The 72,089-nt window shown below is 44.3% G+C and overlaps 3 protein-coding genes across 4 annotated transcripts; 1 reads left to right on the top strand and 2 right to left on the bottom strand.

The window, feature by feature from the left end:
- Positions 1-26,322: 26,322 nt before the first annotated feature.
- Positions 26,323-38,709, bottom strand: LOC311242844 (uncharacterized protein). Of its 2 annotated transcripts, none has more exons than XM_084331895.1 (3): positions 38,493-38,709; positions 27,647-27,871; positions 26,323-27,230 (listed from the first exon to the last, which is right to left on the bottom strand). In XM_084331895.1, the coding sequence occupies exons 1-3, from the start codon at positions 38,692-38,694 to the stop codon at positions 27,160-27,162; spliced, it is 498 nt and encodes a 165-aa protein (XP_084188021.1). In that variant the 5' UTR covers positions 38,695-38,709; the 3' UTR covers positions 26,323-27,159. The 2 variants fall into 2 exon arrangements, with proteins under 2 accessions (XP_084188021.1, XP_084188022.1); XM_084331896.1 differs by having other exon boundaries at positions 27,651-27,871.
- On the bottom strand, positions 38,698-39,651 carry nek12 (NIMA-related kinase 12; the record flags this gene model as incomplete). The annotated part of the gene is made up of 1 exon (XM_084332090.1): positions 38,698-39,651. A coding segment is annotated over one exon (954 nt), but the record flags the coding sequence as incomplete, so codon positions are not given.
- Positions 39,652-40,044: 393 nt separating this feature from the next.
- Positions 40,045-54,102, top strand: pin4 (protein (peptidylprolyl cis/trans isomerase) NIMA-interacting, 4 (parvulin)). Its single transcript, XM_084331701.1, has 4 exons — positions 40,045-40,170; positions 42,847-42,917; positions 43,494-43,613; positions 53,621-54,102. Exons 1-4 carry the CDS (start codon positions 40,134-40,136, stop codon positions 53,777-53,779), a joined length of 387 nt encoding a protein of 128 aa, XP_084187827.1. The 5' UTR covers positions 40,045-40,133; the 3' UTR covers positions 53,780-54,102.
- Positions 54,103-72,089: the final 17,987 nt, after the last annotated feature.

The raw sequence follows: 72,089 nt of genomic DNA, 5'->3' as shown, positions 1-72,089 counted from the left end.
GTTATGATTGCCTTAATTTAACACAAGTCAAAGTCAAATGACTGATGACCATGTCAGTGTGATTAATATACAGTGATAAGTGACAGTTTATAATTTATATATTATTTGTGTTCAATACTGACAGCTGTTTGGGGGATTATTTTATGAGGCCAAAATATTTTGAATTTGCTGTACTGAAAGGCTGAATACGTAGCATAATTCAAGTTTCAAGTTTCTTTATTAGTTGTCATACAGAAGTACAGAATACTTTTATACAAAATGCTTCTTTCTGTTACGCTCCAGACTGTGCTAGACAAAAATAGATACGTATAAAATAAAATAAAATAAGTATAGCAAGTATAAAATAGAAGTCACGTACATAGGCACATTTAAATTTACCAACCATAGATCCTTTTTATTCCAATCAAGGCAAGAGGGCTAGTGGTGGTAGTGCTATAATATTATGATGACATATTATTTTATAATACAATTATAACATTGTAGGCTACAGTACAAATATTATATACAGTACAATTATATTACTATTATGAAACAAATATTGACATTTCCACCTTAGATAAAGACAGTACAGACAATGAAGATGGAGATATTCAAGCGGGAAATGATGATATCAGGAAGAGAGATGGTGATAAGTGACAGTTTATAATTTATATATTATTTGTGTTCAATACTGACAGCTGTTTGGGGGATTATTTTATGAGGCCAAAATATTTTGAATTTGCTGTACTGAAAGGCTGAATACGTAGCATAATTCAAGTTTCAAGTTTCTTTATTAGTTGTCATACAGAAGTACAGAATACTTTTATACAAAATGCTTCTTTCTGTTACGCTCCAGACTGTGCTAGACAAAAATAGATACGTATAAAATAAAATAAAATAAGTATAGCAAGTATAAAATAGAAGTCACGTACGTAGGCACAAGTGTTCAGTATGTACATATGTACAATGTTCAATGCAGAGTAGAAGTAACTGAGTTACCATACAATATACTATACAATATACTAATATACAATATACTATATAGTGCAAAGCAGAAATGGGATGAGGTACAATTTAGGTACAATTTACAGTGTAATGGGTTGTAGTGCAAATTCTTTACCAATAAATATAAAGTGTGTTTAGGTGTTCTAAAGTGTGTAAAGTGGGTGCTGCAGTGAGTTGTTTGTTTAAAGTGAGTGTGTGCGTGTGGATGTGTGTGCTGTGAGTGCATTTGATGGTTGTTACATAGTGTTATTGTTCATTGAGCATCCTGATAGCCTGGGGATAGAAGCTTCTTCTGTCTTTCTGTGCTTGCCATGAGACTCCGGTATCGCTTGCCTGACCGCAGCAGTTCAAAGAGGCAGTTGTTTGGGTGGCTGGAGTCTTTGATAATTCTCTTAGCCTTACCCATGCACCGCTTGTTGTAAATGTTCTAGAGAGTGGGAAGCCCCCCTCCAATTGTGCGTTCGGCTGAATGGGCCACTCTCTGTAGTCTACTTTATATATTTGATCACTGTAGCGGATGAACAAATTACGTGAAAATCTTATGAATAAATGTATATACTGTATAATCCAAATATTGGATAAAAATTTAAAAGTTTCATTACATTTTGTGACTGAAATCCACCCTGAATCCACCGCTCTACTGGGATCAGTTTAATCCTGATTTTTTTGGATCAAAGTGATTCCAATCCTACTAAAAGTTTTTGAACAACGCATACTGAAGGTTTGATCCGGATCAAAACCAAGATTTGATTACGTAATCCAATCCGATTTCAGAATCCTTTTTTTCTTTTGAACAACCCATTTTCAAGATTTGATCAAATCTGTTATCCGAAATCCGATCGGATTACTTTTGAACAACTGGACCCTGGTGCTAACATGGTTAATAATGCTTATTTTGGACAGAAAAAGGTGTCTTAAACATTTAAATTTACCAACCATAGATCCTTTTTATTCCAATCAAGGCAAGAGGGCTAGTGGTGGTAGTGCTATAATATTATGATGACATATTATTTTATAATACAATTATAACATTGTAGGCTACATTACAAATATTATATACAGTACAATTATATTACTATTATGAAACAAATATTGACATTTCCACCTTAGATAAAGACAGTACAGACAATGAAGATGGAGATATTCAAGAGGGAAATGATGATATCAGGAAGAGAGATGGTGAAGAAGTGGAGGAAAGAGAAAATGCAGATGATTCTATGGAGAGAAATTATGAAGAAGTGGAGGCAAGAGAGAATGCAGATGATGCTATGGAGAGAAATGATGATGAAGATGATCATGGAGATGCTAAAGAAAGCGAGGATGAAAATGATGATAGGGAGAGAAATGGTTCAAACGACACAACAACAAATAACTTGAATGCTCTCCTGTTGCCATTAAAATATCACACTGATCCAGCCAGTATCCAGGCAGGTACAATATATTAAGTTTAATGGAGAGAATAGGGAAGATAGAGAGGGGGGATGGAGAGAGAGAGGGAGAGATAGAGGAGAGAAGGAGAGGACAGGATGAGAGAAGGAGAGGAGAGGACATGAAGAGAGAAGGAGAGGACAGGAGGAGAGAAGGGGAGTACAGGAGGAGAGAAGGGGATTATAGGAGGACAGAAGGAGAGGGCAGGAGGAGAGAAGGGGAGGAGAGAAGGAGAGTTAGGAGAGAGAAAGGAAGAAGCTCAACGGCACTCTAATTAACTTTAACTGTTAAACTGTTTAGGGCGGCTAGGTGGTGCAGTGGGCAAGGCGCTCACCACCAATGCAGGAGATGCTGGGTTCGAGCCCAGCTCTCTGCATTGCTATCAGCTTGGCTGGTCGTTCATACTAATACAATTGGCAGTATTAGGGGGTGGGAAGCTAATGGGTGGGGATCGGACGTTGTGGACAGTGACTCCTACAGGTCGGTTGGTGCGCCTGCGCAGCAGAATCAGGAAGCGACGGGGGCGGCGTGCCCTCCCACGCAGACCCCCGACGCTGAGAGATCACGCTGTGCAGGTGAAAAGATGCGACGGCTGCTTCCTCGAGTGCCGGAGGAGACACGTGATGTAAGGCTTCGTCCACATTGCAGCCGGCTTGTGGGAGGCATGGCCTAACAGCGTTCGAGACAGGGGAGGGTAGAATTGGACGATACGAAATTGGGATGGGAGAAAAATTGAAAATGGGAGAAAAAGTAGATAAAAAAAAACTGTTAAACTGTATTATATCCTGTAAGATATATGTTGTAAATAGCTTTTAAAGAATAGGTTCACTATTCTTCAACCCAGACCATATTAAAATGCTGTTTCCCAAATATTTATATTCCTCATTATCTTTAGCATTGAGAAATGTACCACCACAGCAATGGTTTAGGGCGGGCCTTCAAACACCATGATAATCTACTTTTCAAACACCATGATAAATCTAAGTTTCAAACACTATGATAAATCCACTTTTCAAACACCATGATAATTTACTTTTCAAACACCATGATAAATCTGTCATAGTCACGGCAAGAGCCTTCTTCACTCCTCCTCATCCTCCCTCCACATTCACCATACACCTTCTTCACTCCTCCTCATCCTCTCCCACATTCACAATGGAAGCCTCACATCCTTATATGGGCAGCACCCCTTCACCCCCTGTCAAGCTCCTCACTCAACACGGCTGCATCAGCAAGGCACTACATCTACCAGCAGATTCTGACCAGACCTCGTCGTGGTGTTATTCTAAATTACCTAGGTACAACGACTCAGCCTGAAGACCTGCTAGACCTTCTCTTGTGATTATTCCCTGCTCTAACATTGCTTCTCTTGTGCCCAGGACCTCCGCTCCAGTGAACCTTCCTGTCTGGACACCTGGAGCTGCACAAAGAGAGCCCCTGCTCTCTCTCGACACGGACCTGTGTCTTCTGCCCACAGCTGCACTGGAGTGCACCTGTCCTCATTCCCCCAAGAACATTCTAACCCTGTCTGTTGCACATTCCTTGATGTCAAACCTGTCTGCTTGGGGAACAATATTAAATACCCTAAAACGCTCCATTCGCTCTTCTCCTGTGTTCAGCTATTGGGCTCTGCCTAAACCCATTCTCACAGAACACCATGACCAGTATGACGTCGAACCCATCTGCACACGAGCTCGAGGAATGGAGGAAGTTTCAGACGGAATCCGTGAGAATCGTCAACGGCCAAGCCGTTCGGGTAGACCAACTCTCACACTCAATTGATGTACTCACGGCTCAGCTTACCGCTCTCACACTCAGCTCTGCGGAGCGAGACAGACAATATGACCGTTTTGATACATACGTCACGACCCAGCAGGACTCGCTAGACGCCCCACCTATGGCTATGATACCCCCACACAGGGAGCCCCATGTCCCCGCACCGGAGCGTTATGACAGGAACGTCTCTAAATGTCGAGCCTTTATTTTTCAATGTTCATTAGTATTCGGGCAACAGCCACACACCTTCCAGAGTGAGAAGTCAAAAGTCGCTTACCTGTCGGGCCTGCTCACGGGTCCTGCGCTAGCATGGGCAACCGCTCTTCACTTCAATAATTCCCCCCTCTGCGATTCTTACTCCGCATATATTGACGACATGCGCAAAGTCTTCGACCACCCTCCGGGGGGCTCGGATAGGGCCGCCGGCTTATTCACAATCCGCCAAGGAAACAGCAGTGTGAGCGAATACGCAATCGAATTCCATATCCTGGCAGCCGGTTCCAACTGGGGTGACACGCCATTACGAGGGGCTTTTCGCCAAGGCCTGAGCGACGTTCTAAAAGACTAATTGGTGTCTAAAGAAAAGCCGGATTCCCTAGATGAGTTCATTCATTTAGCCAGAGAACTGGATATGCGCCTTCGCGAACGTCGCCGAGAGAAGGCTAACAGCGCTTGCTCTCCAGTGTCCAGCTCACCTCACTCTCCCCGCGCCGTCCACGCCGGAAATTGTTCCTCTGAGCCCATGGACCTAGACCGTTCTCGCCTCCCCCCCGACGAACGCCGTCACAGACTCACGACGGGGGCATGTCTATACTGCGGTCAACTCGGCCACTCCATTGCTTCATGTTCTATTCGCCCAAACGGCGGGGCTCGGCAGTGACGCTTGGCGCCTGTTCGAGTCTTGACATTGCTCCCAGCTCCGGTCCGAATATGCAATTCAGTGCCACGCTGTGTCTCAATGGCCAGTCACTCCCGCTGTCCGCCCTGGTCGACTCAGGTGCTGACGAGAACCTCATCGACGCTGGGGTAGTTTCCCGCTTCCGCATTGCTACCGACACCTTGCCAATCCCCTGCGACGCTCGCGGGTTAAAAGGGAAGTTGCTCACGCGAATAACTCACCACACAGAGTCTCTCCGCCTCCTACTGTCTGGGAACCATAGCAAGAGTATTCACTTTCACGTCACTAACTCCCCCCATAATCCCATTGTCCTTGGCATGCCGTGGCTAAAACTACATAACCCCGTCATAAACTGGCCTACTGACCTGGTTACAAGTTGGAGCTCTCACTGTCACGTCGCCTGCCTACAATCAGCTCGGCCACCACTGGAGGTCGCTGGTTCTCGCGTTCCCAATGAACCCATTGACCTGTCTGCCATTCCCCCCTATCTATCATTGTGAGGTTTTGCCCGCTGCTCACTACCTTTTCTCTGTCTTCTTTAAGCCTACTGTTAGGAATTCCCTACTCACTCTCTCTAGCCCCCACCCTCTCGTTCCTTACCCTTAGTGGCCACACCTGTTTGATATTCTATTATCTCTCGCACCTGTGGTGGCAGGCTAATTAGTCCCCCTGTGGGCTTTAAATACCAGGGCTCTTCCCCTCGTTTCGGCGTGGGGTCGTGTTGTATTCATGCTGAGTCATATCCTCTAAACATCTAGACTCTTTCGGGAGATCCTCTGTCTGCCTATGCTGTTCCATTCTCCGGCGTCGAGATGTTTGCTCCAGCCTTCGCCAGCTGTCGCCGTTGCCTGTGGGGGAGACTGGTCTGCGCTCCCTGTACTTCCACGGGAGGCACCCCAGCGTTCCACTGCAGACCCCCGCGCAGCTGTTCGTCCTGACGCACATCCAGACCAGCGCAGACGCTCTCCAGTCCTCAGCGCGCAACGCGCATCTTCCAAGGGCGCTCGAGCTTGGCACGCTCCTCCGTACCAGCGCACAGACGCGCATCTTCCAGACCTTCGAGCTTGGCACGCTCCTCCGTACCAGCGCACTGACGCGCATCTTCCAGACCTTCGAGCTTGGCACGCTCCTCCGTACCAGCGCACTGACGCGCATCTTCCAGACCTTCGAGCTTGGCACGCTCCTCCGTACCAGCGCACAGACGCGCATCTTCCAGACCTTCGAGCTTGGCACGCTCTCCAGACCTCAGCGCGCCGACGCGCATCTTCCAGACCTTCGTGCTTGGCACACTCCTCCTCGCAGACGCACCCCGAGGCGTCTCTCGGTTCCGACGCGCACACCAAGGTGTGGCGCGCACTCTGTTCCTCGGCTCCGACAGCGGCTACCCGGTGGACGACGCCCTCGCCACCGCCACTGTTCCGACGCGCACACCAAGGTGTGGCGCGCACTCTGTTCCTCGGCTTCGACAGCGGCTACCCGGTGGACGACATCCTCGTCACCGCCGCTGTTCCAGCACCCTGTTCCTCGGCTCCGACAGCGGCTACCCGGTGGACGACATCCTCGCCACCGCCGCTGTTCCAGCACCCTGTTCCTCGGCTCCGACAGTGGCTACCCGGTGGACAACACCCTCGCCACCGCCATTGTTCCAGCACTCTGTCCCTCGGCTCGGACAGCCAGCCACCCGGTGGCGATGCCCTCGCCCCGCTGCTGTCCCTGTTACCTTTACGCATACGCCTGGGTGAGTTTTGATTGTGATGTCACTCACTCAGCGTAGTGCCCTTGCCCCCGTTCCCGCTGCTGTCCCTGTTACCTTTACGCATACGCCTGGGTGAGTTTTGATTGTGATGTCACTCACTCAGCGTAGTGCCCTTGCCCCTGTTCCCGCTGCTGTCCCTGTACCTTTACGCATACGCCTGGGTGAGTTTTGATTGTGATGTCACTCACTCAGCGTAATGCCCCTTGCCCTCGTCCCGCTGCTGTTCCTGTTACCATTACGCATACGCCTGGGTGAGTTTTGATTGTGATGTCACTCACCCAGCGTATTGCCACCTTTAGTTCTCTCTTGGATATTATTTTGGACATTCCATCTCCCACTGTGTGTTTGTTCACACGAAGATAGTATTTACTTTGTTACTTTGTTTTTTGGACTGTTCTGCATCTGCTCTGTTTTTCCCTTTGAATATTAACCCTCTCCTCTGTTCTGCAGAGCGGCCCAGATGTTTTCCCACCAGTCCCCAGTTCCTCCCTGTCCCCAGCCCGCCTCCGCGGTCCTCTGTTCCCCGTTCCTCCCTGTCCCCAGCCCGCCTCCGCGGGCCTCTGTTCCCTCTGTCACCAGAACCTGGCCCTCTGTTTCCCCAGAACCTGTTCCCTATGTTCCCCAGTACCTGTCCCTCTATCCCTAGTTCTCCTAGTCCCTAGTCCTCTATCCCTAGCTCTCCTAGTCCCTAGTCCTTTGTTCCCAAGGCGTTCCCTTAACCTTCCCTTAGGCGTTCCCTTAGGCGTTCCCTTAACCTTCCCTTAGGCGTTCCCTTTACCTTCCCATAGTGTTCCCTTTACCTGCCCACCTCTTAAAGGCACTTTACCTACCCCTCTTGTGTTATTCCAGTGTTTTGTGTTTTCTCCCTTAAAGGGACAGTGCCCTTTTTCCCTGTTCTAAATAAATATCTGTTTCTTGGCAAACCATCATACCTGTCTTGTGTTGTGCGATTGGGGTCGGTTACAAACCATAACAATCATGATTTAGAGGCCGTTTTTAGTAAACAACAGGCTCTCTCTCTACCTCCTCATCGCCAGTACGACTGTGCTATTGATCTACTCCCGGGAGCCCCGCTCCCCGCTAGTCGCCTGTCCAACCTCTCACGCCCGGAGAGGGAATCCATGGAGAAATACGTCCACGAGTCCCTGGCCTCAGGCATTATTACCCCCTCCTCCTCTCCTGTCGGCACGGGTTTCTTTTTTGTTTCCAAGAAGGATGGCTCCCTTCGCCCCTGTATTGATTACCAGGGTCTCAACAACATCACGATCAAGAAGAAGTACCCCCTGCCATTGATTAACTCTGCTTTTGAACCCCTGCAAGGTGCCACCGTTTTCACAAAGCTGGACCTCAGGAATGCCTATCACCTTGTCCATGTCCGGGAGGGGGACGAATGGAAGACGGCCTTTAAGACCCCGCTCGGTCACTTCGAGTACAAGGTAATGCCCTTTGGGCTGACCAACGCCCCTGCTGTCTTCCAGGCCCTTGTCAATGACGTTCTCTGCGATGTCCTTAACCGCTCTGTTTTTGTTTATTTGAATGACATTCTGATTTTTTCCCGCTCTATGGAGGAGCACGTCCAGCATGTCCGCCGGGTCCTCCAACACCTACTGGAGAACAAGCTGTTCGTCAAGGCGGAGAAGTGTGAGTTCCACGTCTCCTCCATCGGGTTCCTCGGCTACATCATAGAGAGCGGCCGGATCCGGGCGGACCCCGAGAAGATCAAGGCGGTGTCCGACTGGCCCCGGCCAACAAACGTCAAGCAGCTCCAACGCTTCCTGGGGTTTGATCAGGGACTACAGCCAGGTCGCTGCACCCCTTACCCAACTCACCTCGCCCTCCGCTCCCTTCGTCTGGTCTGACAAGGTGGACTCCGCCTTCGCTGAGCTGCGCCGGCGCTTCACCTCGTCCAGCCGGACGCATCCCGCCAGTTCGTGGTGGAGGTAGACTCCTCTAGTACCGGAGTGGGGGCGGTCCTCTCCCAACGCTCCGCTCTCGACCAGAGACTGCATCCCTGTGCCTTCTTCTCTTGCCGCCTGACCCCAGCAGAGGTCAACTATGATATTGGGAACCTGGAGCTCCTGGCAGTCAAGCTGGCCCTGGCGGAATGGAGGCACTGGCTGGAGGGCTCAGAGATCCCCTTCCTGGTCTGGACGGACCATAAGAACCTCGCCTACGTCCAGACGGCCAAGCGCCTGAACTCCCGCCAGGCCCGCTGGGCGCTGTTCTTCGCCAGGTTCAATTTCACCCTGACCTACAGGCCAGGCTCCAAGAACACCAAGCCAGACGCCCTCTCCTGGCAGTTTGTCCCCGAAGAGGGTCCCGCACACCCTGACACCATCCTCTCCTCCTCCTGCTTGGTGGCTGCCGCCACCTGGAAGATCCAGTCCGTCGTCCGGGAGGCTCAGCGCATTCAGCCTGATCCAGGTAACGGCCCACCTAACCGGCTTTTTGTCCCCGACCTTGTCCGCTCCCAGGTGCTCCAGTGGGTCCACGCCTCCCGGTTCGCCTGTGTCACGTACGTGGGTTGTTCATTATCATTATTGCCATATATTTTAACACCATGTAACATCAGGGTAATATATTATTTGTGTTTTCTATGTGTGGTGTTGTGTCATCTCCTAATCGCTGTTTCTGTTTCCGCAGATGCCACTCATCTCCCTGATTGGATTGGTTGCCCCTGATTGGTGCATCTTCAAGACAGGCAGTGGAGATGGGTGGTTAAGAGATTGGGAGGTGGCACACATCGGGGCGCCTCATTCTGTCATGTGCCAGTGACCAGAGTGGAGTGAGGTTGCCGTTGGTTGCCACTATTGTGTGGAGCGATTGCTATGTTTACTTGTCACTTTGTGTGACTTACCCTATTGTGTGGGAGTATCCTATTGTTGGCTTTTTGTGCCTAATTGCCACTGTTCCACTGGAACTATTTGTTCACTGTATTGGCTTTAGTGCTGGGTGATAACCCAGTGCCAACCTGGTTGGCTGGTGTCTGAGGACACAGCCCATACTAGCCTTAATTATTATATTTACTTGTCTGTTCTCCAACTACCTTTTTCCCTATTTGTTAAATGTTTGTGGGGTTACTTCCCCTCTGTTCTCCTCATAGCCAAGGGAAGGTTTGAATCCCTTCCCTGATAATAAATATACTTTATGAAGGTTTGAATTCCTTCCCCAAGAATAAATATAATTTACTATTTGGATCAACGTCTTGTGTTCACTTTATTACCTGCTCGGGACCTTGCTTAAGGCACTACTGGAGGGGCTGGTGTAGTAAATTCCCAAACATAGACTCATGATTAACTAATGTGTGGAAATATTTAGGCCTCAAAACAATAAGTCATAGATTGTCTGTGTGTGGTTAAATAGACAGATTGTGCAAATGCCCTCCTGGGGTGACAATGGCATAGTGGCAGCTGGGGTAAGACTCCTTCCCTTTAGGGGGAAGATCAAACGAAGAACAAAAGGTCACCTAGACATGTTATCTCGCTGGAGTATCCTGTCACACACACAGACACTCACATACTCACACACACACATATACATCCACACACACACACAGTGATCAAAGCGCCCATGAAGTGTTATCTGCTTACGGCCTGAGGACACAGACAGACACACATTTTCGAATACACATCCACACACACACACTCACACACACAGAGACACACACATAGCCACACACACACACTCACACACACATAGTCACACACACACACACCCACACATTCACACACACACACACACACACACACATTCACACACACACACACACACACACACACACACACACTCACACACACATACACACACACACACACACACACACACACACATTCACACACACACACACACACACACACACACACACACACACACAGAACATCTCCAAACAAGCTAACTATTTTCTGGTATATTGTTAAAATAGTAATTTGAATAAGTAAGTTAAAATATAATTAGTGTTTGGTCATACTAAAATGTCTACAATTAGTTAATGTGTCTGTGCTATTTTCATTTAGATTCACTATGATAAATTGGTTGTTCTATATGGTATTGAAATGTATTCTATTAAGCTAACAGAATGATTAGATTTGTTTCTATATGGTATTAAAATGTATTCTATTAAGCTAACAGAAAGATTAGATTTGTTAGATATATGTTCTGAAAGTCAAACAGACTTAGTAATAAAGAAATATATCTGTGTTTAGGTAATCAATATAAACTTTGATTCATCAAAGTATTAACAAGTCAAATAATGTGTTTAAGTAAAAGATATAAGGAAATGAAAATAATGCAATGTTAAAGGTAGATGGTTAAGGCCAGCCTCTGTTTGCATTTATGTGAAAAGGGTTTGGCCTATAAGCCAAACCCCTATTTTCAAATGCCAGCTTAAGCAGTCCTGTGATTGGAGGAACTAATGTGATGATGTCATCAACTCCGAGACACGGCCTGGGCTATAATAATGGGTGTGGGATGTGGGGAGAGGACCGAAGGAACAACCAAAGAACACTCTGGAACCAACAAACCCACGAAGACCTCTCTCACCATCTCCACCATCTCACCCAAGGAGGCCAAGGCAGAACGAGAACAAAAGGACTTTTGGAGGGAAAACAGACTGCTTTGTTTTGTCAGCCAGGACAACACAAAGACCAGCAACAATTTATCTTTATATTGAAAACAGACTGCTTTGTTTTGTCAGCCAGGACAACAAAGACCAGCAACAATTTATCTTTATACTGTGATATTAGTCTGGTTGTTATCATCTTACGGCATAGTGTTTGTGATCAACAACCATAGCATCTTCTTATTGTAATTTATATACATTCTTAAACTTTGATTAAAACAACTGTTGAAATACCTTCCTCCTAAATTCCTTCTGCCTTTCGGCCTGCTCAGTCAGTTTTGAAGAGAAGTGATTCCCAGCTTTAAAGTATTGAGACACAACGCAGAAAGAAGCAGCAACCCGGTTCTGAAGCAGAGCAGAACCGAAACAGCCTGGGAATCCACTTCATTTTGGTGCCGTGTGACCCGTGAACCAGTGGCGGCCCTGGACGAGATTTTTTCCCTTCACTCATCAGCCTACACGCCGGTCGACGAGGAGAACAACTGGTCGATCGTCTTCAAAGTAACTGGAAGAAGTTACAGAGAGGTGAGTGTGGAAGAAGAATGGGCTGCTCAGTTCGAACAACAAGGGGTTGGGGAAAGAAACTAAAGAATTTAACCTCATGTAATCATGATGTAAGGGACAATTAGATTGAGTATTCTGGCTGGGGAGGGCGGCTCTGTAATCACCGGCGTAGTATATTTTATAGTAAAAATGTTAGCACTATGAACGGGGCGCCGTTGCCAGTCGGAACAAGTAAGGGGATAGGAACATGTCTTAGATTCGTGCTCAGAGTTAAGCCGGGATAGACACCGTGCGTAGTATGTCTCTTAGAGTAGTGACTGAAGCACGCCGATGCATAGTATTCTCTACAGTAGAAGAGTTAGCACAAGTAGGTCTGGTTTTAGCCTTGGGCGCGGGCGGGCGTGCTGTAACAAAATAGTGCTTAATAAAATGTTTGCCGGTCGCGCCGCGTGCGGCGTTCGAGAGGCGGAAATGTGCGTGAATGCTGATTTTGTATTTTTTAATTGTGTACTTTTTAATTGTGTTAGGAAGCGTGTATGAATGTATGTTTGGCGAATGTTTATGGTTAGGAGTGATTGGTGGGACGTGTGAGAGTATAGTTATGTTATTGTGTAATTTAGGGCACCGATTGGCCGTAGGGAATTTTAAGAAGAACGCCGGTTTTCCGAGGCCCGTCGAACGCAGCAGCCGTTAGCTGTGGTATTAGCCTCTGGACACCGGAGCATGCGGAGCGAAAAGTAGACGTAATTCAAATGTGTAAGGTCGATCGATAGTGTCTTGTGATTACGGGGATATGTAATGCACTTAAAAGTTTTCATATTCGTGGCGGATAAAATAGTTATGTAATGTTTAAGGTGATCGGGATTTTCTAAACCCGACCCGGAAGTCGTTCTAAGCTCGCCGGAAATGACGACGGAGGGGTCAAACTGGTGTTTTACTATTAAGTTTTTGTGTTTCTAATTAGATCACTACACTGGCGTTTTGAGGGAAGTAGGATTCTGTTGTGGGGTATGTGGTATTATATTAACGTTGCGAGGGGACGGCCCGCGCGGCGGAACGGGTCGTTGGGAACGTTTTTATGGGATCATGGGGTAAGCTAAGCTAATGCTACTTAGCCGCGCTAATGGCTAAAGCGATCGCCGGTTGTGACGTCACAAGGGTGCGCGGTCGGACGGCTTACGCGCGCTAGGTTGAAGCTAACGAAGCTAATATGCTAAGCTAACATGCTAAGCTAACATGCTAAGCTAACTGTGCTGACGTCATGGCATGACGGGACTCTCGGTATGTCTCGCGAGGGGGCGTCCATCTTAAGTAGGGGCTCCGAGCGTCCATCTTGGGAGGGTGCCGAGCGTCCATCTTGGTAGGGGTGGCGAGCGTCCATTGTTAAGGGGAAGGTGGAGTTTATTGGGAATACGGTAGGGGGCAGAAGTGTACAGGATGAATATGTTTGGATTCTGCTCACAGAACGTTTTCATTGTACACTCTCTCTCCCCCTCTCTTCTTCTCTTTCTCCCCCTCTCTTTCTCCCCCTCTCTCTCCCCCTCTCTCTCTCCCTCTCTCTCTTTCTCTTTCTCTTTCTCTTTCTCTCTCTCTCTCTCTCTCTCTCTCTCTCTCTCTCTCCCCCTCTCTCTCCCCCTCTCTCTCTCCCTCTCTCTCTCTCTCTCTCTTATTCTCTCTCTTTCTCTCTCTCTCTCTCCCTTTCTCTTTCTCTCTCTCTCTTTCTCTTTCTCTTTCTCTTTCTCTTTCTCTTTCTCTCTCTCCCTCTCGCCTCACCTCCCCTCTCTCTTTCTCTTTCACACCCCCCCTCTCTTTCTTTCCTTCTCTCCCCCCCCCCCCTCTCACCCTCCTCCCTCCCTCTCCCTTTTACCTCTCTCCCTCTCACCTCCCCCCCTCTTTCCCTCTCCCTCCCTCTCTCTCTCTCTCTTACCCCCCCCTCTCGCTCGCTCCCCTCATTTCAACACCGCCTCTCTTCCGTGTACCCCCCCCCCTCGGCCCCCCCCCCGAAACGCTTCTCTTTCTCTCCTAGGTTAGGGCCTGTATATAGAGTTTTTTATGGGTTTCAAACGCGGTGTAGTGCTAGGTATATTGTTTATTGCTGTTTACTGTAAGGTTTCAAAGGCGGTAGGCTGAGTTTGGGACTTATTATGCGTATGTTGTTCCATATTCAGTTTTATTGTTGTTTTTAGGGAATTTCTAGTGCTGGCAGTGGTATTGCCTGCGTTGGCGCTACGCTTTGTTCGTACTTCTTTCCTTACATTTGGACGGGCCCCGGCTGGGGCTCAGTACCAGTTCATGTTGGTGGGCCGTAAGTCGGAGCATAAATACTCTACTCGGCTGCAATGGGGGTGTGGGTAGACAGTTCGTCGTGGCTCACTGTCTGCCTCCACGCTTTGTGCGCTGTGTGCAACTCGTCGGTGCTCGTTGTCACACTGCGCACATTTTTCATTTTACCAGGGGTACGGGGACTGCTAAACGTCGTGGCGGGGGTGGGCTCGCTGTCTGCCACCGCGCATTAACGGGGGTGCGCTAAGCGTGCACTCGTCAAAGGCTCGCTGCCACACTACGCGCGTCGGATTATATTATGTGTGGATATTTGTGTGACTGGTTACGGTGGTTGAGTGGGGTGCTGTATGTGAGTGTATGGGTTGTGAGTGTAATGATTTTTGAATGTCCTTGTGTAGGGGGCCCGGGGTGTCACGTTCCAGGTTGCAAACTGGGGGTGATGCCGTGGGCCACAGGACGAGTTGGCCAGTGGAATCTCATTGGTCGGCAGGATTTTCAATATGGGGATGGTGTCGCCACCTGTGGTTATGAACGGGTTGTGTGACACTGTTCTAAATGCACGGGGACTTCAGTGACATAAGGCACTGGAAATTGATTTCTGTTCCCGTAAGAAGAGCGTTATTTTAACACCTAAAGGGTTAGGTGTTACGGGGGATATATAATAACTGTGTGAGAGATTGTGAATGGAAGATATGTGTGTTATTGATATGTGTAATGTAATATGAGCGAAATACATACTAGGCTTTCACGGACAGAAATAAATATAGTTACACATACACATAGTCATTTGCAAATTAGAGTAAAAGTGAGATTATTCACCTAAATTACAAATGTCCGATACTGATGTTTAGAAATGATAGGCTGTAAATAACAACTTTCTTATTGACCACCATCTCAGGAAACAGCAGATGGAAAATAGGTTCCCTGGAGTGGTATTAAGGAGGATCTTGACAACAGGATTGAGAATCTGGGTTTCCAATGGAGACAACTGGAAAAAAGATTAAGGCGGTGTCATTGATAAATCAAAAACGAAAATTGCACAAATGCTCTCATATGATCATAGTCTAGGAGATGCCCGACATTCCATGCTTAAAGACAAATGATGGATTGTGAATGGCAAATGTCACTGATAATTAAGTGTATTTTTTGCTTCTCTCTTTTCACAGCTGCTCCAGGACGGATGGCCGGCGCTGACAATTCCGAACCCCAACAGGGAAATCGAAGAGACTGTTGACAGTCAGGGGGTATAGTATCACAAGACCGAGATTATCAATTCCTGTTTACACCAATATAGAAGTGTGAGTGAAATTAACTCAAGTTTGGTAAAAATAGTTTGAATACAGAGAAACTTGCTTTCCAAACGGTGACGTTACGAGTGATTGAAGGAAAGGTGAGAATGGAAAATACACAGATGGGAGCGACCGGAGGGTTAGATGCACTGACCATAGAAAGGGTGGACAATCTGTCTATTTCAACGACTGGAGATGTCACAATAAAAGTGACGAAAAGATGGCCAAAAATATTCAGGCCATTACAGAACCTTGTAGTTAAAGGAGGCCGGTGTAGAATGCGTACCCAAATCAAGATAATGCCGATAACCTCTGCAGACATTACATTGACCGAATTGGACGTTGACTTGATTGACTGGAATTTGATCGACTCCCCTTTAGTGTCCAGTGAGACGGAGGGACTGGAAATAATGTCTTTTACTCCGCCACAGGGAGTCGTTGCAGCAAGCGACCCAGAGACAGCTGTATTCCACGCTGAAGTGTCCGTTGCAGATGACTGCCGGTTACAGACGTGCCTCCCTCTCGAAGATCACCTAGCCGAGGCTAGACGGGTAGTGGACTATCTCCAAGGCCTACTCCAGCCCACACAGCCCGGAGGGGAGACAGGTTCCAATCGCCTCTCTCCCTCTCCCTCTGGAGAACCAGATGGCCAGAGACAGGCCCAGTTGGGGCCACAACCCGTGCCGGGACAACAACTAACCCCAATAGGACCACCCACGAGGTGGCAACCACGAGGAAAAGGTGTAGGCAAAGGCAGGAATCCGATTGGCTACCGTGTGCGGCAGGTGCACTGTTGGACGTGTGGGACCCTCGGACACATTGCTCGGAACTGTGCAGAGCAGGACCATATATCCCCAACAGGGCGTGTTTGTGCAGGGACAGGTGGCGGGCCCCTCCCAACCACGGGCCCCTCTCAAGGAACTGTGACTGGACCAAATAGGTACGTGGCTTTCTCCTCCGAACAGGCTCCAGGGAACCATGGCGATGATGGCACACCACCAGGACGTGTTCTGGGCCCGATGACCCCAGGGTCATCCGGTCACAGGCAACTGACCCACCGGGTCCCACAACCCGGGGGAGACCGCCAGAGTTGTTGGATCTGTGGAGTGAACGGTCATTTTCAAAGGTCATGTCTGCAGAGGCCACAGGCAGAATAAAAATATATGCAACTGACTAGGGTAGAGGTGGGATATATTGAATGATAAAATATGCTCCTAAATTAGATTAGAATGAAAAGTAAATAGAGGTGTTAGGTGATTAGATTATGAATGAAAGTTACTAAAAACGAATGTATGGGTGACTGACAAATGCATGAACTAATCAGACTAACATGAGGATCAAATTATGTTAAACAGTTAATCGATATTAGAAAGTGTGATGATGTGACACTGCGGCAGCTAGTGATCAGTAAATTATCCATGCTCGGTCAACATTCAGATTGATCAAGAGGTGGACTGCATGATTAAGAAATTGAAAAGACTCATAGTTGTTTCTAGTATTTTATAGTATTGATAGAAGCATATTAACAGTTATGAGCAATAGGATAGGTGTTTGTTTACTTTTATTTTTACTTCTCTTTTCTAGTGTGATATGAGCAATTCCTGACTTAGGCCGGGAGTGTACATTTCGTTTATTCATTTGATTTCCCTTTTTATTTCTTAGTTAAAAATGAGCTAGGAAGCTCACAAGTTTGGTTTATTTTTTCATTTATTGATTTGGCAGCGTTTTCTTTGTGTTTTGTTTTCTGTTTTCTTTCTTTCTGTGTTTTTTCTTAGGGTACCTGGCAAGCTGGGAGTGATCTCGACACATCAGGACGGGGTAGTATATGTCTGTAAAATGGACTGGGAACAAAGTGAAGGAACATGAGCTAGTTATGGATTTTTGTTCTCCGCCCATTTGAATACCCAGTTTTAGCGGCTGGGGGTGTGTCGTGGTTGGTGATAGTGTTGGGAAGCATGATTCTCTGTACATTAATGAAGCTCAATAGATTTGGTCGCTATTGGCCAAATTAGTCTTGTGTAGGGTGTGAACTTGTGAAATTGATGATTGGCTTGGGATGTGGAAGATATGTGTTTAAGGCGGACTGTGATTGTTGCCATACACACAGGTTACTGGGAAAATGGATGTCAGTGCTGTCCGGTCCGGGATGCAGCTGTCCGAAACCAGAGGAAGACGGTAACGATGTTTTCATGTGTATTTCACATCGAGAGGTGGAGAGTATACTGTTTTGACAGCATAATATAATGAGAGCCATGTGAATTTTTCAGAATTTTGAAATTTAATGATCTAGAAACCATGAAATATATAGATAAATGATTTGGAAAAGAAAGTTGTCAAAGCTCAGACCAGTAAAGAGAGTCTGAGGGATGGAAAATTATGGATTCTCAATCAATTGTTGTGGTAGAAGTGATCCCCACTGTGCCCCGGAGCGATATATTCACTACAGGATACGGAGGGGAGATTGGGGGATCCACAGTCATCAGAGAGTGGTACAAGGAAGACCGAGGACTCCATCGGTACCGTTGATCCAGGACACTGGCTAGTGTCTACCCAGCGGTTCCATGGGGAACCACAACACTGCGGAGAACCAGGAGACGCCTACCTTGGCCAACGCAGTGACCGAGTCTTGAGGCTTCAGAGGGAAACGACAGACAACCAACGAGGAGACAGGCAGCTAGGCCTCAGCAACGACTCCGGCTGTCAACAGAAGCAAGGCCTCAACTATTGACCAGGGGGTCAACAAGCGAAGGGGGGGAGCTGCTATCGCCCCTATCGACGACCAGGCGGAGGGGAGGAGACACAAACCTCTTCCACTGATCCGAGGGTCAACCAACGAAGGGGTCGAGCAGCCAGCAACGACCTCCCCATCGCTGTGAAGAAGAAAGATACTACAGCAGGGGGCTCTACCCCCTAAGAGAGGATCTCCACGAGTCAAGATGTGCTTGACAGAAGATGGGGTGTAATAAGAAAGGCAATTTGCTTTCTGAGTTGCACCCAGCAGTCGTGATATTGCACCAGCTCTGAGCAATAAAGAGGAGGCAGGGTCAAATCTAGAAAACATGACCCCCCTCCTCAAATGCTCCATTGATCTTGGTACGAGAACAAGTATTAAAGACTGCACATGATCACAAAAACTGAAATGGCTAATTTGAATTTTAGGATCTGAGTGTGACAAATCAGATATATATTTTATCCTAATATGATTTAAAATGTCTTAAGTGTTATCTAGATAGTAGTGTGTAGAGATTGATATCTATGTTTGACATATTAAGGATAGGTAAACTATCCGAGTGGGGATCTGTAGTAAATTCCCAAACATAGACTCATGATTAACTAATGTGTGGAAATATTTAGGCCTCAAAACAATAAGTCATAGATTGTCTGTGTGTGGTTAAATAGACAGATTGTGCAAATGCCCTCCTGGGGTGACAATGGCATAGTGGCAGCTGGGGTAAGACTCCTTCCCTTTAGGGGGAAGATCAAACGAAGAACAAAAGGTCACCTAGACATGTTATCTCGCTGGAGTATCCTGTCACACACACAGACACTCACATACTCACACACACACATATACATCCACACACACACACAGTGATCAAAGCGCCCATGAAGTGTTATCTGCTTACGGCCTGAGGACACAGACAGACACACATTTTCGAATACACATCCACACACACACACTCACACACACAGAGACACACACATAGCCACACACACACACTCACACACACATAGTCACACACACACACACCCACACATTCACACACACACACACACACACACACATTCACACACACACACACACACACACACACACACACACTCACACACACATACACACACACACACACACACACACACATTCACACACACACACACACACACACACACACACACACACACACACACACAGAACATCTCCAAACAAGCTAACTATTTTCTGGTATATTGTTAAAATAGTAATTTGAATAAGTAAGTTAAAATATAATTAGTGTTTGGTCATACTAAAATGTCTACAATTAGTTAATGTGTCTGTGCTATTTTCATTTAGATTCACTATGATAAATTGGTTGTTCTATATGGTATTGAAATGTATTCTATTAAGCTAACAGAATGATTAGATTTGTTTCTATATGGTATTAAAATGTATTCTATTAAGCTAACAGAAAGATTAGATTTGTTAGATATATGTTCTGAAAGTCAAACAGACTTAGTAATAAAGAAATATATCTGTGTTTAGGTAATCAATATAAACTTTGATTCATCAAAGTATTAACAAGTCAAATAATGTGTTTAAGTAAAAGATATAAGGAAATGAAAATAATGCAATGTTAAAGGTAGATGGTTAAGGCCAGCCTCTGTTTGCATTTATGTGAAAAGGGTTTGGCCTATAAGCCAAACCCCTATTTTCAAATGCCAGCTTAAGCAGTCCTGTGATTGGAGGAACTAATGTGATGATGTCATCAACTCCGAGACACGGCCTGGGCTATAATAATGGGTGTGGGATGTGGGGAGAGGACCGAAGGAACAACCAAAGAACACTCTGGAACCAACAAACCCACGAAGACCTCTCTCACCATCTCCACCATCTCACCCAAGGAGGCCAAGGCAGAACGAGAACAAAAGGACTTTTGGAGGGAAAACAGACTGCTTTGTTTTGTCAGCCAGGACAACACAAAGACCAGCAACAATTTATCTTTATATTGAAAACAGACTGCTTTGTTTTGTCAGCCAGGACAACAAAGACCAGCAACAATTTATCTTTATACTGTGATATTAGTCTGGTTGTTATCATCTTACGGCATAGTGTTTGTGATCAACAACCATAGCATCTTCTTATTGTAATTTATATACATTCTTAAACTTTGATTAAAACAACTGTTGAAATACCTTCCTCCTAAATTCCTTCTGCCTTTCGGCCTGCTCAGTCAGTTTTGAAGAGAAGTGATTCCCAGCTTTAAAGTATTGAGACACAACGCAGAAAGAAGCAGCAACCCGGTTCTGAAGCAGAGCAGAACCGAAACAGCCTGGGAATCCACTTCACTGGTTTTCACATACAGCCCGCTCCAGCTTATATTTTATATTTTCATTTGACATTACTATGTGACAGCCTGTCATCCTGGGATCGACCGTACCCTGTCCCTGCTGAGGCGGCATTTCTGGTGGGTCTCCATGAGGGAGGACACCCGTGCCTTCGTCCTTGCATGCACCGTCTGTGCTCATGGAAAGGCTTCCCACCGACCACCCGCCGGGCTCCTCCGTCCGCTCCCTGTTCCCGGTCGGCCCTGGTCGCACGTCGCCCTGGACTTTGTCACCGGTCTGCCCCCCTCACACGGTAACACAGTCATTCTCACTATCGTTGACCGTTTCTCGAAGGCCGTGCACTTTGTTGCTCTCCCCAAACTCCCCTCTGCTTCAGAGACCGCGGACCTGATGGTGCTCCACGTCTTCCACCTCCACGGGATCCCGGTGGACATCGTCTCCGACAGGGGCCCTTAATTCATCTCCCAAGTCTGGAAGGCCTTCTGTCAGGCCCTGGGGGCCACGGTCAGTCTCTTGTCCAGATACCACCCGCAGACCAACGGCCAGTCGGAGAGGGCCAACCAGGACCTGAGGTCCGCCCTCCGCTGCGTGACGACCCGGGACCCCTCCAGCTGGAGTGCTTTCCTGCCGTGGATTGAGTACACCCACAACTCTCTGTCCTCCGCGGCCACAGGTCAGTCCCCCTTCGAGTCCTCTCTGGGCTACCAACCCCCACTGTTCCCTGCACAGGAGGAGGAGATCGCTGTTCCATCGGTGCAGGACCACCTTCGCCGCTGCAGGAGGATATGGGAGGACACGAGGGCCACGCTTCTCCGCTCCACTGATCAGGTCAGATGGTTTGGCTCTCGTCTCGGGACCTGCCACTCAAATCTGTTTCCCGTAAGCTCACCCCCCGTTTTGTTGGTCCCCACAAGATTCTGTCCCTCATTAACCCCTCAGTCGTCAAACTCCAGCTTCGCTCCCATATGCGGATTCATCCCTCTTTCCATGTCTCCCAGTTAAAACCGGTGGTCTTCAGTCCCCTGTCTCCCCCAGCTCCGGAGCCTCCCCCTCCGCTGGTCATCGACGACCACCCGGCCTACATTGTCCAGTACCTGGTCGACTGGGAGGGCTAAGGCCCAGAGGAGCGCAACTCGGTCTCCCGCCAGATGGTCCTGGACCCGGACCTCATCCGGGACTTCCATCGGGCCAACCCTGACAGGCCTGGAGGGCCGCCAAGAGGCGCCCATAGAGGGAGGGGTCCTGTCATAGTCACGGCAAGAGCCTTCTTCACTCCTCCTCATCCTCCCTCCACATTCACCACACACCTTCTTCACTCCTCCTCATCCTCTCCCACATTCACAACGGAAGCCTCACATCCTTATATGGGCAAACCCTGTCAAGCTCCTCACTCAACACGGCTGCACATCATCTCCTGATTCACACGCTGCCAGGCACCTCACTCCACACAGCTGTATCTCATCCCCTGATCAGCAAGGCACTACATCTACCGGCAGATTCTGACCAGACCTCGTCGTGGTGTTATTCTAAATTACCTAGGTACAACGACTCAGCCTGAAGACCTGCTAGACCTTCTCTTGTGATTATTCCCTGCTCTAACATTGCTTCTCTTGTGCCCAGGACCTCCGCTCCAGTGAACCTTCCTGTCTGGACACCTGGAGCTGCACAAAGAGAGCCCCTGCTCTCTCTCGACACGGACCTGTGTCTTCTGCCCACAGCTGCACTGGAGTGCACCTGTCCTCATTCCCCCAGGAACATTCTAACCCTGTCTGTTGCACATTCCTTGATGTCAAACCTGTCTGCTTGGGGAACAATATAAAATACCCTAAAACGCTCCATTCTCTCTTCTCCTGTGTTCAGCTATTGGGCTCTGCCTAAATCCATTCTCATCTACTTTTCAAACACCATAACGATGAGGTGAAATAAACATTTGAAAGGTGTATTGTTCCCTGTGTGTTTTTATCATAGAGGTGTGGTTATATCTGGATTGTCTATGTTGTTCTAATGTTAATCTTAATCAAGGATGAAGACTATTTCACCGTACATGACACATCATAGCTTTTTGCTCACTGATGGGGTCCCATGTTGTGAAGTAGGTGCCCTTTTTTTCTTTTCGCCCCTGCCCTTCAAACAGCCTGAGTCCACCACTGGCGCTTATTATATGTCCTTTTATCGCGCTGTAGACAGCGTGAGCCCACGCACCTGCGTATTGTACTAAATGCCAGACAGTTGTTGGAGCAGGAGAAAAAGGCTACAGTCCAGTGTGTAATTTACGAGAGAGCACAGGTCGGTTCTTTATAAACGGGCGTTTATTATCTTGGGATCATCATCACAAGTCCTCATCCCTCTCACGCCATGATAACTATATTTATTGAATGAACACAGTACAAATGCAACGGTTACTTACAATACAAAGGCGCTTATTATATGTCCTTTTATCGCGCTATATACAGCGTGAGCCCACGCACCTCTCTGTCTGGCTTGTGCACACGACAAATACCTCCTGCACATACAGGAGACAAACGGCGTCTAACCTGACTGCATAAACGCAACGTTCAGAAAAGTGAAATGAAACGAAATCGTTTTGTCTTTAATGTAACCGCAGCCTATGGACAAGGCCTGAGTGAGAGAGAGAGAGAGAGAGAGAGAGAGAGAGAGAGAGAGAGAGAGAGAGAGAGAGAGAGAGAGAGACATCTGTGTGTGTGTGTGTGCTTGTGAGATGGAACTTGTGCATTCATGAAGGTCTACTGTTTGTGTTTGAGTAAGTGAATGCAAACAGAGTCTTTGCATGGGTGTCAAAATCTTTGGCCTACAGATGACAGATTGCGTGATGATAAGATAAACTAAACTGCTATTCTCTGCCCTGGCCCTATGTGGTGGTAAAGAACAAACTTCCCACCACAGTCAGCACAGCTCAAACCTGCCCAATCTTCCGCCGCCGACTGAAAACACTTTTTCAATCAATATCAGATTTCTTTTTTTATCTAAACTAATATGTCTATACTCGGGTTCAACACTGCTAGCCAGAGGTGTACCCCTCCTGCTGACTTGTTGTACACAATTGTAAGTCGCTTTGGATAAAAGCGTCAGGCTAAATGATTAAATGTAAATGTAAATGTAAATGAGTAAGCTACCATGTTATATTATTTTAACTATTGAAGCTAATATACTTAAAGATAATATATTATTTAACAGTGAGGACCCCCCCACTTCCACCTCCACCAACACACACACACACACACACACACACACACACACACAAATACACGCACTTTCACACACTCATTGGCGACCCAAAAAAATTGCATGTGTGTGTTCCTGTGTGTGTGCCGCCCATCGCATGTGTGTGTCACTGCATGACGAATAAAGACTTCTTCAAAGTCCAGTTATTATTATTAATATTATTATTATTATTATTAATTATTATTATTATTATTATTATTATTATTATTAATTATTATTATTATTATTATTATTATTATTATTATTATTATTATTATTATTATTATTATTATTATTATTATTATTATTATTATTATTATTATTATTATTATTATTATTATTATTATTATTATTATTATTATTATTATTATTATTATTATTATTATTATTATTATTATTATTATTATTATTATTATTATTATTATTATTATACTTTGACTTGCTTGTGGCACTGCCCTCTGCTGGCTGTAGTGGATCATTACGTGGTTACTCTGTTCCGTTTGCTCTATTCTGGTTCAGGAATCACTGAACACCCGTGGGCAGGCCTATAAAAACGTCCCTCATGGCTTTAGTTTTGTTTGTTACTTTGATTCTTTCTTTCCTTTTGATCAACAACACTCTCCAGGCACATTATCCACTCATGCGCCAGCCCAGCATTCACTCAACCAAAACCACCCCCTAACCCCCGCCCTTCTCTATCCACAAGAGAGCTGGATCCGTCTCTCCTAACTGGCCAGGATGAGAGCACTCCTCTCAGCAAAGCTCATTTAACTAACATGTACGTTTGTATATGTGTTTCACTATTAAACCTATATTAATCATGAAGATCCGTCTATGACATAATTGATGAGTCCGGTTCCACCACACTTTTCACCCCTGAACATTTTCTGTATATTTGTTGTGCACCTATTATAATCTGACACTGCTCAGATAAAATGTTTGACCTTCGACCCCACTGGATTTGCCCGACACCTCCCAGCCCTTCTCTGCATAAACTCCACTTGTTTTATATTTCTAATAAAAAAAAATTATGTTTTTAATTCCTCTTGTGTGAGCAAGCACTGTGCCACATTCCATGTATGACATACTTGGCAAAGAAAACCTTGTTCTTTGTATTTTATCTTTTTATTATTTTTTAAACAAACATGACAACACAAGATAAGATATACAAGCATTAATTAACAGTGCACATCCAATGAAGTCACCATTTAGTTAAATGTCTTATACAGGATATACCCCTAATACCTGCTATCTAATACCCTACACACATATGCTCTAGCTCGTACCCCCCCCCCCCCCTCCCGGACCCCCCATTGGATAATCCATCCATTATCACTCGCTCCTAACCAGACACTACCATTATATGCTAGCTTTTATTCTCTCCACCACTTCTAACCACATTGTCATTTTGGATTCATTGAGACCCAAAATTCTTGCTGTAGATATTTCTTGATAAATCACATCGAGATATGTAAGAATCCAGACCTTCCGGCAAATTTTTTCCGGTTGAAACCATCGTGATGCTATCAGCTTTTTAGCCACTGTGATACCAGAGAAAACCTTGTTCTGATTCTGAAGTGTCGAGCAGGGACGTGCACAGGACTTTAGAGGGGCAGGTGCTCAAAGGCTGAAAAGAGCACTACACTTGTGTGTATATGTTAACCGAGCGCGCGAGGGGGGCCCCCTTTTTATGCTTTTTGGGGGGTTTTGGTGATCAAATATTGAATATTGAACTATAATAATCAGTGCAGGAGCTCACTTATCCTTGAAAGACACTTTTATCACTGACTTAAAAGGCCCATACATCTCCATTAATGTTCAGGGGGGAGGGAATAAGTGCTTACCCTACAGACCCCAAGAAGTGCTGTATATTCTGTATTGTTTAATATAAATGCATTTTTTATTCCAATCCCGATTTGTATTTGAGATTCCCAAATCCCATCGGACTTGACTTCTTCGTGTCCCTCAGTGAGTGTAATACCAGCATTCAACTGTATGCGCCACAGCGGTTTCTATCATCATCATCATCACCACCCACGCTATGCATAAAATATATAGGTCCGTGGAGAGGCACGGTGAGGAGGCCGTGCAAACTGCAATGGAATATGGGGCATCTCTCTCTCTTTACCTAATATTTTGATTCTATCCTGACATTTTTCAGTTGGAAGGGCAGTCTATATGCGTAACGGTAAAAAAATATGTATAATAAAAAAAATAACGTTTTTTTTCTATTTTTTTTTCTTCAAAAAGGGCACTTTTTTGATGAGGCTCAAGCACCCCTTGGCCTCTATGTGTGCACGTGCCTGGTGTTGAGTGTCTATGTATAGTACAACTCTTCTACACTTCTAGTATGAGTGGCAAGTGCCATTTCTCAACAAAATGGACGACCACATTAGTTGCACACTGGAAACTGATTTATTGAAAAGCACAGAGTTTAGAACATATGTGAGAAAGAAAGTCCCGGTAGCTTACATAGCCCTAGGTGACAACGTTGAACCTTCATTAACCTATAAGAGGGGTAAGTCGTGCCCATTAGTCGAGGGAGCAATACAGTAAGTGCTGTTCTACTGCAAGGTAACATTACCTAGCTTACTGTACTGTACATATTCACATACAAGGTTCACACACGCAGGATACAGATACCGAGATGTCACACCATGTTACCTGTTACCTGTTATTGCACAATGTTGTTTTTATTGGATTCTATTATATGTTGTACCACTGTATTGCACATCGTTGCGGGCAAGACCACCCGCATTTCATTGTATACTTGTATGCCGTGACAAATAAAACTCTTGACTTGACTTGTGATATGCTGTGTGACATGGATGATCTATTATTCAGTAAACATGACTAAGCTGATCTTGATGTCGGCTAATTAAGAACGTTTTTATTTGGAAATGTCCAGTGACCCATGTAAGAATATTGCCATTGCCACCAGTACTTCGGATACTGTTTATTATGCATACTTTAGGAAAAAACATTTGTTTCTCTGTATCATTTATGTTACAATAACCATAGGTTGAGGTGCATCAAATTCAACTCCCATTTCTATCTCTCCATTCATGGTGCAAAGTCTATCTAGGCGTTTCCAGACTTTTTTTGCACTTTTCTTTTGCATTGCCAACAACAATATGAGCCCGAATATTACTTTGTGTTGTGAGGTTGAACTAGTGTTAAAATACTTTGTTGAATATATCTACCTCCATCTAGTGTTCTGAATTTTGATTAATCTAGCAATGAATTACACAGATCATGAAGGAATGACATCAAGTGCATCTCACTTGGAGGCACTTGATGGCTCATCTTGTAGTCATGTGTCATCTCTTGGTCCAGGTGGTTTGCCCCTGATGTGCGCTCAAGATGGGGCCTGCGGGTCTTTCACAAAGTGGCCTCCGCTCTCCTCAAAGCGAGATGGCCCGACGTCCTCTGCAATTATAAACAGACAATCAAACAGTGGCTGAAATATTTTGACTGTTTCCACTAAGAAATATCTTTACTGGACTATGATCTATCCAAAAGGACTAGAGGGATTTGTTTGTTTTTAAAGGTAACATTCAGCCACTGGGTGTGGTACTGGAGCACCAGCATGTTATTTATCCAATCATGGGGAAATGGGAAGTAGGGAGGGGATACATGTAAACAACATTCATTTTGGACCCACCCAAATTATTTTTATTATTCATTCATTAATCAATAACTTTTTGGGGCAAAAGCAATACTTTTATTTCGCACATTTCTAAAAATACTGTGGATGTATTATTATTTGTAAAGAATTATTACTCCTTTAAATATTATGATTATTATCATCTCTGAATCTATCCCCCACACTGCAACATTCTTACCCACAATGCATTTTTCCCTCAGTGTTTTCAGAATGATAGCCAATCCTCCAGCATCCCTGAGGTGAAACTCTTCTATCAGATCATCGCTGCCACCTTCTGTTGACAGTTGAAGAGCAACGTGGGCACTGTGGCGCAAAGTTGCTATGTCCTCGCCCTCTTCCTCCTCCTTCTCATCTTCCTCAAAGTCATCAGGATACTCTCCATGCTCTGACCCTTCACCGGTCACTGCAAGACACAGGGTCAAGATCAGCTGAGTGACATGACACAGACCGAGGGAACTACAAAAGAAGGAAGGGTCATCATGTCAGAATACCAGCTCACTGATAAGACTATCAAAACCAATTGCTTTTAGCTTGTCAATCAGAATGGAGTGATTGGCAGTGTCGAAGGCCTTTTGTAGGTCCAGCATGACCATGCCGCAGTATTTGCCCACGTCCACCTCTTATTTGATGTGGTCGTTCAAATAGAGAAGGCATGGGTCAGTGGAGTGGGATGTTCTGAAGGAAGGGTCATCACATCAGAATACTAGCATTCTATGCTCTGCTTGGTGCCTGTTCTATTGAAACTTGAAATGCAGGGAGAAGCAAAATATAAAAGCTATCTGAGGAATTATACATCAACCAACATATCAAACTAGCTAGCTTTTAACAATGATTCTGACATCCAAGGTAATAACCTGTTTAAATGACATAAACGAGGAGACGGCTGATCCCATTCAACTCAATGTAAACTGAACTGGAAGTTTCCACACATGGCACCAATGTGTGTTCATGCACTACTGTACACACCTATATTTTAGTATTATTATTTATTTAAAAATTGTCTCTCTGTCTTGTCTCTAAGCTGTCTCTCTCTCTCTGTATTATCCCCACCATGTCGTCATTGTGAAAGTCCATGTACTGTGTTTGTCCATGTACTGTGTTTGTCCGATAATGCCATGTATGTAAAGCACTTTGAGATGCCTAATGTAAGGCGTTATATAAAATAAATGTATTATTATTATTATTATTATTACACTGTGACATGTTGACCCTTCCTTCTTTTAAAGTTTCCTTGACACAGACATAGAGGAACAGATATATGTGGTTAAGATGATCAGTGACAGAACTTAAAAGGATATTTCACTTTAGTAGAACTCTAGTAGAATCAGTAGAGGAAAGTTTTGGAGTTGTATTTGGAGTGTATTTCGTGACTGTTGGGAACTAGGCTACACTGGCACACCTACTTCCAGTTAGGGCTGGGCGATATGACGATATTATATAAATATCGGGTACAGTTCATTAACGATACACTTTTTTAACGTATTGTGGATATCGTGATGTTTTGCCCAAGAGGATTGTGTCGCGTCAATCTGGTCCACACCCGTTCAAACTTTTGAACAACGCCGCCCCCACACACACTACTGCATCAAAGTTACTAATTATTATTAACAAAGGCATTCGTTTTGTGGCATTAACGTTATATAGTTACACGTTCAATAACATTCGCGTATTTACCCAAACATAGCAATGTCCAATGACGACATAGATAGCAAGCGTTACTGTTCATATCTCAGCCCGTGCGGAGTTGTGCATGCCCATTCTGCGGTCTGTTAATAACGTTTTCAATCAGACAGATGTATGGAAAGGCTTTAATTATAACATTCGTTGCAATAAAATCATTATGGCTTGTTTAGTCATGCTGCGGTGCGCTGGTAATCACTCGTCTGCCGCAGGGAGCTGTTGTTGTCGTTGAGCTCATAGATATCTATATGGTTGAGCTGAGCTCAGCTCTCGTCAAAATCAATTGCGGAAGTAAAAAACGCATAGAGCTTGCCGATTGGTGCTAAGAACAGCAGGGCGGGTTCAATCGGTGTGACGTAATTGGCAGACTCTGCCGGCTGAATGATCGAATGAATGGAAACGTTATTAACGATTGCAGAATGGGTACAATACAGTACAGCTCAATACAACAACAGTGGACTGGGGGATGAAGACCAGAAAAAGACTTTCGGCTTTTTTACATAAGGGTCCTCCATTTTCAATTCATCAAAACATTTAGAGACATACAAATATACAGTAGTTTCATAAAAATGCTAAAATGCTATTTATTGATTGATTGATTGATTTAAAACTTTATTAACATATTGCAGAATGGGTACAGTACAGCTCAATACATACAATTGTTAAGGGGATGCAGACCAGAGAAAGTCTTTCGTCTTGTTTACATCAGGGTCCCCCATTTTCAATTAATCATATTTCATATCTAAATCATATAATATCTCATTGCTAAATATATGCAATATATAATCTAATAATCCAATAATCTAAATCTAATATATAATATAAAAATGCTAAATGCATGGGTATTTTATTTAGTCTTTAATGTTAGCTTGCAAACTCAAATTGTCTTGGTAAGCCTCATAATGAATTGTTTGGGGAAAAAAAGAAAAACATCGTGATGTGTATCGTGTATCGCCGAAAGGTCAGAAAATATCGTGATATCATATTTAGGCCATATCGCCCAGCCCTACTTCCAGTGAATGATGCTAAGCTAGGGTAACGGTGCAGCTGTTCCCTAAGCCTAATGCATGCACAGAGAAGAAAAGGGTATGCTTGTCTAACTCCAGGGTAGATGGCAAATAAGTTAATTTCCCAAAAAGTTAGCGTGTTCCTTTAAAGCTTGAGATTCTCCTCTCTGCTGCAGAGTTTAGAACCTTGATCTTCAACCTTTGTTGGAGTAACTGATGGAAATTAGGGAAACCTCAGTTGCCTTTTGAGGTTAAATAAAGGTTTGAAATACAGACAATGAAATGCTCTTGTGGTAAGTGAGCCTGTGCACTTCCTGTTTCCAACACTGCCTTACCAAGAGCCTTACCAAGAGCCTTACCAAGAGCCATACCAATAGCCTTACCAAGAGCTTTACCTAGAACCTTACCAAGAGCTTTATAGAGCCTTACCTAGGCTAGAGCCTTACCTAGAGCCATACCAAGAGCCTTACCTGGAGCCATACCAAGAGCCTTACCAAGAGCCTTACCTAGAGCCTTACCTAGAGCCTTACCAAGAGCCTTACCTAGAGCCTTACCTAGAGCCTTACCTGGAGCCATACCAAGAGCCTTACCAAGAGCCTTACCAAGAGCCTTACCTGGAGCCATACCAAGAGCCTTACCAAGAGCCTTACCAAGAGCCTTACCAAGAGCCTTACCAAGAGCCTTACCTAGAGCCTTACCAAGAGCCTTACCAAGAGCCTTACCAAGAGCCTTACCAAGAGCCTTACCTAGAGCCTTACCAAGAGCCTTACCTAGAGCCTTACCTAGAGCCTTACCAAGAGCCTTACCAAGAGCCTTACCTAGAGCCTTACCAAGAGCCTTACCAAGAGCCTTACCTAGAGCCTTACCAAGAGCATTACCAAGAGCCTTACCTAGAGCCTTACCAAGAGCCTTACCTAGAGCCTTACCTAGAACCTTACCAAGAGCTTTATAGAGCCTTACCTAGAGCCTTACCAAGAGCCTTACCAAGAGCCTTACCAAGAGCCTTACCAAGAGCCTTACCTAGAGCCTTACCTAGAGCCTTACCTGGAGCCATACCAAGAGCCTTACCAAGAGCCTTACCAAGAGCCTTACCTGGAGCCATACCAAGAGCCTTACCAAGAGCCTTACCAAGAGCCTTACCTAGAGCCTTACCAAGAGCCTTACCTAGAGCCTTACCTAGAGCCTTACCAAGAGCCTTACCTAGAGCCTTACCAAGAGCCTTACCAAGAGCCTTACCTAGAGCCTTACCAAGAGCCTTACCTAGAGCCTTACCAAGAGCCTTACCAAGAGCCTTACCTAGAGCCTTACCTAGAGCCTTACCAAGAGCCTTACCTAGAGCCTTACCTAGAGCCTTACCTAGAGCCTTACCAAGAGCCTTACCTAGAGCCTTACCAAGAGCCTTACCAAGAGCCTTACCAAGAGCCTTACCAAGAGCCTTACCAAGAGCCTTACCTAGAGCCTTACCAAGAGCCTTACCTAGAGCCTTACCAAGAGCCTTACCTAGAGCCTTACCAAGAGCCTTACCAAGAGCCTTACCTAGAGCCTTACCTAGAGCCTTACCAAGAGCCTTACCAAGAGCCTTACCTAGAGCATTACCAAGAGCCTTACCAAGAGCCTTACCTAGAGCCTTACCTAGAGCCTTACCAATAGCCTTACCTAGAGCCTTACCTAGAGCCTTACCAAGAGCCTTACCTAGAGCCTTACCTAGAGCCTTACCAAGAGCCTTACCAAGAGCCTTACCAAGAGCCTTACCAAGAGCCTTACCTAGAGCCTTACCAAGAGCCTTACCAAGAGCCTTACCTGGAGCCATACCAAGAGCCTTACCAAGAGCCTTACCAAGAGCCTTACCTAGAGCCTTACCTGGAGCCTTACCAAGAGCCTTACCTAGAGAGCCATACCAAGAGCCTTACCAAGAGCCTTACCAAGAGCCTTACCTGGAGCCATACCAAGAGCCTTACCAAGAGCCTTACCAAGAGCCTTACCAAGAGCCTTACCTAGAGCCTTACCTAGAGCCTTACATAGAGCCTTACCAAGAGCCTTACCAAGAGCCTTACCAAGAGCCTTACCTAGAGCCTTACCAAGAGCCTTACCAAGAGCCTTACCAAGAGCCTTACCAAGAGCCTTACCAAGAGCCTTACCAAGAGCCTTACCTAGAGCCTTACCAAGAGCCTTACCAAGAGCCTTACCAAGAGCCTTACCTAGAGCCTTACCAAGAGCCTTACCAAGAGCCTTACCTAGAGCCTTACCAAGAGCCTTACCAAGAGCCTTACCAAGAGCCTTACCTAGAGCCTTACCAAGAGCCTTACCAAGAGCCTTACCTAGAGCCTTACCTAGAGCCTTACATAGAGCCTTACCAAGAGCCTTACCAAGAGCCTTACCAAGAGCCTTACCTAGAGCCTTACCAAGAGCATTACCTAGAGCCTTACCTAGAGCCTTACCTAGAGCCTTACATAGAGCCTTACCAAGAGCCTTACATAGAGCCTTACCAAGAGCCTTACCAAGAGCCTTACCAAGAGCCTTACCTAGAGCCTTACCAAGAGCCTTACCTGGAGCCTTACCAAGAGCCTTACCTAGAGCCTTACCTAGAGCCTTACCAAGAGCCTTACCAAGAGCCTTACCAAAGCCTTACCTAGAGCCTTACCTAGAGCCTTACCAAGAGCCTTACCAAGAGCCTTACCAAAGCCTTACCTAGAGCCTTACCTAGAGCCTTACCAAGAGCCTTACCTAGAGCCTTACCTAGAGCCTTACCAAGAGCCTTACCAAGAGCCTTACCAAGAGCCTTACCTAGAGCCTTACCAAGAGCCTTACCTAGAGCCTTACCTAGAGCCTTACCAAGAGCCTTACCAAGAGCCTTACCTAGAGCCTTACCAAGAGCCTTACCTAGAGCCTTACCAAGAGCCTTACCAAGAGCCTTACCAAGAGCCTTACCTAGAGCCTTACCAAGAGCCTTACCAAGAGCCTTACCAAGAGCCTTACCTAGAGCCTTACCAAGAGCCTTACCAAGAGCCTTACCTAGAGCCTTACCAAGAGCCTTACCAAGAGCCTTACCTAGAGCCTTACCAAGAGCCTTACCTAGAGCCTTACCAAGAGCCTTACCAAGAGCCTTACCTAGAGCCTTACATAGAGCCTTACCTAGAGCCTTACCAAGAGCCTTACCAAGAGCCTTACCAAGAGCCTTACCAAGAGCCTTACCTAGAGCCTTACCAAGAGCCTTACCTAGAGCCTTACCAAGAGCCTTACCAAGAGCTTTACCTAGAGCCTTACCAAGAGCCTTACCAAGAGCCTTACATAGAGCCTTACCAAGAGCCTTACCAAGAGCCTTACATAGAGCCTTACCAAGAGCCTTACCAAGAGCCTTACCAAGAGCCTTACCTAGAGCCTTACCTAGAGCCTTACCAATAGCCTTACCTAGAGCCTTACCAAGAGCCTTACCAAGAGCCTTACCTAGAGCCTTACCAAGAGCCTTACCTAGAGCCTTACCAAGAACCTTACCAAGAGCCTTACCTAGAGCCTTACCAAGAGCCTTACCTAGAGCCTTACCAAGAACCTTACCAAGAGCCTTACCTAGAGCCTTACCAAGAGCCTTACCTAGAGCCTTACCAAGAACCTTACCAAGAGCCTTACCTAGAGCCTTACCAAGAGCCTTACCTAGAGCCTTACCAAGAGCCTTACCAAGAGCCTTACCAAGAGCCTTACCAAGAGCCTTACCTAGAGCCTTACCTAGAGCCTTACCAAGAGCCTTACCAAGAGCCTTACCTAGAGCCTTACCAAGAGCCTTACCAAGAGCCTTACCTAGAGCCTTACCAAGAGCCTTACCTAGAGCCTTACCAAGAGCCTTACCTAGAGCCTTACCTAGAGCCTTAACAAGAGCCTTACCTAGAGCCTTACCAAGAGCCTTACCAAGAGCCTTACCTAAAGCCTTACCTAGAGCCTTACCAAGAGCCTTACCAAGAGCCTTACCTAGAGCCTTACCAAGAGCCTTACCAATAGCCTTACCTAGAGCCTTACCAAGAGCCTTACCTAGAGCCTTACCAAGAGCCTTACCAAGAGCCTTACCTAGAGCCTTACCAAGAGCCTTACCAAGAGCCTTACCAAGAGCTTACCAAGAGCCTTACCAAGAGCCTTACCAAGAGCCTTACCTAGAGCCTTACCTAGAGCCTTACCTAGAGCCTTACCAAGAGCCTTACCTAGAGCCTTACCTAGAGCCTTACCAAGAGCCTTACCTAGAGCCTTACCAAGAGCCTTACCAAGAGCCTTACCTAGAGCCTTACCAAGAGCCTTACCAAGAGCCTTACCTAGAGCCTTACCTAGAGCCTTACCAAGAGCCGTACCAAGAGCCTTACCTAGAGCCTTACCAAGAGCCTTACCAAGAGCCTTACCAAGAGCCTTACCAAGAGCCTTACCTAGAGCCTTACCTAGAGCCTTACCTAGAGCCTTACCTGGAGCCGTACCAAGAGCTTTACCAAGAGCCTTACCTAGAGCCTTACCTAGAGCCTTACCAAGAGCCTTACCAAGAGCCTTACCTGGAGCCTTACCTAGAGCCTTACCAAGAGCCGTACCAAGAGCCTTACCAAGAGCCTTACCAAGAGCCTTACCAAGAGCCTTACCTAGAGCCTTACCTAGAGCCTTACCTAGAGCCTTACCTAGAGCCTTACCAAGAGCCTTACCAAGAGCCTTACCTAGAGCCTTACCAAGAGCCTTACCTAGAGCCTTACCAAGAGCCTTACCTAGAGCCTTACCAAGAGCCTTACCAAGAGCCTTACCAAGAGCCTTACCAAGAGCCGTACCAAGAGCCTTACCAAGAGCCTTACCAAGAGCCTTACCAAGAGCCTTACCAAGAGCCTTACCAAGAGCCTTACCTAGAGCCTTACCTAGAGCCTTACCTAGAGCCTTACCAAGAGCCTTACCAAGAGCCTTACCTAGAGCCTTACCAAGAGCCTTACCTAGAGCCTTACCAAGAGCCTTACCTAGAGCCTTACCAAGAGCCTTACCAAGAGCCTTACCAAGAGCCTTACCAAGAGCCTTACCTAGAGCCTTACATAGAGCCTTACCTAGAGCCTTACCAAGAGCCTTACCAAGAGCCTTACCAAGAGCCTTACCTAGAGCCTTACCAAGAGCCTTACCAAGAGCCTTACATAGAGCCTTACCAAGAGCCTTACCTAGAGCCTTAACAAAAGAGCCTTACCTAGAGCCTTACCTAGAGCCTTACCAAGAGCCTTACCTAGAGCCTTACCAAGAGCCTTACCAAGAGCCTTACCAAGAGCCTTACCAAGAGCCTTACCTAGAGCCTTACCTAGAGCCTTACCAAGAGCCTTACCTAGAGCCTTACCTAGAGCCTTACCTGGAGCCTTACCAAGAGCCTTACCTAGAGCCTTACCAAGAGCCTTACCTAGAGCCTTACCTAGAGCCTTACCAAAAGCCTTACCTAGAGCCTTACCAAGAGCCTTACCTAGAGCCTTACCTAGAGCCTTACCTAGAGCCTTACCTAGGGTCTTACCAAAAGCCTTACCTAGAGCCTTACCAAGAGCCTTACCTAGAGCCTTACCTAGAGCCTTACCTAGAGCCTTACCTAGGGTCTTACCAAGAGCCTTACCAAGAGCCTTACCTAGAGCCTTACCTAGAGCCTTACCTAGAGCCTTACCTAGAGCCTTACCAAGAGCCTTACCAAGAGCCTTACCTAGAGCCTTACCAAGAGCCTTACCTAGAGCCTTACCAAGAGCCTTACCTAGAGCCTTACCAAGAGCCTTACCAAGAGCCTTACCAAGAGCCTTACCAAGAGCCTTACCTAGAGCCTTACATAGAGCCTTACCTAGAGCCTTACCAAGAGCCTTACCAAGAGCCTTACCAAGAGCCTTACCTAGAGCCTTACCAAGAGCCTTACCAAGAGCCTTACATAGAGCCTTACCAAGAGCCTTACCTAGAGCCTTAACAAAAGAGCCTTACCTAGAGCCTTACCTAGAGCCTTACCAAGAGCCTTACCTAGAGCCTTACCAAGAGCCTTACCAAGAGCCTTACCAAGAGCCTTACCAAGAGCCTTACCTAGAGCCTTACCTAGAGCCTTACCAAGAGCCTTACCTAGAGCCTTACCTAGAGCCTTACCTGGAGCCTTACCAAGAGCCTTACCTAGAGCCTTACCAAGAGCCTTACCTAGAGCCTTACCTAGAGCCTTACCAAAAGCCTTACCTAGAGCCTTACCAAGAGCCTTACCTAGAGCCTTACCTAGAGCCTTACCTAGAGCCTTACCTAGGGTCTTACCAAGAGCCTTACCAAGAGCCTTACCTAGAGCCTTACCTAGAGCCTTACCTGGAGCCTTACCAAGAGCCTTACCTAGAGCCTTACCAAGAGCCTTACCAAGAGCCTTACCTAGAGCCTTACCTGGAGCCTTACCAAGAGCCTTACCTAGAGCCTTACCAAGAGCCTTACCAAGAGCCTTACCTAGAGCCTTACCTAGAGCCTTACCTGGAGCCTTACCTAGAGCCTTACCAAGAGCCTTACCTAGAGCCTTACCTAGAGCCTTACCAAGAGCCTTACCAAGAGCCTTACCTGGAGCCATACCAAGAGCCTTACCAAGAGCCTTACCAAGAGCCTTACCAAGAGCCTTACCTAGAGCCTTACCTAGAGCCTTACCAAGAGCCTTACCTGGAGCCATACCAAGAGCCTTACCAAGAGCCTTACCAAGAGCCTTACCAAGAGCCTTACCTAGAGCCTTACCAAGAGCCTTACCAAGAGCCTTACCAAGAGCCTTACCAAGAGCCTTACCAAGAGCCTTACCAAGAGCCTTACCTGGAGCCATACCAAGAGCCTTACCAAGAGCCTTACCAAGAGCCTTACCAAGAGCCTTACCTAGAGCCTTACCTGGAGCCTTACCAAGAGCCTTACCAAGAGCCTTACCTAGAGCCTTACCTAGAGCCTTACCTAGAGCCTTACCAAGAGCCTTACCTAGAGCCTTACCTAGAGCCTTACCAAGAGCCTTACCTAGAGCCTTACCAAGAGCCTTACCAAGAGCCTTACCTAGAGCCTTACCAAGAGCCTTACCAAGAGCCTTACCAAGAGCCTTACCAAGAGCCTTACCTAGAGCCTTACCAAGAGCCTTACCTGGAGCCTTACCTAGAGCCTTACCAAGAGCCTTACCAAGAGCCTTACCAAGAGCCTTACCTAGAGCCTTACCAAGAGCCTTACCAAGAGCCTTACCTAGAGCCTTACCTAGAGCCTTACCAAGAGCCTTACCAAGAGCCTTACCAAGAGCCTTACCTAGAGCCTTACCTAGAGCCTTACCAAGAGCCTTACCTAGAGCCTTACCTAGAGCCTTACCTGGAGCCTTACCTAGAGCCTTACCAAGAGCCTTACCAAGAGCCTTACCAAGAGCCTTACCAAGAGCCTTACCTAGAGCCTTACCAAGAGCCTTACCTAGAGCCTTACCAAGAGCCTTACCAAGAGCCTTACCTAGAGCCTTACCAAGAGCCTTACCAAGAGCCTTACCAAGAGCCTTACCAAGAGCCTTACCTAGAGCCTTACCAAGAGCCTTACCTAGAGCCTTACCTGGAGCCTTACCAAGAGCCTTACCTAGAGCCTTACCAAGAGCCTTACCAAGAGCCTTACCAAGAGCCTTACCTAGAGCCTTACATAGAGCCTTACCTAGAGCCTTACATAGGGTCTTACCAAGAGCCTTACCAAGAGCCTTACCTAGAGCCAGGGTGCGATCCACGGGGGGAGCTAGGTCCGCTATAGCTCCCCTAGATCAGACATCAGCTCCCCTGGGGGTCTCTAAAGCTCCCCTGGGAGCTGTATCATCATCGTGTATAATAATAAACGTATGCTATTTTGGATGTATGATTAATGATTTGCGTGTAGTGGCTACTTACTGGGACATAATTCACGGCATTCTAGCCTTTTGTGGTGTTTACTACATCTCCCATGACCCTTAGCGGGGGATAACGTAGTTAAAGAGAGACAGTGAAAGTTGAATGGAAGTCTTGTTTGTGCGTAATAAACTAGCGTTTTTGCATCGGAACACGACTCCGTCTACGCTATCATTACTGCATTCCTACATTTGTGACCCTTGGACGTATTTCCAAATAGCCCAATTCGCTCTCAGGAATATTACCGCGGATGCCACCAAGTACTACTATGTGGTAGCAGCCCTTACGAATTCAACGGCAGCGAGAGTGGTGAGTTTGCTGGAAAACCCACCTACACATGACAAATATGTGACTATAAAAACACGCTCTGAGGTTTTCGGGAGCTCCCCCGAAAATTGTGATATGGTTCGCACACTGCCTAGAGCCTTACCAAGAGCCTTACCAAGAGCCTTACCTAGAGCCTTACCAAGGGTCTTACCAGTGCTCACAAGAGTTGAATGTTCCTGCTCCCTGTGCGCCTCTGTGGAAGACAAACTTTCATCATCGTCAAAGTCATCCGAGTATTCCGTTTGTTCCCCAACACTGACATCGTCTTCCTCCTCTGAATCCCTGGAGCAGGACTCCATGTCATCTTCTCTCTCTTCCTCTAAGAGGGACACATTGAGAGGACGTGAGTCCATTGTCTTGTCAATGCGCATGTGTCTTCCCTCTATAATCAAATTACAGCTCTCCTCTTTGGGTTTCTGCGCAGAAACACAGCCCTCTTCTGAAAGGTGAAAAGACTCACCATCTGGGTTTGACACGCCGAGCTCTGTTCGTCTGCACTCTACATAGTCCTGGAGACATTTTTGCACATAGGCAATGCTGAGGATAGAGGCAGCACTTGGCCTGTACTCTGGGCTGGGGCACAGCATTCTCTGGATGAGAGAGGCGATGGTATCAGAGTATGTGCTGGGCAGAGGACAGTATTCTCCTTTGATGATCTTGTAGAACAAACTTAGGAGGTTTGTGGCTGTGAACGCTGGCTGGAGAGAACATATTTCATACAGCAAGCAGCCTAGAGCCCAGATATCAGACTTGGAGCTGTATGGGACATCCTGGCAAAGTTCTGGGCTAAGGTAGTTGGGTGTCCCAACACACGTACTAGCCATGTCCAAGGTGTTGGTCAATACTTTAGAAATTCCAAAATCCCCCACCTTCAGCACTCCTCTTTTTGTTAAGAGCACGTTTGAGGTTTTGATGTCCCTGTGAAGTATTTTTGCCATGTGTATATAATTAACTGCCATAGTGACCTGTACAAACCACTCCATTACAGTCTCCTCTGAAAAATAGTCCTTGGGCTCCCTTCCTTTGACTTTGTCATCTAGTGTACCGCCATCACAGTAGTCCATTACTATGTAGATGAATCCATCGTCGGAGTTCACAAAGGCATCACTGCATGTTACTATGTGAGGATGCTTCAGTCTCCTCACAATGTCAGCCTCTCGGAGGAATGTCTCGCGTGTCCTTGTTTTCTTAAAATCGTCCGATTTTATTATTTTCACCGCATGCATGCTCTTGGATTCCACATGCCTCATCAAGAACACCTCCGCCGCGCCGCCTTTGCCCAAACACAGGACGCGCTCGTACATCTCCATTTGTCAGCTGTTAGTATTAATTTGTAAGCGAAGGAAATAAAAAGGGACCTTCGAGAACGGTAACATTAGCTATAGGGAAAAACGCTCGTCGTAACAAGACGAAAGGCAAGCCAGCTGTCATGTTGATCTTGCTTCCTGTTTAAACATGTTCCCACGGTAACCGCCCCCCCCCCCCCAACACGCACACAAACATTCACACAAAATAAAATAATAATAATTAAAATAAATAAACCCTGTCTCCTACCCCCCCCCCCAAATCAGTCGATGACATATATTTAAATCGATATTAAATAATAATAAAAAGATGACCCGAACAAATATATGAATAAAAGTCACATGACCGAGTCGTTCGGAAGTGCGATAGCTTGGCTGCTACGCAGCTTACCGCCGCTTACCGCAGGCTTCATAGCGTGAGTCGCATGGACTGCAGCTGCATCCTTCTCTTCAGTTTAGCTTGAATCTCAGGTTCTTCTAATAATAAAATGCCACCAAAGGGAAAGGGTGGCAAAGGTGCTAAAGGTTAGTTTCATTGTCTTCATTTTAGTTATTTATCTGACGTCTGAGCAAACTAACACGTTGTATATAACGTTAGGTCCCATTGTCTGACGGTTAGCTCCATTACTAGCTTGCTAAACTTGCTCCTCTCTGACAGAAACATTGAATGATTATTTATTTATATTATTAAGTTGTGACCAGAACTGAACCAGTCTACGGCCAATAAAAACGAATGTGCTAAAATAGCTCAGCTACTATGGGTAGACTGGTAGTAGTAGTAGTAGTAGTAGTACTAGTAGTAGTGACAGTAACAGTAGTAGTATGAATGAAAACTTTATTTAACAGATCTATTGCAGAATGGGTACAATACACTACAGCTGCTCAATACACACAATTGTTAAGGGAATGCAGACCAGAGAAAGACTTTTGTCTTGTTTACATCAGGGTCCCCCATTTTCAATTCATAGTGACATTTATGACATACACAACATACATGACATGACATTTATGGCATAGGGACATACATGACATATAGGTATTTAGTACTGTTACATTTGTGACATATATGATATGCAAATATACAGTACTGTTACCCATAGATCCTGACAGAGTATATACATATGATGTGGAGGCGACTGTACATTAGGAGTGGGTGGGTGGGAGAGAAATATACATATGGCGGGGAGATTGATTGATTGATTGATTGAAAACTTTATTAACAGATTGCAGAATGGGTACAATACAGTACAGCTCAATACACACAATTGTTAAGGGGATGCAGACCAGAGAAAGACTTTCGTCTTGTTTACATCAGGGTCCCCCATTTTCAATTCATCAGGACATATATGACATGCTTGACATACAGATAGTCAGTACTGCTACATTTATGACATACCAGATTTGCAAATACAGTACTGTTTGTGATACAGAAGGAGTCAAGAAAAGGGAGTATATACATTTGACGTAGAAACTGTACATTGGAGGAGGTTGGGTGGGGGGGGTGGGGTACATTGGGATATTGACAACCATACTGGGTAATTTACATTGGAGGTGGTTGGGGGGGGGGGGGGGGGGGGAGAAACACTGTATAAACAAGCAAAACTGTACAATTGAGGGGGGGGGGGAGACACTGTACAAACAAGCAAAATTGTACATTGGACTATTGACAACCATACTAGGTAAATGACTGTACATTGGAGGGGGTTGGGTTAGGATATTTACAGGGGCCAGTTTTGAATTGCAGTCTCCCGTAGGTGTCCCTTGAGAGAGGTTTTGAAAGTGGGTAGTGATACACATTCCTTTACAGCTTTGGGTAGGGCGTTCCACATTGATGTGGCATAATTGCGAAACGTGTTTAGTCCCTTATTTGAGCCGAATCTGGGTTTAACATGATTTGTGGAGCTCCCTCTGGTGTTGTGATCGTGGTATTCACTGACCTTTGGGAAGTATTTTGACATGTACATGGGTACCTTGGTCGTGTAGTGTATCTTGTAGACCAGGCCCATTGCAAGTTGCTGTACTCTGTCGTCTACTCTAAGCCATCCTAGGTTGTCAAAGTGGGCAGGGGTGAGGTGGGTTCTAGGAGTAAGGTCAAGCAGTAGTCTGACCAGTTTGTTTTGAGATGTTTGTAATTTTGTTTTTAGCGCCTTTGAGGTGCTTTGGTACCATGAGGTGCAAGCATAGTCGTAGTACCCCTGAATGAGTGCTCCTGCCAGAGTCTTCAGGGTATTCTTGTTTACCAGAGAGGAGATCCGGTACAAGAATCGAGTTTGTTGATTGACTTTTTTTATTACATTGGATGCCATTTTGTCACAGGAGAGATTAGCCTCTAGGATGGAACCCAGGTAGGTAATTTCATCTTTCCCTGTGACAATATTGTCACCCACTGTAACTGAGAACTAAGCCGTCGGTCTTGCTGAGTTTGTTATTTGAACCGAAGAGAATGGACTCTGTTTTACCCATGTGTAATGATAGTTTGTTATCAGCGAGCCATATGCAGATTCTGCCTAGTTCCGAGCTGAGGGTTTTTTCAACCTGTAACTTGTTCTTGTCAGAGACCAGCAGGGCTGAGTCGTCCGCAAACAGGAACAAGTTGCAGTCACAAGCTGACGACATGTCATTTGCATAAATTAGGAACAGTAGCGGTCCTAGTATGCTTCCTTGTGGAACACCACAGCTCACTGTGAGGGGGGGGGGATAGGGTACATACACATACGGTGGGGAGGAGACTGTATATTAGGTGGGGGTGGGTGGGTGGGAGAGAAATATACATACGGTGGGGAGAGAATACGGTGGGGAGGAGACTGTCTATTAGGAGGGGGTGGGGGTTGTAGCAGTAACCGTAGCAGTAGTAGTAATAGTTGTTGTAGTAGCAGTAAAAGTAGCAGTAGTAGCAGTAATAGTTGTAGTTAGTAATAGTTGTTGTAACAGTAGTAGTAGTAATACTAGCAGTAGTAATAGTTGTAGCAGTAGTAGTAGTTGCCATAGTAGTAATAGTAGTAGTAGTAACAGTAGTAATAGCAGTAGTGGTAGCAGCAGTAGTAGCAGCAGTAGTAGTGGTAGTAACAGTAGTAGTGGTAGTAACTGTAGTAGCAGTAGTAGTAGGACAGCAACGCTACAACGTAGTTAACTAACCAACATTCGGCTCTGCCCAAAACCTGGGCCATAAGAAGTTCACCAACACATTTGATTGTCTTCCAGGTCCAGCTGCCTCAGGAAGTGGGGACACGGATAAGAAGGAAAAGGCACAGAAAGGAGGTACTGCTGTCAAGGTAACGTCATGGGTCTGACATGGGATACAAGTTACACTATTGCTGTGACGCTATACAAGACAGCTAAATATGGACTTTTTTTTTACCACCGTACTTTTTTGTTAAGTACACATAGCATTTTTTATCAGTTCCCTTCTTAAATTGTGAGATAAGAGCTTAGTTTTGAAGCTCATATAGATAGCTTTTACTGCAATTGTGTTGCTAGGGGAACAGCTTGGACCCTTGTTGATTTCAGTTGTTGATATTAGAAAACACTCTGTTTAGGATGTTTATGTTGTTGAGGTGAAACCGTGTATAGAGGTCTGAATTCAGAGTTCAGAATAGGTGGCAATTGTTAGCGATATATGTTAGAAGGAAAATTGGGTCTTTTAAAGAAATGAAAACAAATCTAAACTGTTCTGGAATTATAAAAAAAAAAATATATATGTTTATTGTTTATTGCTGGCCTAATGGTGATTACCGACTGGAACTCATAATTTATCTGCCACTTTATTTAATACAATGTCTAAATCTATGTAGTGCGGCCCACATGCTAAATATTGTTCACAAGTCATGACTGTATACTTTATTGTGCAGGTGCGACATGTCCTATGTGAAAAACATGGGAAATGTATGGAGGCAATGGAGAAGTTGAAGGCCGGTGTTCGTTTCAGCGAAGTAGCGACGCAATACAGTGAAGACAAAGCCAGACAAGGAGTAAGAGCACGCTAACATGATTACTTACCATTTTACACTGTATGGTTATTTATTTCCATAATTAGCCAGTGATTCTGCCACACTGTTTCAACTACTTCATCCCACAGACATATAGACGGGTTTCTGATCCACATCAGACTCAGTGGGCATCAAGGAGGCAAAAAGGAATGTAATTCTGGTCAGAACAACAAGGCAGACTACAATATATTCGCATTTGTTAGCCATATTAGTGATCTAAACAATCAATCCATACCAAAGCTAGATATGTTAAAGGTGAGAGACTCACACTCACAGGCAGCCATGCTGATTTGGCAGAATGACATCCAGCCGTTCTCATTTTAAACAACTTTTAGTCAGGGGAGTGCCATGGTTTCTCCATAGAGCTCCATTATACTTTTAGTATCAACCCGCATCTAAGGTGGATGAACTGAATCAAGAAAAATTGAGGTCAGTTCATTTTCTGTTTAGAAAATTCAGGAACATTGTCTTCCTGTTCAAAAATGACAAAATACTTGGCATGAGAAAAAAACGTTCTATTTACATCGTGAATTGATAATGAATACATCATCTACAACAGTAACAAAGTACTTTAAATGATTGAAGCCTTCAGCATCAAATGCTGCTTCCAGTACCTGCAACCCTCCACTAGATGGCATAAATGGCCTCTTATGTTTCAGCAGTGCAATGCCACAAGTTATCACTTACTGCCTTCATTCCTCATGTTCAGTGCGTCTTGTAGTTACAAAATGTTCTCATCTTGAGATCATTCTTCAGTTAGATATGTGAAATGTTTTCACCTTAAAGCTGCAGTCAGCTGCAGGCAACTTCGAAGTGAGTTTACCTGCCCAGCAGAAATGGAGCAAGCTGCATCACTTTTTATTAGAGATGTCCGATATTATCGGCCTACCGATATTATTGGCCGATATTGGCATTCAAATGTAATATCGGAAATTATCGGTATCTGTTTAAATTATTATTATTATATATTATATTATACCTTTTATTTACCCAGGCAAGCAAGTAAGAACAAATTCTTACATACAAAAGCAGCCTGACCAAAAAGCAAAGGCCTTTTGAGGGAATGGGGCTGCAACAAAAACAAGGTTATGTACATGCATACAAGTAAATAAAAAATAAATAAAAAAGAGGGGGAAAAAGAGAAAGGGAGAGTTATAAGAAAAGGGGAGATGCACAGATAATGTTTACATTTAGAAAGCCTTGTTGAATGCATCCAGTGAAAGTAACACATCAGTGCATACTTTTATTGTCAAAAGTATGCATAATAATAATGTTGATATCGGTATATCGGTAAAAAAGCCAATATCGAACATACTTACTTTTTATATATATATATTTCTCAGCCTCTGATCACAGGTGCTTTTGCACATTGTATGTACTTTTTGTCGAGAAACATGATGGTGGTCTTCTTAGTTAAATAGTTAGTTGTTGTTTTTTGTGTTCAGCAAATTCAGCATAACGCTGCTGGTGCCTCTTGGAGAAAATCTTTGTTGCGCGTGCATGGGCTTGAAAAGTGATGCAGAGCGTGCTCTATTTCTGCCGGGCAGGTAAACTCACTCACCAATAGTGTGTTTAGTGAATTCCTTTCCTCCATTATCAGTCTGGACAGAGTTTGAATGGCTGGTGACTTCAACATTCGCGTTGATGAAACAGATGTTTGCTGTTGATTTTCTAAATCTCACTGAGTCATTCAATTTCACCCAACACGTGACTGACCGGTCCCACTCACACCCATGGGCATACGTTTGACCTTGTGTTCTCGCTTGGTTTAGATGTTGACTCCCATTTGTTTTGAAGATTTGCATGTTTCTGATCATGTTTAATGTTTAATCTATCTTTTAAGTTGAATTTCGTGCCCGGTAAACATGTAAAGTCCTCTCGTGTCCTTGGTAAACTCTGCAGAGACTTTTTCCTCAGCATTTGATCAAAGCGTGGTGCAGTCCTCACAAGCTGATGTAAATTCTCTGGTCAGCGCATTTACACATTGCTCGTCTATATTGGATAAAGTGGCTCAAATAAAAACGTGCCTCATTCTGTCAGTAAACCCATCTCCCTGGTTGAATGACGCCATTAGTTGTTTCAGGCGTACATGTCGGAAGGTGGAGCGGTTATGGAAATCCACAAAACTCCAAGTTCACCGCCTCTACTACAAGGAACTGTTAACCGATTTAGGGTCATTGACTGATAAGACTTTTCAATAGGCCAATTTTAAAATACAAAAAATAAGGATATATTTGGCCATTTTTCAAACATTTGGAATGTAGTGTATACATGCATTTATGAAAAAAAAACAAATTAAGAGATTTTAGTGTTTTTAAAGTTGAATTAATAGGACATGGCCTTAATAAAAGTCATTTGGGGCGACCGTAATTTATCTCAAAATTAATATATTTCCTTAACATTACTAATATTTTAACAGGTATCAGTAATTAAATATACATCTTAAGAAAGACAGGCTTGTGTGCCCTTTAATTTTTTGTAAACCATGATTTCACAAGTTTATTCTATAATGGCAGTGTCTCCCTCGTAATGCAGTTACAATACCCATATTTGCTCTAAAACCCATAAAACTGATTTAAAATGTGTACAGATAGTATCCACTTAAGCATAGTATACCAGTGATTAATATTTGAGCCAAAACTGATGGATATTCTATTTTGAATTTAGTACAGTTATTGACAATCATTGGTTACCCCGCATGACAAATGGCCGCCCCAAATGATGAGAGTAGTTAAAAGTCTATTTAAAATGTTACACAATGCAGTTCAGACAAAAGAAAACTGAACAATGTTTTTATTACAATCTTTTCAAGTGGTCAACAAAAATATTCTTCAATTCATTCAAATATCACAAAAGTAAAACATGTTAACATGCGAGGGCCCATGTGGGCCCTCTTGAGGAAGATTTTCCCACCTGCACTTTGGCGACCTCTACCGGCTCGGGTGTGCAGATATTTTAATACAATATATATATCGAATTAAAGCCCTATTCGTTGCCTGTCGATAGCCATTTCAGGTGACACAATCCGTTCAGCGGTTCTCGAGTTACATGCCGATATGTGAGGTGTGCGCCGAAGTACACAGTGTTGTACAAATACAACACCGACTCCCGGGGCTCTATCTCCGTCAATCATTTGGCATGGTAGGTTACAAGCTTCGTAAGGAACATTCAAATATTACAAATGTTAAAAACATTAAACATTCAAAAAGTTAAAGTGCAATACACATTACATGCTTCAGGAACTTGAACATTTCACAAATGTCCATTTTCATGTCCTCATCATCATTGGTTTTGTCAATGTATGAGAGCGAGAAGGTGGGTTAAGTAGCATCACTTTTGTGATGGTAGTCACATTGGACAGGGATTAACAATTTAAGTCAATAATAAAAGGTAAACAGAGTTGTATGTACAGGTATGGAATAAAAATTAAACACCAACACAGTTCTATAGTCAATAAACAATAACCACCAACATAGTTGCATGGATGAAATCAACGCTAAACAACTACAACACAGTTGTATCAGTTCCTTTTAGGGATGGCACGATACCACTTATTCATGTCCGATACTGATATCACAGCCTTGAGTATCTGCCAATACCGATACCCATCCGATACTCCCTTAAAAAACAAAAACCTGTGTTTAACCTAGCCATCTATAAAACATCAAAAACTCCCCTAAAGGAAGAAATACATACCACACATGACTCAGTTATGCAATAGTGCTGCTGCTTTTTATTTTGTTCAAATTATTTAGTTAATACGTTAATAAGACTACAGCGATTTCATGACGGCTTCCTGTCCTCACGTCTAAAACGTCTGTTTACCGGTACAATGTGTGGAGAGTTTCCAATCATTGGTAAACAAACATAGTGCTGAAAATATACACTTTGACTGCTGTTTTGATAGGGTTAGGGTCTTTACTCTTGGCTACATTTGAAAAAGAAACACAACATTGTACTTATTTGAGATAGCCGTGTCAGAGATAATGACGGTTTGGCAACATGAAGTGAGGCTAAGCGTCGGAAACCTACATTTTCAACAACAGAAAGGGGCTGGTCGTCCAGCACAATAAATGTGGTTATTTTCTCGGTTTTCTTCAGCTTTGCTTTGTTACTGTCTGCAGAGAGTTTCTCTCGCTTCTGAATGGTTTCCAGCTATGTTAGCTGCTGCGACAAAACTTTTCCTCTTGGCATTCGTTGCACTGAACTCTGCATACTCCCTTTCCATGATTAATCTGCAAGTGTTGTGTGGTGTTGAAGTTTCCAGTGTTGCTGCCACCCCTAGAAATACTTGCGTCGCAGATATTACACTTGGCTGTGTCCAGGGGAGGAAACTAACTTTTTGGCTTACCAGCCAACTGGCGAGTATCTGATTTTTTTTACCAGCCAAACAGATTTTTTACCAGACAAAAAAAATCGCTAATTGTGATAATTACTTCTTTGTATGTCAAGCCACGTCAATGTTGTGTATGCATCTGGGTAGTCAGTTGGGTTGGTGTGCTGTTGTGCACAGTGCACTGGTTGAGCTAGCCCCTTTCGTGACTGCGATGTGCAAGCCAGGGGCTTTTGAGCATGAAATAAAATGTCTAACCTTACGTCGTAGTCCGGTGCTTTTTTGGAAACATTATAGTCATAACAGATACACCTAGCTGGCTGCTTTGAGCACACGGGTCTAACGTTAGCTAGCAAGCAGCTATAGCTAAACGCTAACTAGAAGCTAACCACTGTATACAGTTCCAGTAGACTAACATTACTCCTCTGTGATTTAAATGTGTCCTTTAATGTGTCCTTAGTAACTTATACTCGAGGGTTGTACTAGGATTGGATGCAGTTCCCCGTTGGTCAGTCTGTCTGTTTTCCATCTTCTGCTGTGTTTAACGTTATCTGTTTGCGAGTGCTCCTGATGGCTAGCCTAGTACCGCGGGACTTTTATTATTATATGTCCGCAGGTTGGCCAGTACTGCGCAAACGTTTATTAAACATTATATGTCCGCGGGTGGTCTTGTGCAGTGCTCTCGTGGCACTGTCAACTAAAGCGAACACTCAGAAGACGCGCACCGTTTGCCAGTGCAGTGATTGCAGAATGTTTTATTTTTTTGTATACTCTCCAGCAGGGGAGGAAACTAACTTTTTGGCTTACCAGCCAACTGGCGGGTATCTGAATTTTTTTACCAGCCAAACGTAAAAAATACTAGCATTTGGCCAGTAAAGTGGCCTAATTTCCTCCCCTGGCTGTGTCGTGTTATTCCACAAGTATACCCTCTGTATTTGTTTGTGCGTGTCTTCATTCTGTTAGCTCCACCATACAGGTCCGTTATTATCCACTCTTAGTCTACTCTGCCCTGCGTACCTGTCTGTGACCCCAGTACGGTGGCCTGTTACTCTGTGTCGTATTAATGCACACACATTAGCATAACACCACAGGCTGTTTTGCCTTTTTCTTCTTTGAGCTTAAAATAACTCCACACAGCTGACATGATCGCGGCGCGCTGCTAACAAGTTGACTTACGTTTAGCTAATGCTAACGTTGTTGTCACGCTACTACTGTTCACGTGATGGCATGCTTTACGGCCTGTATCGGATCGGCCGATATCCAATCCTGTGAATTTGGCCAGTATCGGACCAATACCGAGACTGAGTATCGGATTGGTGCAATCCCTAGTTCCTTTTATATTATCTCATGGTAAACTGCAGGCATTTCAAATTGAGGTACATGTGCATGTTTTAACAAATCAGGCAACCTGAACACCTAGAATAAGAAGCACACCAAAAAACAAAACAGATATTTTTTACATTTAGTTAAATTATTAACGTTCGGTTATGACATCATACGGTGACATCATGAATGGTCCAGAACGTTCGATCATGACATCATACTGTGACATCAGAAATTTTCTAGAACGTTCGGTCATGACATCATACTGTGACATCACAAATGTTCCAGAACGTTCGATCATGACATCATACTGTGACATCACAAATGTTCTAGAACGTTCGGTCATGACATCATACTGTGACATCACAAATGTTCTAGAATGTTCTATTATGACAAATAAGCCGGTTCAATGACTATCTAAATCCAATCAATATTCCTAATGCCGTTTCAATGTAAGGTTATAAAAAATAAACATTCATACAATACAATAATAGCTTTGGCTCCTACAGTCAACATTCCCCAAAGATATATCAAACACGAAACAAACTTTGATCAGATTATAATGGAGATGTTGCACAGTGCAATCCACTGAACATTTATTGTTGAAATATGTCACTGTTGATCATGAGCTGGATATATAACCTATGGTTTCAAGGGATGTTAAACCTACTGTAGAATCAAAGTAAATGTTAGTGATTCAAATCCTCATTTAGAGGTAGGGGATCCACCACAGCTTGCCCTGCTGCTCTTCTCTACTTCTACACCAGCCAGAACTGGTGGAGTGTTCTCCATGGATGGTGGTGTCAGGTCCAGCATCGCCTTTTCCATCTTTTTCCTTCTCCCTGTAACCTCTGGATGCAGCCTTCTCCCTCTCCGATAGCTCATCTGACTTCACATGGAATCTTGCCCTGTTGTTTTCTTCTCGCTGAAACAATAGTGTATAATGTGATACTAATTCTGGTGGGCTAAATTACATACAAACTTAAGTTCAAGATATTACAGAAAAGGTCATTCCTAATCCTACTAACATGACAGTTTGAAATACACCAGAGAAAGATATACTGCATGTTACCTATAGTTTTTTTTTACCTCTCTCTTTTCCTGGCAAGATAGTCTACATTGACCCGCTGTCTGTAGTGAGCAGTCTTCTGTTTGCTTGTTTGTGCCATCTAGAAAATAGGTTAAATAGTTAAACATGACTAATACATGTACAATTACCTAATTGTAAAGGTAAGAAATTCAGTGGGACAGAAAAAATAGGCGTCACGTCATTGACCCTTTAACAATATGGTTAAAGACGCAAGAGTTTCCTACTTTGCCAATCTGATTAGAACTAGAGCCATATGAAATCCGTTTTATTTTTTTCCAAATTCCATTTTATTTTTTTCCAAATTCCGTTTTTTCCGTTTTAATATTTCAGAATTCTGTATTTTGCTTTGTACGCTCATGTTACCATCAGAAATAGTGTCTAATAAGTGGGAATTAATAAATGTCCACAATTTAATAAGATATAACAGTCCATTTAATAGGGCCGTCTTAAATACTTTGAAGCTTCGAAGCTTCGTTCGATGGGCATGGGATTCGAATATGAAAATAAAATTTGATTATTTAAAAAAAAAAAAAAAATTATATATATTTTTGCAAAATCAACTCTGCCTCTCTTTGTTAACTACAACAATCGATGCTGTTTGTTATTTAAGATGAGGTCAGACTCGGCACTGACAGATTTGTGTTCATTGTGCTGCTTTTATAAAGCCTCAAATGACGGCTTACAATATTTCATGAAAGCAAAGTGTTTTGTTTGTCTAAGATTTTAAAAGGTTTAAACTTTACAGCACTGACAAAGTTGAACAACGTGCTGTACAAGTTCCACAACATAAAAAAAAAAAGTAAAAAAAAAAATAAAAAATTATTTTTAATTTTTTTTTTTATAGTGGATTCGATTTTTATTGCTCAATTCCGCGATTCCGTCCGCGATTCCGTGATCGCGGATTCCATATGGCTCTATTAGAACCAGTAAGCGGAATCCAAAATTTTTATTTGACACCATCTCCAATATTGTCACCCCCGCTCCCCCGGTCTTACCCATATTCTCAAACAAGGATTGCAGTGATTTCCTCTCCTTTTTTGTGAGCAAGGTTGACCATGTTAGGGCTAACATCATCCCCTCCAACCACCGAAATTGCCGTTCATCTAAAAAATCACAGAAAAGGTTGTTGCCACTTCTGAGCTGAACGGTTGTGTTTTTGCGGACCTCCCAAACTTTCAAACTTTTTAGATGAAGGAACGGGTACATAGGAGACACGCCTCCAGTTTTTCAAACGTTTTTGACACGCCTCAGCTTCTGAGCTGAACGGTCGTGTTTTTGCGGACCTCCCAAACTTTCAAACTTTAGACTGTTTTCTTTATACGTTTTTCTTTTTCTTTCTTTCTACCACAATACACGGCCACTGATGGATCCATGGGACTTGGTAAAGCACTATGGACCCAACTATGACCACTGATAAAAACGTAACTACACTAGCGTTATAAGAGCTAAACATTGCTACCTACCATACAAGTGCATTGGTTTAGTGCACTTCCGGTTGCTACTGAGCGGAAATGTTTGTGCGGACCTGTTCTCCCAAACTGGTAAGCAAATGACTGTTTTTACGTTATTTTCATTTTTACGTTACTATTATTATTATTTTTATTTTTATTTTTTTTAAACATTTCTCTTAACTGATCACTGTGACTTTATTGCTTTTATCGTTATATATGCCTATAATTGTGTACAGCACTTTGAGCTACATGACATGTATGAAAGGTGCTTTATAAATACTTACTTACTTACTTACTTACTCAACTCACTACTGCTTTAAATGCACACGCCATTTTCGATAAAGCACTCCACCGAAACAGCCCTCCTCAAGAGTCTCAAATGACATCATGAGATCATCTGATGAGGGAAACTGTTCTGTGCTGGTGCTATTAGACCTAACTGCATCCTTTGATACAGTCGATCACTGCATTTTGATCGAAATGCTTAGGCAGTGGGCTGGCATCACTGGGAGTGCTCTGGACTGGTTCTCCTCTTATCTTCAGGATAGGAGTTTTTCTGTGTCTGCTGGCATTTTCACATCTGAAACTGCCGCCTTGTCCTGTGTTGTGCCCCAGGGTTCTGTGCTGGCACCTATTTTGTTTGCACTTTACATGCTCCCCCTGGGAATAATCATTAGCCATTTTAAAGAGGTCTCCTACCACTGTTATGCAGACGATATCCAATTATAACTCATTCAAGCCTGACCAATCTGACAAGTTGTCTGCCCTATTTGACTGTCTGACTGCTGTCAAGGATTGGATGGCAAACAACTTCCTCCAGTTAAACGCAGATAAAACTGAGGTTCTTATTATAGGTTCAGATCACCGCAAAAGTTGCTACATGCATGGGGACCCTCTCAACAACAGTAAGGTCCAAACTCAGAAACCTTGGTGTTATCTTTGACTAGCAAATGCACTTTGATCACCACATTAGGTCACTGACACGTACCTGTTTTTTCCATCTGCGAAATATTGCTAAACATCGATCTGTTGTGTCCCAGGCGGAGTTGGAAATTATTCTTCATGCTTTTGTTTCATCCCGCCTGGTCTATTGTAACTCCCTGTTCACTTGCCTTGATGCGTCCACCTTGGGCCGGCTACAAATGGTCCAGAATTCAGCCGCATGGCTGCTGACTAGGTCCAGAAAGTCATGCCACATCACTCCCATCTTAGTTTCCCTTCACTGGCTCCCCATCAAATTTAGAATTCATTTTAAGGTTCTGGTCATCACCTACAGAGCACTCCATAGTCAGGCACCTGCGTACATCTGCAACCTACTGCGTCCCTACACCACGCGTATATCTCTCGGGTCGTCTGGATTAAAAACAAAAGGTGACAGAGCCTTCGAAACTGTGGCCCCCAGGCTATGGAATGCTCTGCCCATGGACCTAAGAACTGTGGTCTCTGTAAACACCTTTAAAAAGCAGCGAAAGACTGTGCTCAAACAGGCTTATGGCTAAATAAATATGTCTGTGTAAAGTCTTTTTATCTGTTTTGTTTCCCTGTTCTTTCATGTTTTTAATTACTTTTCTTTTAACATGCTGCTATCCTTGCACTTTACTGATGTTTTTATATGTGAAGCACTTTGTGACCCTGGTCTGTGAAAGGTGCTATATAAATAAACTTTACTTACTTACTTAGTTACAATAAGATGGCTCTTCGGTCAGATATCTCTGTGAAATGTTTTCACCTGAAGATAATTTAAGTCAGATCTGTGTGTGTGTATGACTGTGTTTTGTTTTGGTCATGGCAGGGTGATCTGGGCTGGATGACGCGAGGATCGATGGTGGGACCGTTTCAGGATGCAGCATTCGCCTTGCCTATCAGTTCTATGGACAAACCCGTCTACACGGACCCTCCTGTCAAGACCAAGTTCGGCTACCACATTATTATGGTAGAGGGCAAGAAGTGACCACGGAGAGTCGCACAGTGCATACACGCGAGCAACTCCCATCAACCACCGGACGTCCATGAATTTTCCAATACATTTGAGCAGCCTAGGAAACTGCCAATGTTATGACAGTCGACTGAATTGTCGCTCCCACAAAAAGTAGCTCACTGCTGGATTTTGGACGATCATCATTCATCAACAGCCAATCAGATTTCTGCGCTATGTTGCTTACCTAGTACCTACCCATGTGACAACATCCCCATGAATAAATGTTTCACCTACCATGACCAAAATGTGTAGAATGGTACAGTATGTCTCATAATTTTCACCAAAAGATTAGTATACTATAATAAACACAAGGCAATTGAAATGTGTCTTTTCGCCTATCCGTCCTAGTTACACAGACACACAGTCCTCATATCCCTCCTATACACACAGTCCTCATATCCCTCCTAGTTACACATACACAGTTCTCATATCCCTCCTAGTTACACATACACAGTTCTCATATCCCTCCTAGTTACACATACACACAGTCCTCATATCCCTCCTAGTTACACATACACACAGTCCTCATATCCCTCCTAGTTACACATACACACAGTCCTCATATCCCTCCTAGTTACACATACACAGTTCTCATGTCCCTCCTAGTTACACATACACACAGTCCTCATATCCCTCCTAGTTACACATACACACAGTCCTCATATCCCTTCTAGTTACACATACACAGTTCTCATATCCCTCCTAGTTACACATAGTACCAGATTTGTAAATCTGGTATGTCATAAATGTATAGATGTAGCAGTACTGTCTATCTATGTCATGTATGTCATATATGTTATGATGAATTGAAAATGGGGGACCCTGATGTAAACAAGACGAAAGTCTTTCTCTGGTCTGCATCCCCTTAACAATGGTGTGTATTGAGCTGTACTGTATTGTACCCATTCTGCAATCTGTTAATAAAATGTTCAATCAATCAATCCCTCCTAGTTACACATACACAGTCCTCATATCCCTCCTAGTTACACATACACAGTTCTCATATCCCTCCTGGTTACACATACAGTCCTCACACCCCTCCTAGTTACACATACACACAGTTCTCATACCGGTATCCCTCCTAGTTACACATACACACAGTTCTCCTATCCCTCCTAGTTACACATACATAGTCCTCATATCCCTCCTAGTTACACATACAGTACACATATCCCTCCTAGTTACACATACACAACACAGTCCTCATATTCCTCCTAGTTACACATACACACAGTCCCCCACACATGCATTTCATCAGAGTGCAGGGTCGCCTCGCCCACAGTGTAGCGCCCCTGGAGCAGTTTGGGGGTTCAGTGCCTTCCTCAAGGACACTCAGGCAGAGATGGTGGGCATAGATGTAATACCAGCCACCCTTCAGTCACCAGCTCACAACTGGAATACACCCTCCCGTCAGTGGCAGGGATCGAACAGCAACCTTTTGGTTACTGGCCGGCCTCTTTACCTCTAGGCCATCCTGCTCCAAGTTCCCTAGAGCTTTAAAACTTGTATAGGCCCTTTTCACAGTGGCCATTTGACGCCATACAGGGTACACTAGATGCCAGGTAAACACAGGTGTAATTAATAACGTTAATTGTGGTCCCCTTCCATTTACGTGGCCTGGTGTTGTGCATGGTACAGTAGATGTTAGATCACATGGGGCATTTTATTGGGTCGTCAGTTTTTGGCCAAGCTGCTAAACAGCAAGTCGTCATAATTCACTTTTTTTTTTATTGTTTAGAAACCTATCCCCAACGTTAAACCTTAATACTCCCTTAAAATTACAAATAGAATGAAAAAAATTCTTCAGATGGTGGTATAAACCATTGTACATGCTGTCTTCCTGGAATAACTGGCGCACCTAAATGGAATGGAACCCTAATAATTAATTACGCCTGTGTTTTAACTCTGCCATGAGGCTCTCGTCTTTTCAACATGCCTCAGTGCGTCCCTTGTTGTTTTAATAGATCTGAGTCATAAAAATAGATCTGAGTCATTTGGGGTATGGAGCAGAGTGTTTGGCCCCGGACATGAATATACGTCACGTGTGACGTCAGACTTAACCATAGATATACATCACTAGATGACTCACCCACGCTGCTGGCCAACGGAGACCGACGTTGCCACATGGCGGCCATCTTGCGCGGGTGGAGCATGCCCACTCATAAATAAATTTAAAATGAAAAATAGTGCTTGGAAAAGTACTTGAAAGGCCTTGAATTTCATATTGCAATGTCTGTGGGGACCCTGTTTCAGTGAGTTAAGAGTGTTTTTGTTTGTGCATATCATCCCCTTAACACGAGAAAAGCCGGGTTTCGTCGCCATGCGTTGAGCGCCATACCCGAGAATTCTCGGGTTTTGATCCTTTGATCTTTTTCCTTTGATCCCCGTTCTATACACTCAGCCGGAGCTCCCTAGGTCTCCCTGGCTCATCTGCCTACGTTGGAATTGCAATGACGATCGAATCTCACCAGGTGGCAGTATCGCCTACCTTTTGAACTGGGAACTGGGGATATCACTTGTCTTGTGATCCACTCCGGCTGTTTCCGCCTAGGAGTGGATCACAACATAGCAGCTATTATTTCCCGTATGGTAGCCATGCCCAATATACACCAGTAATTGCGATCACCATGGGATCGACTGGGATTTATAAATTTTGGAGTACTTTCTGATCACAGTTTTGAGTTAATACGACCCCCCCCCCCCCCCCCCTTGATGATTTTGTGAAGACACACATGTACATGGTATATACCTTTGATTTGGAAGTATTTGGGGTTTCGGGCAAGCAACCAGAACGATTTGGGCATATTGCATATAACGCGCCATATCTCGCGATCTATGGAAAAATACTGGATTATTTTGGAAAGGGGTGATGTTTAGCGTGTAATAGTACACAAACTACAGTATGTAGAAATGAACTCGTTAGTCAGTGATGGACTATGATCAATGCCTGTCAAATGAGCCATACTATTGTCTCCATAGCTATAATACAGAACACAAGATGGATCTGCAAACATAGCTAAAATGGTCAATAACGCTGGCGCCATTGAGTAAAGATGGGAAAAGGGCGTGACGCTCAATGAGTTAAAGCAGTAGTCCACTCAAGCAAGATGGCGGCCGGTGAACTACGCGGAAGACTCCGCCTTGAGCCATCTAGTGTTTATATATCTATGGACTTAACGGCATAGACCATAGAAATCATAGATATATTGTTGTAAATTCCCCATTATTTGTTATGCTGTGTATTATTATTTCCAAGGCACTTCTTTGGACAGCCCAGGGGTATTACTATTTCTAGTAGGGCATCTCTCTGTCTGGACAGCCCAAGGGTCCTTAGTCTGGTAATTTTTAATGCAGCGGCCATCTTGCCGCCCATGTGTTTCCACTGCTGTCTGCTGTCACATGAGTGTGTTCGTGAAGAAGTAAGTCATCAATAGCCTCCAATGTAATGTCTATGGTGTTGTATCTTAATAGAAGAGACTGGTAGTGCTCAGTTGTACTTTATTCACAGTTTGTATTCATGCAGGTAAACAGTAGAACCGCAGGCAGTCCCTCTGGCGGCTGCCTCACACTGACCCAGAGCGCTCCGAGGCGCCTCTGGTTAACGTAACAGTAACCAATCATACGCAAGACACGTGACACAATAACATTGGGAGTTGTAGTCCTACACTACACTACACTCCTCCCCTACCCTGATTCCTGAGATTACAGATCTAATCTGTCTGGGGGTTTTGCATTTCGTTTTGGTCTACTACTTCCCATGACCTGAGGACCAACAGGCCCTAGTATTTCTCGCTCTTCCGTTTCAGGCTCTGGTAACTTAGTTGACACCATTTGATTCACATGTCTTTTACATACTTTGTTCTGAACCTCAACCATGTATGTAACCGGGCCTAATGGCCTCACAATCCTCCCATGAACCCACTTTTCTCCTTCCCCTCCCCCATAGTTTTTCACCAACACCCGCTGGTGAGGTTTGAATGATCGGACCCTCTTCTGCGGTCCCTCCGGCAGTGGCGGACTGGCCATCGGGACGTTCGGGACGAATCCCGATGGGCCGGAACCAAAGTGGGCTGGTCCAAAAAAAAAATAAAAAAAAATATATATAATTTTTTTTTTTTTTTTTTTTTTTTTGGGGGGGGGGGCAGTGTGTGGGCCACTAATGTGGGCCGGTGTGTGGGCCACTAATGTGGGCCGGTGTGTGGGCCACTAATGTGGACCGGTGCGTGGGCCAGTGTGTGGGCCGGTGTGTGAGTCGGTGTGTGGGCCACTAATGTGGGCCAGTGTGTGGGCCAGTGTGTGGGCCAGTATGTGGGCCGGTGTGTGGGCCAGTGTGTGGGCCAGTGTGTGGGCCACTAATGTGGGCCAGTGTGTGGGCCGGTGTGTGAGTCGGTGTGTGGGCCAGTGTGTGGGCCAGTGTGTGGGCCAGTATGTGGGCCGGTGTGTGGGCCGGTGTGTGGGCCAGTATGTGGGCCAGTGTGTGGGCCGGTGTGTGGGCCAGTGTGTGAGTCGGTGTGTGGGCCACTAATGTGGGCCAGTGTGTGGGCCAGTATGTGGGCCATTGTGTGGGCCGGCAATAAAACAATAAACAAGTTGCATAAACTAAATCAGATTAAAAATTATCACAGTTCTGGTTTGCCTTAAGATGCAGTTTAAGATGGGTCTTGAACATGGAGTATGTAGGGCACTCTCTAATCACAACTGGTAGGCTATTCCAGTAGTTACCACCTTTAACAGAGAACACAGTTTTTGCAAAGGTAGTATACCGAAAAGGCACCTTACAGTCCCCTCTACTGATGGCCCTGGTGGTAATGCCAGTGTCTGCTTTCTGTTGGATGAACTCATTCAATGGGGGAGGGGCAAGTCCATGCAGAACCTTGTTGCATGTTATGTTTTTCTAAAACATTACAGTGATGAAATGAAATTGGTTTCCTATCAAATACTTTTATGGCTTTTTTGTAGAGTAATTCTATTGGTGTAAGAGTAGTGACATATGAAAGAGACCAGTTGATAAAACAGTACTCGATGTGTGATAAAATCATTGAATGCAGAAACATCCTTGCAGCATTAACTGGCAGGCAGGGCCTGATCTGCCTGAAGTTTTCGATGTTAAACTTGACTGTTTGTCACTTTCTTCACATGACTTTTTGAAGGTCAATGTAGAGTCCAATGTGACCCCAAGATACTTGAATTAATGGGGTCATCCTTATGTTCCCCGGGTCCTATGTTCCCCGCTTGATTGATTAATAGATTGACATTTTTATTAATTTCTATTATTTTATTTTCAAGTTCAAGTTCAAGTTCAAGTTCTTTAATAGTTGTCATACAGAAGTACAGAATACTTTCATACAAAATGCTTCTTACTGTTACGCTCCAGAGACTGTGCTAGACAAGATAGTATCAAATAACATAATAACATAATATAGCATGAATTTAGAAGAAGAATGAGGTCACAGTTGTTCGGTATAGACATATGTACAATGTCCGCCTTGTTTCGAACTGGTTAAGCTTAGGCCCTCTTTCGAACTGGTTACGGTTAGAGTTTGGAATCAGGGCTGGTGGTCTAAAAATTTCAATCAATCAAAGCGGGGAACATAGAACCCGGGGAACATAGGACCCGGGGAACATAGGACCCGGGGAACATAGACATGCTCCCGAATTAATGTACAATGTCCAGCTCCGCCTCTCCCAGAAACACATTAGAGTGAGTGACCTCTACTGGTGACTTTGTGAACATCATAGACACTGTTTTCTTGGTGTTAAGTGAAAGACATGCTTTTGTTTTTGTCTTGAATGAGACATGAGACATCAGTGAATGAGATTCACGTTTCCTCCCAACCGCGAGTAGGCCTAGAAGCGCAGAAATGGAAAAAAAAAAAAAAAAAAAAGTGGAGCTGAAAAAGCTAGAATAAAAAAACAAAAATTGCTAGTAAAAGACGCAGAACAATGTTCTAAAATTACAGACATGTTTAGTAGAGGAAGGGCTCTCGTTAGAGTAGCTGCTGCTGCTAATAATGATGAAGTTCAAGTGGAAGGAACCAACAGTAACATGACAGGTGCGTGCAGTAGCCTAGTGCATATTCTACTGTTGGTGTCTGCCGGTTCATGAGGGCTAGCTAGCCTATACTAGCTCTTGCAGTGATTTCAGTCATTCTATTACAAGACAATGTGCTTTCCGTATTCCTGATTCCTTACAGCACGTGGACATAAATAGTCGTGACTCGTGAAGTTTTTTCTCTGACTAAAAGTTTAGTTAGCAATGTTAGGACTAGTGCCCACCACAGCATCAGAAGCTAAAGTGCTAACCTAGAGAGCCAATCAGAACCTAGGACGGGCTGCAAATTAATCGGCTACTAATATTATAATAGTAAATACTAAAATAAAATACTATTATGTTCCCTTCCAAATTTTCATGTTGATATAATATTGGTAATCTAATTGATTGAATTGATTAGTTGCCATTTTACATGCTTAAATAAGATGTACCTTAGAATTCCCAACTGTTAGCCATGTTCTCGATATGATTAGTCTCATCTACATGTTTGTAAATAACCACAGCTAACTAGCTTAAGCTAACAACTCGGTCAACTACTACCCCGTAGTTAAACAAATGTGATTGCATATAACAGCTAACTGCTACAGCTAAGTTGGTAGTTAGCCTATTCCATTAATGTTGAATGTATTTATGAAGGTTGTTGATGGTGGTTGGCGCTGAATAGCAGACATGATTCCGTCAGTCTGCCACAGGGCAGCTGTGTTTGCTGATGCTGCTCATGACCACCAGTAGCGTGTGTGAATGCAGAGAGAGAGAGGCAGAGAGAGAGAGAGAGAGAGAGAGAGAGAGAGAGAGAGAGAGAGAGAGAGAGAGAGATATGGCAAGCAGCCATGATGAAGTTGAGCTTCATCCAGTAGAATGAAAACGTTTATAAAAGACACCTAGATCATGACATTACTTTTCAAATTGTGTATTATAATGTGTATATTTTAGTGATGTCCGATATTATCGGCCTACCGATATTGGCATTAAAATGTGATATCGGAAATTATCGGTATCCGTTTTCAAAAAAAGAAAAATTAAATATTTTTATTTTTTATATTTATTTAACCTTTATTTACCCAGGCAAGCAAGTAAGAACAAATTCTGATTTTATTTATTGTCAAAAGTATGCATAATGTTGTGTTAATTCCACAACAAGAGATATGTAATGTTAATTACCTGAAATTATTCGTTTTTTGGGGGGGAAACCCTGCATATATTGGTATCGGTTGATATCGGTATCGGAAATTTAAGTGTTGGACTATATCGGATATCGGTAAAAAAGCCAATATCGAACATCCCTAGTATATTTGTATCTTCTTCCTTACTGCCCCCACTACTGGGTCCATCACTACTAGCACAGATTTCAACTTTATTTTCAATTCTAGTGAAGATAACATGTTTTTCTCTATTGGATGAAATGGTGCAGCGATAAAAACATTGTATTCAAACATTTTATTCAATAAAGCCTCAACAAAGAGTTGGAACAGCATACAGAATATAGATGTGATGTCAGTCTGAATCAGAGCATTCTCTGCCTCATTGAATTCTGAAGAAAATCAGATTCCAATGAACCCTCAAATTCTGAAAATGGGAGTAGTCACCACTCACCAACTTCCCCATCTTCTCTAGTCACCCCCACACCTTCTATTTGACCCATGACTTCTCAGCAGAGCCCAGACAAAACTTCCCTTTTCCTATCAACTCTGCTAATACTGAGTCACTATTGAGAGAGAGAGAGAGAGAGAGACTGAGAGAGACTGAGAGACTGAGACAGACTGAGAGAGACTGAGAGAGACTGAGAGACTGAGAGAGACTGAGAGAGACTGAGAGAGACTGAGAGAGACTGAGACTCTTGGAATGGGTGTCTGGGAGGAAGTGGGGGGTCTTTCGATGTTGATTAAACGGCAAGCAACTAATGTCATGAGTGCCAAATTAAAGGACAATAAATCCAATCTAACTGAAATTGTGTAGCACAGACCTTTCTATGGATCAAAACCTCAATATTATTATGGTGTAGTTAATACTTCATGTATCCTTAATCCCTAGGCTAATGAGGCACTAAGATGTTACTAAAAAGTAAAAAGCCAAAGTAACGGTATATGTATGTGTGTGTGTGTGTGTGTGTGTGTGTGTGTGTGTGCACTGTGCACGAGTGCACATCTAGGGGCGGGGTGTAGATTTGGTCTCCCTGATGTTGACTCCTTAGCCACAGCCTTGGGTTGTTTAATACTGGACAAGTGTTTCATAACGGCCGTTGTGTGGGCCGGTTTCGGGGCCGGTGCGTCTGAATGTCCCGGGCTGAATTTGTGTCCCAGTCCGCCACTGCCCTCCGGGCTCCGCTGTGTGCTCTGTTGTCCCGTCTCTGCACCGCTGGGCTGTATCAGCGACAGTCTCGTTCTCAGTTTCCGTCCCAAGAACAGTTCTGCCGGTGTTTTACCCGTCACACAATGGGGGGTGCTCCTGTAACAAAACAAAAAGTCTTGAATAGAGTGCTGCGTTGTGATACTCTGACTCTTTGCTTTTTCCAGCGCCTTTTTCAGATTCTGCACCAGGCGCTCTGCAGCCCCATTAGAGGCAGGGTGCCACGGCGGCGACCGTGTGTGTCTCCCCCCATTGTTCCTGAGAAAGTCCTGAAATGTCCGTGACTGAAATGGGGGGCCATTGTCTGACACCAGTTCCTCTGGCAGTCCATATGTTGCGAAGAACCCCCTCAAAACCTCCACTGTTTTCTCCGCTGTCGTTGTCATCATCAATGACACTTCCGGCCACTTAGAGAAACTGTCTGTTAACACCATGAACTTATGTTTGCCTTTGTCTGCAAAATCCACGTGGACCCTCTGCCACGGTCTCACTGCACCAGTCCATGCATGCACCGGAGCCGTCGGTGGTGTGTTTCTAGTCAGTTGACAAGGGTTACATGTGGCCACCAGGTTTTCAATGTCTCTGTCCAGGTTTGGCCACCAAAAATGGCTACGTGCTCTGGTCTTCATTCTCACTATACCCAGGTGATTGTCATGTAACTCTTTTAACATTTGTGACCTCAGTACGGGAGGAATGACCACTCTAAAACCCCACATCACACAATCACTCTCTACAGACAGTTCTGTACGTCTCACCCAGTATGGTTTTAGTTCCTCCTCTGTGACATGCTTAGGCCACCCTTTCTGTGTGAAATCTTTCACTGTTCTCATTACTGCATCACTCTTGGTGTGCTCTGCGATCTCTCTAGCAGAGATAGGGATCTCATCTAAGAACGAGACTCTGAACTCCGGGCTACACTCTTGTGCCTCTGCCTGCATCAGTAACCTAGATAATGCATCCGCATTCCCATGTGTCAGGGCGGCCTTATACTGAATATCGTACTGGTAGGCTGCTAGAATTAGGGCCCATCTCTGCAGTCTTGCTGCTGCTAATGTGGGAACACCTGTCTTAGATCCTAAGATTTTGACCAGTGGCTGATGGTCTGTACAGAGGGTAAATTTTCGACCATACAAATATTCATGGAACTTTTGTACTCCAAAAATTATACTGAGGGCCTCCTTCTCTATTTGCGCATAATTTACCTCTGCCTTGGACAGGGTCCGTGAGGCATATGCTATTGGCTGCTCACTGCCATCTGGTAGCTTGTGTGATATCACCGCCCCTATCCCGTATGGGGAAGCGTCACAGGCCATTATCACTGGTAACTGGGGGTCAAAGTGCGCTAGCACTGGTGCTGCTGTCAGCATCTTCTTGGTTCTCTCAAAAGCCTCTTGACGCTGCTTTGACCAGACCCATTCCTGTCCTTTCTGTAGTAGTTCTGTCATAGGTTTTATCTGAGTAGATAAAGAAGGCATGAATTTCCCATAGTAGGTTAACAAAGACAGAAACGCCCTCAACTCTGTGGTGTTTTTGGGCACAGGGGCCTTTTCGATGGCCTCCGTTTTCTCCTGAAGGGGGTGTAACCCCTGTGCATCTATGCGATGGCCCAAATAGCATACACTGTCCTGAAAGAAAGCACACTTTCCCTTGTTTACTCTCAGCCCATATTGATCCAACCTCTGCAAGTTTCAAGTTTCTTTAATAGTTGTCATACAGAAGTACAGAATACTTTTATACAAAATGCTTCTTACTGTTGCGCTCCAGAGACTGTGCAAGACAAGATAAGTATGAAATAAAATAACATAGTAAAATTAGAAGTAAAAAAAATGAGGTCACAGTGTTCAGTTTAGACATATGTACAATGTTCGATGCAGAATAGACGTAGTTACCATACAATATACAATACTGTGCAGTGTACTAATATACAATACTATATAGTGCAAGGCAGAAATGGAGAAATGGGACGAGGTGCAATTTAGGTACAATTCACAGTAGGTGTACGAGTTGTAGTGCAAATCCTTTATCAATAAATATAAAGTGTAAGTGTGTTTGTGTGATCTAAAGTGTGGAGAGTGGGTGCTGCAGTGTGTTGTTTGTTTGAGTGAGTGTGTGCATGTGGGTGTGTGTGCTGTGTGCATTTGATGGTTGTTGCATAGTGATTATTGTTCGTTTAGCAGCCTGATGGCCTGGGGATAGAAGCTTCTTCTGAGTCTTTCTGTGCTCGCCTTAAGACTCCGGTATCGCTTGCCTGACCGCAGCAGTTCAAAGAGGCAGTTGTTCGGGTGGCTCGAGTCCTTAATAATTCTCGTAGCCTTCCCCTTGCACCGCTTGTTGTAAATGTTCTGGAGGGTGGGAAGCCCCCCTCCAATTGTGCGTTCGGCTGAACGTGTCACTCTTTGTAGTCTGCTACGGTCTTGTGCAGTGCTATTCCCAAACCAGGAGGTGATGTTGCCGGTCAGGATGCTCTCTATTGTACATGAGTAGAAGTTCCTAAGGATCTTCTGACTGACTTGGAACTTCCTTAGGCGCCTGAGGAAGTAGAGGCGTTGTCGTGCCTTCTTCACAACACTGTCAATGTGTGTGGTCCATGTCAAGTCCTCGGATATGTGGGCTCCGAGGTACTTGAAACTGTTCACTCTCTCAACCGGTGCCCCGTCGATGCTGAGGGGGCTGTAGTCCTTGACCCCCGACCTCCTGAAGTCCACAATCATCTCTTTTGTTTTGCTGACGTTCAGGGAGAGGCAGTTCTCCTGACACCACTGTGACAGGTTCTCTACCTCTTCCAGGTAGGCCCTTTCGTCGTTGGCAGAGATCAGGCCCACCACTACTGTGTCATCAGCAAATTTGATGATGGTGTTGTTGTTCCGCTGTGCTACGCAGTCATGTGTGTACAGGGAGTAGAGGAGGGGGCTCAGAACACAGCCCTGGGGGGCCCCTATGTTGAGCGTGATGGATGAGGAGGTGCAGTTGCCGGCTCTTACCACCTGGGGTCTGCCCGTCAGGAAGTCCAAGACCCACTGGCAGAGGTCATAGTTCAAGCCCAGGTCCCTGAGCTTGGCTATGAGTTTGGAGGGGACTATGGTATTGAATGCTGAGCTGTAGTCGATGAACAGCATTCTCACATAGTTCCCCTGCCTCTTGTCCAGGTGTGATGCTGCTGTGTGCAGCACATGGGCTATGGCGTCCTCCGTGGACCTGTTGGGGCGATATGCAAATTGCAGAGGGTCCAGGTTGATGGGGAGGGAGGAACAGATGTAGCCCTTCACTAGCTTCTCAAAGCACTTCATGGCTATGGAGGTGAGGGCTACAGGGCGGTAGTCGTTGAGGCAAGCGGGCGTAGATTTTTTGGGTACAGGGATGATGGTGGACTTCTTCAGACAGGTGGGGATGACAGCCTGTTCCAAGGACAGGTTGAAGATGTCAGTGAATACCGGGGCCAGTTGGTCGGCACAGACTTTTAGGACGCGGCCGGGGATGCCGTCCGGTCCTGCTGCCTTCCTGATATTCACTTTTTTTAAAATCCGTCTCACCTCATGCTCTGTTACCCTGAACACTGAGTCTCCATCAGCAGACCCCCCCCCCCCCCATTGCCGTGGTTTGTAGGCTGGTGTTGTTATTCACAGCCTCAAACCTCGCATAGAAGGAATTGAGATCATTTGCTAAGGAGATGTCACTGTTCAGTTTGAGGGGGGTGCCTTTGTAGTCTGTCATTGTTCTGAGGCCCTGCCACATGCCTCTAGAGTCAGCCTGTTCAAACTGAAGTTCAACTTTATCCCTGTAACGCCGTTTTGCCTCTATTACTGCTCTCCTGACGTTGTATCTTGCCATCTTGTGTTCTTCCATGTTGCCTGTCACCAGCCCGGTGTTGTATGCTGATGTGCGCACTTTCAGAGCCTCGCGGACGGATTTGTCTACCCAGGGCTTTTGATTTGGGTAGATTTTAATTTTGGTGGAGGGGATTGTTTCTTCTACCAGAGTACAGACATAGTCAATCACCGTTTCGGTGTATTCGTTAATATTGGCTGTGTTATCACGGAATACACTCCAGTCTGTGCATCCAAGTGCAGCTTGGAGTGACTCCTCTGACGTCACGGCCCAACGCTTAACCTCTCGCGAGACCACCGGCGTTCGCTTGAGACTTTGTTTGTACTTTGGCAAAAGAAATATGGCGGCGTGATCGCTTTTACCGAATGGACTAAGAGCCTGTGACTTGTACCCATTCTTAAATTGCGAGTATACATGGTCTAATATGTTCTCGCCTCTGGTGGGACAGGTCACATGCTGATAGAAATTCGGCAACACCTTTTTAAGACGTGCGCTGTTGAAATCACCCAGAACCAAAATGGCAGCGTCAACATTAGCTGTCTGGAGTTTGTTTACCTCGTCGTGAAGTTTTGAAAGTGCGACCCCAGTGTTCGCGTGTGGTGGAATGTACACTCCGATGAGGATGATGGACGTTAACTCTCTTGGGAGGAAGAAGGGTCGACATTTTATCGTGATAAACTCCAGGTCTGGGGAGCAGTGGTTAGACAGTTCCTTTGTGTTGCCTAAATCGCACCACTCCTTGTTTATCATGAAGGCAATGCCGCCTCCTTTCTTCTTTAGTGACTCTTCTGCCGTCCGGTCCTTGCGGAGAACGAAGAAGTGGTCTGCCGGTTCTATTGCGTGATTCGGGACATCTGGACTCAGCCAAGTTTCTGTGAAACAGAGGACGTTACAATCCCGAATGTCCCTCTGGAATTGGATCCGTGCTCTGATGTCGTCCAGTTTGTTTCCTATCGATTGCACATTGGCCAACAATATGCTGGGCAATGTGGTTCTGTGTCGTTTGGACCTCAGTCTGTTTCGGACCCCGGCTCTCTTTCCACGTCTTCGCGGCGGCTTCTCCTGGTCTTGGCCATGGCCATAACAAAGGATCTCGGCGGGCCATTTCTGCTGTTCAGCGATCCGATCCAGAGAGCAATCCAATCGGTAAGTTTTCCTTAATCCAATGTCAATGATTGACTGACGGTCATACACATATAATGCACCAACAGTTGGTGCAAATAAAACTCCTAATACTATAAAAATTAACAAAAGAAAGCACAGTCTCGACGGAGCGATCAGAAAGGCAGCCATCAGTGCAGCGCCAGTGTTGTCATCCAGTGCAGTACCCTTTCTAGGTTTTTCATATGACTGTCTGTGTCATTGCCTGTCACCAATATGTCGTCTAGAAAACAGACTACACCATCTAAGCCCTGCAGCACTTGATCCATTGTTCGTTGAAATATGGCTGGAGCGCTGGCTACCCCATATGGCAAGCGATTGTATCTGTACAACCCTTTTGGTGTGTTGATTGTTAAGTATTGCTTGCTCTCCTCCTCTAACTCCATCTGCTGATATGCCTGTGTCAAATCTAGCTTTGTAAAGTGTTTCCCTCCTGCTAACTTGGCAAATAGGTATGGTTGTATGATAGATAAATGTCATATGTAGCCTATATTATGCCGATAAGTGACTTATCTATATGACTATGGCTTGGGTTTGCTACTTGGTGCTATGTTTGTTCCAAGCTGCTAATTGAGCTAATGCAATGAGCTAATGCTATGCTAATGTGAATATGCTATATAGCATTGTTTCAGTTATGTGTATCTTCTAGATGCCAGCATGTCATGTTATATGTTATGAAGTATGTATTCTCCTAATTCCCTGTATATTCTGCTTATCTGTTGCAGAATACCACTCGCTCACTCACTCAATATCTCACTACTTCATCCAGCCTTACAACCTGGATGGAAATCACTCACTCAATTCCTCACTGTTCATCCAGCCTTACAAACTGGATGAAAACCACTCACTCAATAATTGGCTAGATTCACCCAATACCAATCTCATCCTTGTGTGGATGCTCATTGTTTAATTCAGATGGAAATCACCTGTACTGAAGAAACCCTATCATCCTTTGATCCTTTGATACCAACATTAAACTACAAATGACTGTTCTTTGGTGTCTGTGTCCGCTCTCTGACCGGGGTGTGCTGTTGTGGATGAAGTGGCTCCAGCAAACAACATTACAACACGTTATATCTTCAATATATATATTAAGGCTGTCAAAGTTAACGCCCGATTCTATTAACGCCACTATTTTTTTTAACTCACAATTCACTTTTTAGAAAAGTTTTTTTTTTTTTTTTTTATGTACTAGACTTCACTCGGGTGTATTAATGATACTCTCATTGATACTATGTTTGTTTATGACTCAAAGTGTGTGTGTGAGATATATATAGAGAGAGGGGGGGTGAGAGAGATGAGGAAAGGGCAAGAGAGAAAAAGAGCTGGGAGAGTGTGTGTGTGTGAGAGAGAGAGGGGGGGGCCGGAAGTGTGAGTCCTCAGCCTTTGTGTGGGTAACAAGTTCCTAATGTTTTCTTTCCCCTATTATTTCATGCACACTTTATTCATTGTTTTAAATTATTATTATTTTTTTAAGTTATTTTGTGCATCACTCTGTTTTGAATTTGATGCAAATGTGCAATGCATGAGGGTCATCCTTTTGTGTTAAATGGCTGCATAAAGAAAGCATTTGTTGACTCATGTTGATAAGAGTATTAAAACTTGGAACTTGAAAAATATCTGTTTAAGGTCGATAAAAAAAATGCAAATTTGCGATTAATCGCAAGTTAACTATGGACAATCATGCGATTAATCAGATTAAATATTTTAATTGATTGACAGCACTACATTTAGTCATTTAGCTGACGCTTTTATCCAAAGCGACTTACAAGTCATCAGGAAGGGTACAACTCTATCAGATGAGTAACAATGTTCATCAGAGTGTTGCATGCTACAGTGTAGGTTAGTTTATTAGGACAAGTGCATGACAGTAAGGTTAGTTAGGGTTAGATTTATAATATATACTAATATATATATACCACTGATTCTTGAGAGTTGGGACAAAACATGTCCTACATAGAAAAGTCTAATTTATATAAAAAAATAAAGAAATTCATAATGAGTGATAATATACTCACAAAGTTACATCTAAAGGTATTGTGTATACTGATGTTATGTTTTAGCACATATATTTGTTTTTTGGGGGATATTTGTTTTTAAATGTATAATCTGTGGTTAGAAGCTCCCATGTTAATTATCTTGTCCTCAGCAAGGGGTCACATTATTGACCAGCCCAAAAAAGCTTGAAAGACCTCTCCACTTGTGAAAACATACATATCAAATCAAAGATAAGGGTTATACATGTATAAAACAACGCATGCCATGAAACTCAAATAATATTGTCCATAGAAATCTACCTATCAAAGTTGTGTCCTCAGTTTATGTCAACTCTGTCAGACCTTTTCATAAACCTAATTAAATCAGGCAATAGCATGGCCAGCTCTATCCCTGAGGACCCCTTTTCCTTCCCCTGAATGTGGTGAATGCAACACTACCACACATGGTCTGGTAAGTTTTACACTTTTTGATATTTTAGACAAACAATGTCAATATTCCGATGGTCACAGCTGGAACATGTCAACACCGTCTCTCCGTTATTATACTTTTAAAAAACATAGTGGATTGAATTCAAGTGTTTCAGTGAGTTTATTAAGACAGCTAGCAACTGCCAAAAAACTAGCTAGCTGTAGTGCACAATACAGGCTTGGAGGGAAAATGTGTGCCCTTTTGTCAACTCTGTCAGACGTCAACTCCATCAGATTTTGTGTCTGACGGAGTTGACGTGTAAGCTGACGGAGTTGACAAATCCATCAATAACCTCCATAATATGCTATTATTATACTATTTTTGAACATGGTAAAGGATTTAAATGTTATTTCAGAGTTGTATCTGCACAGAAGTGTGCATATAATAGCATGCATTACAATACACTTCTGACTTTTAGAGCATGGGCAGGCTGTGGTCTGCTTATTGAATAATTGTCTTACTTTCCCAGCACATGTGTTAATAAATAAATATATCACTTGTCTACATTGATTGATTGATGTAAAATATGGTGCAGTGTGTAGTTTTCACTACACTCTTGCCTCTTATAGAGCGGGGAAGGAGTTCCATGTTGCCCTATCCCAGAAGGGATACAAGACAGAAGAAATTATACTGTTATTATACTGTTTACTTAGTGGTAAACTGTGGATATTTCATCTTAATATCTTTATAATAATTCTTAATATAGGACTGGTTCATGCGTGTCTAGATTGCTGCATCATCCTTTCTCTGACTTTCCATCCATAGTGTAATTCTTTGCTAGTCAGTTGTCACAATCTTATCAGTTGTAATATACCCTAGGAATATTGGAATTACTGTCTTCTTGAATTTTCTCCCACTGCTTCCACTGAACATGGATTTTGTCTGCACAAGCCAAGCCAGTGTGAAGATGTTTGCAATATCTAGTTGTAGAAACTACGCACTGCAGCTTTAACGTCAATCAATCATGTTTAGTAAATACACACCTGATTTTATAGTCTTATTCTAATAAATTTTCATTACTTTTGTATTATATAGACAAAAATTGTCAGTTGAGGAGCGAAGCAGAAGAAATAGAGAGTACCAATGAAAGAGAAGAGAAAGATTATACAGTGACGAAGAGAGAAAAACATGCCATGCAAGAGCAGGAAAGACAAAGGTGGAAAAAGAGGGTTCAAGACAAAAAAGTAATAGAAATAGACAAGTTGGGGGGCGACCACATAGCGCGCTCAGCCGCGACACAGCCGACCCGGGTTCGACTCCCGAACCCGTCGTTATTTGCCGAATGTCTTCCCCCCACTCTGTCTCCCATTCCTCCTCTGTCTCTCCCTACTGGACTGCCCAGTAGAAATAAAGCGATAAAACGCCAAAAAATTTTATATTTAGAAATAGACAAGTTGGGAGACAGGGCACAGAGGTATTGGAGAAAATATTGGAGAGAGGTCCAGAAAAGGTGCAGATAGAAAAGGTCCTGTGAAGGTGTGGTGCTGGAGGCAGACACCCCCCCCCCCCCCCCCCCCCAGATCAGGATATTCTAGATAACAATGCCAGACAGCGCAGAGAGTCTCTCAGACAGGAACAGAAACAAAGTAAAACACGAAAAAGGCATTCAAGATAAATACAAACTTTAAAAGAGAAGATTACAAATGTAACAAAGCAACAAAACAACCTGAGAAAAACAATAATGTGTTGAAAAAAGGCTACAAATACATCACCACTGGACTCTCCAGGCACGGAAACAAAGAATATGCTATCAGGAAGCAAAGTAAGGAATCGGAAAATCCAAAAGGCCCTGCTATTCCACCACATCCTCAGAAGAGAGCTGAAGACAAACAAACAAACTCCTGGCCCACGGCGCCAAAAACCAGCACTGAGTGTGTCATCAGGCACGATTCTTAAAAAGTATCGTCTTCTTCAACAAATTAAAGACTTTGGGTTAACCTATAAGTTAATGAGAGAAAGGGAGCATCCTCAGAAAAATCCAACATTCATACAGGGTATAACACAGACTGTCCAGGATTTCTTCCTGAACTCTGCACGTGTGACGATGTGTGATGATGGATAGTTCTAATGATGGCTTTGTCATTATAAATGATTTCCCATATCTTTTAAAATCTTCGAAAGGGAATGGGTACATTTGGAAATTTTGCAATACAAAATTATGTAGGTTAGAGTTATCCTATCCCAAAAAATTTACTCATATTTAAATTCCCCATTAAGAAACACATCATTTAGACACTTTGCATGTTAGGATTTCCTTCAGATTCATGTTGGCATCCATGTATGGCGAAGGCCCGGACTGGCCATCGGGAGCTCTGTCTGTCTGTCACACACACACAAAGGGAGCCACATGTGATTGGTGGAGGCGGGACCAGGCCATACAACTGATTGACAGTGGAGATGGCGAATGGAATGACAGGGAGAGACAGCGAAAGA

The sequence above is a fragment of the Notolepis coatsorum genome, assembly GCF_963971535.1.
Source record: "Notolepis coatsorum genome assembly, chromosome: 16".
Classification (NCBI taxonomy): domain Eukaryota; kingdom Metazoa; phylum Chordata; class Actinopteri; order Aulopiformes; family Paralepididae; genus Notolepis; species Notolepis coatsorum.
Note: the sequence above shows the minus strand (reverse complement) of the source record. Positions and strands in the feature narration are given on the sequence as shown.

Coding starts and splice junctions, on each gene's coding strand:
- LOC311242844 (XM_084331895.1), bottom strand. CDS start 38,694: ATGGACTCACGTCCTCTCAATGTGTCCCTCTTAGAGGAAGAGAGAGAA. Junction 27,872..38,492: donor TTCAACTCTTGTGAGCACTG/GTAAGACCCTTG, acceptor TGTGTCTTGCAG/TGACCGGTGAAGGGTCAGAG. Junction 27,231..27,646: donor GAGGGAAAAATGCATTGTGG/GTAAGAATGTTG, acceptor TTATAATTGCAG/AGGACGTCGGGCCATCTCGC.
- pin4 (XM_084331701.1), top strand. CDS start 40,134: ATGCCACCAAAGGGAAAGGGTGGCAAAGGTGCTAAAG. Junction 40,171..42,846: donor GGGTGGCAAAGGTGCTAAAG/GTTAGTTTCATT, acceptor ATTGTCTTCCAG/GTCCAGCTGCCTCAGGAAGT. Junction 43,614..53,620: donor AAGACAAAGCCAGACAAGGA/GTAAGAGCACGC, acceptor TGGTCATGGCAG/GGTGATCTGGGCTGGATGAC.